The sequence below is a fragment of the Coregonus clupeaformis genome, chromosome 31, assembly GCF_020615455.1.
Source record: "Coregonus clupeaformis isolate EN_2021a chromosome 31, ASM2061545v1, whole genome shotgun sequence".
Taxonomy (NCBI): Eukaryota; Metazoa; Chordata; class Actinopteri; order Salmoniformes; family Salmonidae; genus Coregonus; species Coregonus clupeaformis.
This window is the reverse complement of record NC_059222.1, coordinates 42,195,656-42,253,211: the sequence shown is the minus strand read 5'-3', so window position 1 is coordinate 42,253,211 and position 57,556 is coordinate 42,195,656. Positions and strand designations below refer to the sequence as shown.

General features: G+C 41.3%; 1 protein-coding gene and 2 long non-coding RNA genes across 4 annotated transcripts; all 3 read left to right on the top strand.

Moving 5' to 3' along the window:
* Nucleotides 1-6,899: 6,899 nt before the first annotated feature.
* On the top strand, nt 6,900-15,424 carry LOC121548042 (Golgi apparatus membrane protein TVP23 homolog B). Its single transcript, XM_041859443.1, has 7 exons — nt 6,900-6,979; nt 7,459-7,541; nt 7,677-7,821; nt 8,020-8,109; nt 14,284-14,409; nt 14,640-14,768; nt 14,977-15,424. The coding sequence occupies exons 1-7, from the start codon at nt 6,968-6,970 to the stop codon at nt 15,001-15,003; spliced, it is 612 nt and encodes a 203-aa protein (XP_041715377.1). The 5' UTR covers nt 6,900-6,967; the 3' UTR covers nt 15,004-15,424.
* A 503-nt stretch (nt 15,425-15,927) lies between these two features.
* On the top strand, nt 15,928-22,848 carry LOC121548070. 2 transcript variants are annotated; one of them, XR_005996596.1, is made up of 6 exons: nt 15,928-16,035; nt 16,901-16,967; nt 17,165-17,349; nt 20,238-20,300; nt 20,430-20,478; nt 22,832-22,848. It is a non-coding gene; the product is annotated as an uncharacterized LOC121548070 (long non-coding RNA). The 2 variants fall into 2 exon arrangements; XR_005996595.1 differs by having other exon boundaries at nt 15,928-16,053.
* A 3,161-nt stretch (nt 22,849-26,009) lies between these two features.
* LOC121547875 lies at nt 26,010-46,707 on the top strand. The gene is made up of 6 exons (XR_006657681.1): nt 26,010-26,573; nt 27,750-27,870; nt 35,387-35,482; nt 42,627-42,690; nt 42,824-42,865; nt 46,174-46,707. It is a non-coding gene; the product is annotated as an uncharacterized LOC121547875 (long non-coding RNA).
* The last annotated feature ends 10,849 nt before the right edge of the window (nt 46,708-57,556 follow it).

Here is a 57,556-nt window from a genome sequence, read left to right as displayed (position 1 = left end):
CACACAGCTGTTAAAAGCGGGAGACTTCTAGTTAAGGTAAACTGCTTCAAACCTTTATTATTTAATTCATATGAACTTTTACAAGTGTGAGAGAATAATTTTCATAGCCAAACGTCACTTCTTTAGACTCAAAATGCGGTCGTGCATTCCTGTTACCACAGAGTTTCTAAACCCAGAAGTGCAACATTGTGAGACTTCCTGGAAAGCTTGTGAATCAGACCAAACAGACCAGGCCGGGGTTTGGGGTTTGAGAGGTCAATGAGAGAAGTGAAATATTATTCCTTAGTTGTTAATTTTCTCAAAATCTAAAGGCACAACCTAGATTTGAGCCAATGCCTTAAGTAGTTGAACATGTTATTACTCCAACCTCGTGAAAGTGACAAACTGACACATTTTCATTTTTGTCAAAAACAACTTTATATCAAAGGAGTGCCTTTGATTTTACGGCCTGCACATGCGCAGTTCGGCCCGAGACGACCATTAGACCCGATGACGTGTTTCTACACATGAGCTTTGCTAGCCAACGTTGCCATGACATGGCCTACAAGTGTGATGAGGGATTTCTATTGGCGAAGCAGTTTTAGCCCATCTTCATACTGTACTGTCTTTGCTGTTACTGCTAGCTAGCTAGCTAGTAATAATAATAATAATAATATGCCATTTAGCAGACGCTTTTATCCAAAGCGACTTACAGTCATGTGTGCATACATTTTTACGTATGGGTGGTCCCGGGGATCGAACCCCATTCCTAGATGGTATATTCATATTAGCTAGCTACCGGTATTTACCTGTTACTTTAGCCAGGACTAGCCCTTATTTAATCTGACTAGAGATTATAATGTGTGTGACCGAGATGCTTTTGTTTACCAGCTCCTTCTTCTAGCTAGAGAGAAGTAACTACATGAGTTACTCTATTAGACTCTATTATTACAAAGTGAGTTACTCTATTATGAGATGCACCCTCTCCTTTCCTCTCTCCCCACTCCTTCCACTAATGTTCTGTCTCATCCCATCATGCCCATCTTCTCTGATCCCTCCTCTCTTCCCTCTCCCAATCTCTCCCAATCCATCTCTTCCCACCCGTTCTTCTACCTCTCTTCTCAAACCCCATGCACTTTTCACCCTCTCACCATTTTTCCTCTATTTATTCAGAGTTGTTCAGGGAGATGAAGATGGTCGTTACCGACCGTTACAGCGACACACTGACCAGCCTCGCCGCGGCAGCACGTGAGGGGGATGTCAGCCGTGTGTTGTCTATGGTCCAGATGGGCCGAAGTGTGGACAGCTGGTGTGACCGTGGCTGGAACACCCTCCATGAGGCTGCAGCCGCCGGCAACACTGAATGTGTACGTGAGCTAATCATTGCTGCTGGTTTGAGATAAGAGAGGGCAGGGAACTTCCTGTCTTTGTCTTTGTATCTGCACCTGGCACCTACAAGTGCATCTCAGTAGTCTAAAGTGGTTGCTCTTTCCATTGGCTCTTTGCAGCAAGCTCCTCCCTCGGTTGCCTTGCCTACGTGAACTCTCGGACAGATGCGGGTCAGTCGGCGCTGTACCTGGCCGCGCAGCATGGACACTTAGACACACACACACACACACACACACACACACACACACACACTGTTATGCCATTTAAATCTATATTTAAATGGCTAAAGAATTTAACAGTGCACCAGAAGTACTTGCTACTGTGATTCCTGAAATGCAGAGCCTTTTGGAGTCTTTTTCGAATCCGAAATTATAATGTATGTTACATTGTTTGCTAGTTCAGCTGGTTGGCTAGCTGTGTCTAATTGACCACAAACCGTTGCTAACGCTAGCTAGCTAGCCAGCCACTTAATATAACTTAATACACTTAACATGTATGTTGGCTGGCTAAGTTAGTGATGTTATGAATACAACTCCCATCTGCTGTTGACATCAGGATGTGATTTGAGAGCACTAGTTAGCTCCAAAAGTAGTTATAGCTTTGACTGCATGCTGACAGTGAATTCAGAGCCATTCAGTGGCTAGATACGCTACAAACATCATTTTTCCAGGTTCCTGTGAAGCAATTGTAATGACAGTCCACCACAATATACCCAAGAGCTTCCTGATTAGCAATTGATAGTATGTGTTTAATTTCATGGTGCATTAGAAACACAGTTTGAAATCATTGTGAGGGGATTTCGCCAGTGGTTGAATGGGGAATTGGAGCTTCCCGGGAAAATGTTGTCAGAGGATGCAACAGTAACCAAGGGGGGCGGGGCTTAGCAAAGGGTCAATTGTCACTCAGAGGAGCTGCAGCACGTCCCAAAGGGGCCAGGGTTCCGGTCTAGAAGCATGGTTTCGACTGCTCCTACAGTTTTGCTTCAGTACTGCAGTTTAACAGAAAGACCATTTCCATAAATGGCCACATAGAGAAGTGAGATTTGAAAATTCCTAATAAGACACTTTAGTCATCAACTTTGTGCACAAAACATCCATTTAATTATTCAAATAATTGTCGCTGAGGCTGATTTTTTTTTTCATTACTCATTTTATATGAATCCAATGTCTGCCATGTTTTTGAGTGACGTGATGACGTCATCACTGCTCGCGCAGCTCCCTGTGAACACTGAGTGCTACTGATGTTGATCCGGATATAGGCGGTCCGTAAATCGGTGTATGCGAACGTGAGTAGATTACCTTGAAAACAACAGTCGGACATTTGGAAGCAGTCTCCAGTTCTTATTATATCTCAGTGCTACATCTTCCAACACAGGGGCATACCCAGACCAGAGCAGTTGAACAGGAGCATCTCCAGGCCAGAGCAGCAGAGCAAGAGAACGCTAACTCGAGAGGAGTTGTGTGGACTGTTGTGTGAGGTGCTCAGTGTGGTGAACTGCGCCTCCTACTGGCTACCCCCGCTACTACAGGCAGGACTGGAGCCCTCCCTACTGCTGAATCCCACATCTATATGATCCGCCATAATACCAAAGAAGAAGAAGACAAATATTTGTAATTTGTGTAACGTGTCATTCCAGACTTCAATACTGTAGTTTGACGGCGGAATGAAACAACTTTTTTTATTTACTTTTTCACATAACGGTATTTTTTGTGGGGGCAGGATCATTAACAAAGAGTCAACTCGAATGAACTTTGATTGCTTTTATTATAATTTTTACATTGCAAAAAGTGAAAATGATTTTTCATGCCACGAGGGGGTTCTGGAACAAAACAGTCCAAAACGGAGAGGTGCCAGTGTGGTGAACTGCGCCTCCCACTGGCTACCCCCGCTACTACAGGCAGGACTGGAGCCCTCCCTACCGCTGAATCCCACATCTATATGATCCGCCATAATACCAAAGAAGAAGAAGAAGAAGAAGAAGAAGGAAAAATATTTGTAATTTGTGTAACGTGTCCCTACTGCTGCATCCCACATAAACAGTGCCTTCAGAAAGTATTCACACCCCTTGACTTTTTCCACATTTTGTTGTGTTACAGACTGAATTTAAAATAGATTAAATTAGATTTTTTTGTCACTGGTTTACACACAATACCTCATTATGTCAAAGTGGAATTATGTTTTTGGACATTTTTACAAATCAATTAAAAATGAGAAGCTGAAACGTCTTGAGTCAATAAGTATTCAACCCCTTTGTTCTGGCAAGCCTAAATAAGTTCAGGAGTAAAAATGTGCTTAACAAGTCACATAATAAGTTGCATGGACTCACTCTGTGTGCAGTAATAGTGTTTAACGTGATTTTTGAACGACTACCTCATCTCTGTACACCACACATACAATTATCTGTAAGGTCCCTCAGTCGAGCAGTGAATTTCAAACACACATTCAACCACAAAGACCAGGGAGGTTTTCCAATGCCTCACAAAGAAAGGCACTTATTGGTAGAGGGGTAAAACAAAAAGAAAAGCAGACATTGAATATCCCTTTGAGCATGGTGAAGTTATTAATTACACTTTGGATGGTGTATCAATACACCCAGTCACTACAAAAATACAGGTGTCCTTTCTAACTCAGTTGCCGGAGAGGAAAGAAACTGCTCAGGGATTTCACCATGAGGCCAATGGTAACTTGAAAACAGTTACAGAGTTTAATGGCTGTGATAGGAGAAAACAGAAGATGGATCAACAACATTGTAGTTACTCCACAATACTAACCTAATTGACAGAATAAACATATTCAAAATCGTGCATCCTGTTTGCAACAAGGCAATAAAGTAATAATGCAAAACATTTGTAAAAGCAATTCACTTTTTGTCCTGAATACAAAGTGTTATGTTTGGGGCAAATCCAATACAACACATTACTGAGTACCACTCTCCATATTTTCAAGCATAGTGGTGGCTGCATCAGGTTTTGGGTATCCTTGTAATCGTTAAGGACTGGGGAGGCAAAATCCTTGAGGAAAACCTGGTTCAGTCTGCTTTCCACCAGACACTGGGAGAAGAATTCACCTTTCAGCAGGACAATAACCTAAAACACAAGGCCAAATCTACACTGGAGTTGTTTACCAAGAAGACAGTGAATGTTCCTGAGTGGCCGAGTTACAATTTTGACGTATATCTGCTTGAACATCTATGGCATTACTTGAAAATGGTTGTCTAGCAATGATCAACAACCAATTTGACAGAGCTTGAAGAATTTTGAAAAGAATAATGGGCAAATATTGTACAATCCAGGTATGGAAAGCTCTTAGAGACTTACCCAGAAAGACTCACAGCTGTGATCACTGCCAAAGGTGATTCCTTGAGCAAGGAAGTTAACCCCCAACAACAACTGCTCCCCAGGCGCCGATGATGTGGATGTCGATTAAGGCAGCACCCAGCACCTCTATGATTCAGAGGGCTTGGGTTAAATGCAGAAGCCACATTTCGGTTGAATGCATTCAGTTGTGCAACTGACTAGGTATCCCCTGTTCCTTTCCCTAACATGTATTGACACAGGGGTGTGAATACTTATGTAAATGAGATATTTCTGTATTTCATTTTCAATACATTTGCAAAAAAATTCTAAAAACATGTTTGCACTTTGTCATTATGGGGTATTGTGTGTAGATGGGTGAGAAAGAAATCACTCTGTAACAACAAAATGCGGAATAAGTCAAGGGATATTAATACTTTCTGAAGGCACTGTATGTATATACTGTATTTGTTTTACATTTTGTATAATTGCATGTATTGTTTGCATTTGATGCTTGTTAATTTAAAAAAAAAGTATCGATCTGTTTTCGAACACTTTGCAATTCTTCCTGATGGACAACACACTCATTCTATTTTAATGTTCTGTAACTTTGCACCATGAACAGACCGCATATTACAGCAAGTCTGGGTACCAGTCTTTTTAGGTTACATTCCACTCCTTGCCACTCCTGTCATTTTTCAAATGACGAGTGGAAAACATTCCGCTCCTTGCCGTCAAGTGACAGTAGTGGCAAAAGGAGTGGAACGTAATAGCTGTTGCGGAACGGCTTGTACTGAACGACACGTTTCCCCAAAACGTCATTGTACGTTCTTGAACAGACTTTCAGGTACGTTTGCTACCGTTTGGTGGGCGTGGCGAGGTGTAGCTTGAAGCAACGAGTGACATTTTTAAAGGGTAGTGGCCATGCTGACAGTGTTCCCCAACCACTCCCCATTTTTTAACTGGTCGTTCAGTACAGCACCGTTTCCGTTCTATTGAACGTTCCAGAACCTAAACACGTACTGAATACAGCCCAGGGCTCAACGCACCTCTGGCTAAAATGTGCTTTCAAGACAACTAGTACCGCGTTCAAAATAACTGGGAACTCGGAAAAAAACGAGCTCCGACTTGGAAAAATATATATGAACGGTCATTCAACTCTAAATTCCAACTAGGGAACTCGGGCCTCTTTCTAGAGCGCTGACTTTCCGACCTGATGATCACTGACGTCATGATTTCCGAGTTCCCAGTTGTTTTGAACGAGGCATGAGAACTCTGAACGGGGTCAAATTATGACGTCAGTGAACTTCAGGTCGGAAAGTCGGAGCTCTAGAAAAGCCGAGTAGTTTTATTTATGCATTCTTCAAAGAATATGGGCTCGTTAAGGCACATAATACACTTATTATTCCATATCGTCGGTGTGTTATGTGGAGTGAAGTTGTGTTTATATGCCAATTTCCAATACAATAACTTGTTGGTGAAATGCAGAACGTTTCACAGGTAATGTGTTAATATTAAAGTCACATCTAAGCAATAAATATATTCCTCCAATCTTTTTAAAGATGGAAGCAGGGACACTGAACCACAGGCCATCCATATTACAGAGGAAAGACTGTAACCACTTTAGTTTCAACATACCATTCATTGATTCAAAATCAATAATATTGAAGCCCCAATCCTTGTAGGGTCATATTTTGTTTTGCTGTGATCATATTACTTTCTGAGTGGAGGTACATTATTTATTATTTTCAAAGAATATTAATTTGGCCAATTTCACACACAATGACGTCAAATTTGGTTTATTCCAAAATGATAATGATTTCAATTTCCTAGTCAATAATTTAATTGTATTAGCCAAATTCTTTATACACAAATGTAGATTTTTGAAGATTACCCCCTTATTATTGATTTTTGAAAGAGAGCTTGATATTTTTGTGCAATCATTAAGATTTATTAAAAACAAACATACCCTGAAACTCATACATACAAGCTCATACATACAAGGTGATATGATATGTATAATTGAATGTGCAGTATACAGTATAAGACCTATTACGTTTTTATTTTATTTTTCAGAATTCCTGAGTTGGTTGACCGATAAAATATTTTTCACTCGGAGCTCTTTTTTAAATTTAATTTTAATTTTAATTTGTCTTGAACGCACTGAAGTCAGAAGTTGGAGATTTCCAAGTTCCCATTTGTTTGAACGCGGAAATATTACATCTTCATTGACTCTTGATTGGTCAAAGTCATACACTTTGACCTAACGCGTAAGACGGAAGTGGAGCCCATCCGCAGTTTCCACAATGATGAGACTGGTAAGTCGTCAATTGTCGCTTTCTTTCATCGTATAATTAAATGATTTGATCAAGTTCGGTTATTTGGTATGGCAAACATGTTACTAAGACATCTCATCGTGATGTTGCATCGTGCTGGGACGTATGGACATAAGAAACCTCTCATCCAGAGAAGTTAGCTTGCACGCTAACATCTGTTAGCTAGGATTTGTTTACATGTTAGGCCTATTTAACAAACTGGTTATTTTATGACAGTATTCACCTAACAAATCATGAACACTAACAAATCAATATCTAGCTAGTGAGGTTAGTTAAGTTGTTAGCTAAGTGCCTATCACACACTGGACATGTAACAATCCAGGTATTGGCTGTCTAGCTAGCTGACGTTAGCTGGTTAACGGGTGTCACTGTTTTAACATGCAATGGATGAGCAATGCAGGTTATAGCATTTTAAAATCACGTGTATGGGGTGATGAATGTTTTCTTCCATATGTTTCTAGGATGACAACGATGATGACGTCTCCCTGTTTGATGCAGAGGAGGATACAGGCAGAGGAGGAAAGTCAAAGAAGACTAAAATCAAGTAAGTTGGTTCAGCAATGCACTCAGTGGCTCAGCCAGGAAACGGTATAATGCAATGGCTCTCAGCCCTGAATAGAAGCGACAGACCCATTCAACCTACTGTATTGTATATTCATGCTCTTACCGTGTTTTCCAGACATCCAGTGGCCTCCTTCTTCCACCTATTCTTCAGAGTGAGTGCCATCCTGGTGTACCTGCTCTGTGAGCTCCTCAGCAGTAGCTTCATCGCCTGCATGGTCACCATCATCCTCTTCCTGTCAGCTGACTTCTGGACCGTTAAGGTAGACCCTAAACAGTAGTAGAACAGGCTATAGAACAGTAATAATAATAATAATAATAATAATAATAGATCAGTAACAGCAATAGAATATCGATAGAACAGCAATATAATATCAATAGAACAAGTGTAGATATTGTCAAACCTCTTTCGCTTTAAGTAAGTAGCCTAATGATGTATTAACTCCACTACTATATTTCAGAACATCACAGGGCGGTTGATGGTGGGCCTGAGGTGGTGGAACCAGGTTGATAAAGATGGAAAAAGCCACTGGGTGTTTGAGTCCAGAAAGGTAGATCACACACATCCCAGTCCTTCTGGGCAGACAGTAACTAACTACCCAACTAACTACTACCCTGGGCAGACAGTAACTAACTACCAAACTAACTACTACCCTGGGCAGACAGTAACTAACTAACCAACTAACTACTACCCTCTACTGAAATACCTTCGACTGTAGGGTAAAACCTAGTTCCATAGAACCTGTATCGACTCTGGATTTTGATGTCATAGGGTAAATCCATTTGAATTCAATCACTTTTTTGACAGCATCCCTTTTGATTTAAACAAAATGTTCCATACATGTTTGCCCATGAAAGAAGTGGTTAGAAAGTGACTGACTTTTTGGATGTGAATGTCAAGATAAAGGTGCTCAGTTGACCCATTTTGCATACCCCACCATACCATGAGACATCCATGTCTTCATCACTGGAAAATACAAATGGTTGAGTTTGATATACTTTAAAAGCTTACAAACATTGTTGTCAAACTATTTTATTATTTATTGAAAAAAATGTTTTTGAATAAAAGATCATTTCATTTTTAAACCTTTCAACGTCAATTATCTAAAAACGCGTGAACTGATTTTATTTCTTCATATTCACATATGTTGTAGTTTAGACCCTATTTCACATAATCTGACATTTTTGTGTTGTGCCTGCCATCGGTTGAGACACAACATGCTCTTGAATACAGGGTGGGTGTAATTTCAATCATAGATATAGAATTCATAGAATGGACCTATCCCTTCAGACAACTGCAATTTAGCTGGTACAACATTGAAATTGAATAGAAATGTTAACTTCTAATTACTGCCACAAAGATGGCCGCCGGTCCACCCACCATCAAATGTCAATGTAAATGGTAATATATTTCTATGATTTCAGTAGGTTTCCTATGGAGGATTGACAGTGTAATTTAAAACAACAGATATTCCCATTGAAGTCAACGTTCTCGAATGTGTGGACCTCCAACCATCTTTGTGGTACCACTTGAAAGTTGCCATTTCAAATTTTATTCCCATTTTAGTACATTTATCAGCCAAAACATGACACCACAAAAAAGGTGAACTCATCATGAGGGACCGCAGAGGCGTACCCACACCCACACATGCTCTTGAGTCACAGAAAAAAATAATATATTTTAGAGTTCATTTCCTGCAATTCTACACATTTTGCCATGGGGCGGAGAGAAGACTTTGCAATTTTTATAACAAATTTCATGCAATTTTAAACAGTGTGTGGAAAGTAATGTTTGCAGTTTTTAATATATCAGAGTGAGCGTGACTAACAAAATCAATGGGTGCCCCCTGGTTGGTAATTCGACCATGATTAGCTGGCTAGACTAACTTACCAATCAAAACAATTGTTAGCTGACATGGGCTAATTGAGTGACTGTCAGTGACTGACATAACAAGAGAGAAACTGCTGATGCACAACCACATTTCTAAATTGCATCTTGTGTATTCTGCTATTCTAACTCTCAACAGTAAGTTGAGACCCCTGTTTGAGTTCCACATTTGTTTTTTTCCAGTTGCCCATCCCTGCCTTCAATTATGTAAATTATTGTCTAAGATAAAGCAAATGTGAATATGAAAAAAAGGTTAACTTTTTTTCATTTTTTCTCTTCAGAAATTATTAAATAGTATGACAACCCTGTTTGTAAGCTTTTATATCATATAAATCTCAACCATTTATCTGTTCCTGTGATGAAGACATGGATGTCTCATGGTGTGGTGGGGTATGCAAAATGGGTCAACTTTGAGCACCTTTATATCTCCTGAACGTTTTTGCATTCAGGTCCAAAAAGTCACTTTCTGAGCACTTCTATAGTGGGCAAATACGTATGGAAGGTTTTGTTCAAATCAAAAGGGGTGCAGTCAAAAGTGATTTGAATTCAAATGGATTTACTCCATAACAAAGCCTATTAGTTAGTTTTATCTGACTCCACCTACTGTATACAATCTTGGGGTGCACATTCTTTTGGATACACTCAAAGCATTATAACCCTCAAATCCTAGAACTGACCCAAAAACGTTATATTGCCAAATATATATATATTTTGTAAATATTATTATTATTTTTTTTTTGGGGGGGGGGGTAGATTAGCTTAATATTCCAGATAGATTGTAACTTCCATCAGTGTAATTGTCTGCATCACTTCCAATCCCCCATGTTTTTTATATATATATTCCCCTTTATTACTTTCCAACCCCGCCACCCTTTCCCTACTTGGGGTAAACTAGTGAACAACAATGCTTAGGCCTCTACTTCCAGCTTATACTTACTATCTACATTTTATGGACACAGTCAATTTTACAATAATTATATATATATATATTTATTTTTTTCTCCTGAACTTCTTCTACTCTCAACCTCTCCGATCATTTTCATGATGTCCATCCGGTTTGCTTCTATATGCCATATCTTTCTAACTGTGCTCTTTCCCAAAAGCTCCCAACATACAACCTATATACTTATTATGGACACAGTATGCTTACATTATTAGTTATCTTGTTATTATTTTGTTATTAGTTGTTATTAGTCCCATCCTTCAACTCTATTCAATACCTCCCATCTATCTCATAACAGCATCCATATAGGATTTCTATTTGCCATATATATTTCAACTGTACTGTGATGTTTTACAAAAATTCTGAACCTTTCTATTCTCATTGTTTCTACAGATTGTGAATTAAAAATAGACATTTTTGCTAAAAGTATTATTATATTATTGATCGATCGATTGACTATGACTTTTCAGATCACCCAGTAATGCTATCTGCAAGGTTAGCTCCAGGTAAATATTGCAATCCTTTAGCCATTCCTGGACCTGTGTCCAAAAACAAGCTACAAATGGACAGTACCAAAACAAATGATCTAATGATTCTGTCTCTTCGCATCAAAATCTGCAGAGCTGGGAAGATTGTATCCCCCATATAAATAACATTCTATTGGTAGCAAGAATTTTATATAATAATTTAAATTGAAAGATTCAAAGTTTTGAATCCGGTGTCGTTTTGCGTATCAGTTCATAAACACTATACCATGGGATCGGTACGTCAAAAATCTCTTCCCAACTATTTTGCAATCTATATGGGACGGCTGTCAATCATTTGGTCCTTAAATGAAACTGATATACTTTTTTATTTATCACAGTTTTCCTTAACCAATTATGTTATTTAATGCAAGGCCGACAGACATGTTCCTTACTTTCTCCCCCTTCCACTTTCCTCTTCCATTTTTGCGGTAAGGCTGCAATTATTTGGTTGTAATTTTGTGTAGAGCAGACATTTCCATATGTTTTTGTTAGCTGCATGTGCGACAACTCCACCAGTCCTACCGATGATATAATTTACGAATATTATACCTTTTTAAAACATTTTGTCCCAAAAAAAAAAAAAGTTTTTTTGTCAATTAGTATATTTGACTTTAACCACAATATTTGTTGCATTATTTGTTCTGTCGTTTCTGGAGGATTAAATTGAAATTGCAACCAACTTTCTATGGCTTGTTTTAGAAATAGTGATATTTGGGAGATGATTTCCTTTTCAAATAACTGAAAGTGAGAGGTTGTAATCTGAATAAAGGGAAAAAGGCCATTCTTGAACATTGGATGAGACAATCTTACTAATCTGCTAGAGAAGCAGTTTGGATTTAAGTATAACTTTTGTATGACTGAAGCTTTTAGTGATAGGTCTAATGCTTTAATATTTAATAATGTCTGTCCTTTCATATTCATTATATAAATAGGCCCGTTTAATTTTGTCTGGCTTGCCTTTCCAAATAAAATTGAATATTTGTTTCTCATAGAATTAAAAAAACTGTTCGCTAGGCGTAGGCAAGACCATAAGCAAATAGGTAAACTGGGATAATACTAAAGAGTTAATCAGGGTGATTTTCCCACAAATTGACAGGTATTTACCTTTCCATGGTAGCAAGATCTTATCTATTTTTGCTAACTTTCTATTATAATTTATTGAAGTGAGATCATTTATTTCCTTTGGGATATGTATTCCGAGTATATCCACATCACCATCAGACCATTTTATTGGTAAACTACATTGTAATGTAAAAATTGTATTTTTTAGTGATCCAATACGTAATATAGTACATTTGTCATAATTTGGTTGTAATCCAGAGAGGTTAGAAAATGTATCTAGATCCTCTATGAGGCTGTGGAGGGATTCTAGTTGTGGATTTAAAAGAAAACATGAATCATCAGCGTACAATGACACATTTTGTTTGTAAGCCCTGGATTTCTAATCCTCTGATATTATTGTTGGATCTGATTTTAATAGCTAACATCTCGATGGCCACAATAAATAGATATGCCGATAGTGGACAACCTTGTTTTACTCCTCTTGACAGTTTAATAGTTTCCGAGAATTAGCCATTATTTACTATTTTACACCTATGGTTACTATACATGATTTTGACCCATTTTATAAGAGATTCTCCAAAATTGAAATGATCCAGGCATTTATATATAAACCCCAGTCGTACTTTATCAAATGCCTTTTCGAAGTCTGCTATGAATAGCAGGCCTGGTTTCCCAGATTTTCCATAATGTTCTATTGTTTCCAATACTTGCCTTATATTATCTCCAATGTATCTTCCATGTAAAAAAACCTGTCTGATTAGAATGAATAATATCCGACAATACCTTTTTAATTCTATGCGCTATACATTTTGCTAGAATTTTTGCATCACAACACTGAAGTGTAAGGGGCCTCCAATTTTTTAAATGGACTGGCTCTTTAGATTTTCCACTTGTATCCTGTTTCAGTAATAATGAGATCAGACCTTCTTCTTGAGTGTCAGATAATCTACCATTTACATAGGAGTGGTTAAAACATGCTAATAATGGTCCTCTTAGTATATCAAAAAAGGTTTGGTATACCTCGACTGGTATGCCATCCAACCCTGGAGTTTTCCCGGAATTAAAGTCTTTAATTGCATCCAGAAGTTCCTCCGTAATTTCACCTTCACATGAGTCTTTCTGTATGGCTGTTAATTTCACATTATCAATAGAAACAAAATCTCTACAATTAGCTTCAGTTAGAGGAGATGGAGGCGACTGAAACGAAAACATATGCTTAAAGTACTTTGTTTCCTCCTTCAAAATATAATTTGGTGAATCATGGGTGACTCCCTCAATTGTAACCAGTTTCATTAAATTCTTTTTGGTAGCATTCCTATGTTGAAGATTAAAAAATAATTGTGTGCATTTTTCCCCATATTCCATCCAGTTTGCTTTATTTTTATAATATATTACACTTGATCTTTCTTGAATTAGTTTCTTCATTTCTTTTTGTTTTTCCTCTAATATATTTTGAGCCTCTATGTTACAGTTGTTATTGCTATCTATCTGTTCTGTTAGACTTTCTATTTCCTTTGTTAGTATAAACTCTTTTGACCTAAATTGCTTTTGTTTTCGAGATGAGTACTTAATTGCATGGCCTCTAAAGGCACATTTTAAAGGTGTCCCTTACAATAAGGGGATTTGCTGTACCTATGTTATGTCGGGAAAAAGTCAGTTATAAATTCCTCTGTCCTAGTTAAAAATTTATAATCATCCAAAAGGCTTTCATAAAATTTCCAATATCCTCGCCCACGTGGAAATTCAGTAAGAGTACTGTATATGCCAATTATATGATGGTCCGACCGCATTCTGTCTCCTATCAACACTTTTTAAACTTTTGGTGCCAACGAGAATGACATAAGAAAGAAGTCAAGATGACTAGCTTGATTGAGTCTCCGCCATGTGTATCTCACTAGATCAGGATATTTAAACCTCCATATATCTACTAGTTCTAATGTATCCATGACATTCACGATTTCCTTAAGAGCATGTGGGTGATTGTTTGTGGTGTGATTTCCTTTATGGTCCATTGAGCTATTTAAAACAGTATTATAATCCCCCACCATAATAATATTGTCTTGAATTGCTTGCAGGGTTAATAATTTATTATATATATATATTGTAAAAAGTGTGGATCATCATTATTTGGTCCATAAAGGTTAATGAGCCATATATGTTTATGGTCCAATAACATATTTGAAATAATCCATCTACCTTGCGTATCTATTTGGACAAAATACTTGCCAAATACTTACTTGGTCGACAAGCTTAGTTGGCATCCACAGATGTGAGAATAACCTCTCTTGTTGTCTATTCACCTCAGGAGAATTCGAAGCAGCTGGTGTCAGACTCCGAGACGAGGGTCTTCTGGCTGGGCCTGGTCGTGTGTCCTGTCATCTGGGTCTTCTTTGTCTTCAGCACCCTCTTCTCCTTCAAGATTAAGTGGCTGGTTAGTTTTAATATAAATACTGTATGTACCACTTAGCAGACACTTCTACCCAAAGTGGCTTACAGTACAGTGAGTGCACGATTCATTTTCTTTGTCTACGGGGATCACTAACGGGAATTGAACCCACGAGCATGGCAACGCCATCGCCATACACTCTCACTGTGAGGTTGCATCAGTGTCAAAAGTCCTGTGTAAATCCCTGTTGTCGTCATCTCCTCTCCTCCACCCAGGCTGTGGTGATCATGGGCGTGGTGTTACAGGGGGCTAACCTGTATGGGTATGTTCGCTGTAAAGTGGGCAGCAGGACGAACTTCAAGGACTTGGCTACTAACTATTTCGGACGGCAGATTCTCAAACAGGTGACTTTTTTCTAATGCACAGTCTTAAGAATGTTTCATTTAATTTCAGAAGTGTGCCCTTTGAAAGCTCCCTGACACTCTTCAGGAGAATCGGGATACAACGTAGATAGGCCTTCCCGGAAAATGGACAAGAATCGTTTGCATTTATTGGATCAGTATTTTGTATCTAATGTTTGTGTTTTTGTTGTGTGTGTTTTCTCTCTGACAGGCAATGACTAAACAAGAGGAGTCATAAAGAAGGACGACTACTCTTAAGATTTTAACTTATGTTTGCATTATTGTGAATGCCACTGTATATCTGGAGTTTTACTAGTAACTAATACTTAATAGAAACCTTTCGGGACATTGCTTACCTTTTTGAAGAGTTTTCCCATTTTGATACCATTTCAAGAGAGAAATAGCATAATTTGTAGATAAGGCTGTTTTTCCACTGTAGCTATACTGACTCAAAGCAAATCCCTTATCTGTTTTGTTGTTTTGCATATTTGTTGCTTTGCCTAGACTTTATACAATACAATTTAAATGTTGTTTCTGACTTGTATTATACAAACATGTTGCCTGTATAATATTCATGGTTGTAAATATAGAACATCAAGGTCATGTGTTCACGTGAGACGTCTTTTTGTGCAAATACATTTATAACATTTCCAAAATGACCGGCATGTTTTTTTTGGAGTTATTTTGGATTGACTGCATGAGGTGCATACTCACACTTTACTCATTGTCAGTATTGTACTCTTGAAATATGATTATTGAAACGCACAGTCAAAACATCAGTGAACCCACTGCTAAACTTTTTGGAATCTGAAATCTTTAATGTTACTTTGATGTTTGGGGTCAAAGAGTACATCAACCCCCTCTGATTTGTAGTGTTACTTATGGGAACTTGGTGGGAAGGTATTTTTATTAGATGAAATGATGTGGCATAGTTGAATCAATATTTTGTAAGTAACTTATGAACCTACTTAGCATCAGTCATGCATGCTGGTCATAAGTTAGGTCCAGTGCTCCACAAATGTTAGCGACACCTTGTGGTATATTATTGCAAGATTTTCTGCCACAACAAAGATGGCCACTGTCCATGACCGACGTGAAGAAGACGTATAGAGTAAGCGAGCTCGTGTTGATTGTCCCGCCCCAACCAATGGACAATCTGGGTGTCGTTATTATTTTGTTGAATAGCTTTTGCTAAAGATATGTTCCATACTAGTAGCCTTTATTCTGTATCCACGTTTGGCACGAACAGTCAGGATGATCCCGCCCGAGGGTGAGTCCGCGGGAAGAGGTGGGTTTCAGGAAATCAGAAGGGTAGCTAGCTTGACTTTGGCAATTAACTACTTTGGCGATTTAATTTGTCTTATTTTCTGCCATTTGTATGCATTTTATGAGTGTAACTTATCCAAATGATAAGTGCACAGTAAATGTTCCCTTACAAAAAAAGATTGCCGTTTTGACTTCCCGAGTGGCGCAGTGGTCTAAGGCACTGCATCGCAGTGCTAGCTGTGCCACTAGAGATCCTGGTTCGAATCCAGGCTCTGTCGTAGCCGGCCGCAACCGGGAGACCAATGGGGCGGCGCACAATTGGCCCAGCGTCGTCCAGGGTAGGGGAGGGAATGGCCGGCAGGGAGGTAGCTCAGTTGGTAGAGCATGGCGTTTGCAACGCCAGGGTTGTGGGTTCGATTCCCACGGGGGGCCAGTATGAAAATAAAAAAAGAATAATGTATGCACTAACTGTAAGTCGCTCTGGATAAGAGCGTCTGCTAAATGACGTAAATGAAACTGCAGTAACTGCAGTCAACTGGTATTTTGGACGCAGTAATTGCAGAATAACTGCAAAATCACTGCAGTAATTGTATTTATTTATTTTGGATGCAGTATACTACAATGTACTGCAGTTATACTGCACTCAGACTGCAGTATTTTATATTATACTGCACTCAGACTGCAGGAAGGGTTGAGCCATCATACCACACTTCACTTGTCATAACAGGCACACAGAGACGTTTTCTTTTGATCAGGAATCTAAAAAATTGTAGGCACTAGCAATGGCTTGTTTATAAGCAGTTACAGCATAGTTCTATCTAGTCTAACCACTGTTGTCATAATGTGTTTATTCCCTCTATGAATAACAGGAACAGGAAACCCTGTCCTTCATCAGAGAGAACATGGAGAAGAGTGATCAGCTGATTTAAAGGAATGGTATGTATCTACTCAACAATAAGGCAATCCATACTCACACTTTGCTCATTGTCAGTATTGTACTCTTGAAATATGATTATTGCAACGCATAGCCAAAACATCAATGAACCCTCCAAAGCTGTCCAAAACATGTTACAAGGGCAACATTATAGACCATCTCTGACGTCCTTTCCTACTCAACTCTTTCTGTCGCCCAGGCGTCCATTTTGTCATCGTTTGAGAGTCGTCTGATGTAGCTGGAGAACTCCATCATCCCAGTACACAAGCAGACAGAGAACCTACAGAGGCTTCAGGAGAACGTGGATAAGACCCTGTCCTGCCTGGACCATGTCATCAGTTACTACCATATAGCCAAGGACACCGACAGGATCATCAGAGAGGGGTGAGAGTTCAGAGCGAGAAAGAGACTCACAGGTCAGGTCACATGTTTAAAAAACGTTTATTTAACCTTTATTTTCACAGGGAAGACATATTTAGACCTAGGACTCTTTTCCAAATGCGCCCTGTATGATACAATATAAAATACACATTAAACAAACATATATTTACACTACCGGTCAAAAGTTTTAGAACACCTACTCATTCAAGGGTTTTTCTTTATTTTTACTATTTTCTACATTGTAGAATAATAGTGAAGACACCAACACTATGAAATAACACAATGGAATCATGGAGTAACCAAAAAAGTGTTAAAGAAATCAAAATATATTTTATATTTGAGATTCTTCAAATAGCCACCCTTTGCCTTGATGACAGCTTTGCACACTCTTGGCATTCTCTCAACCAGCTTCACTTGGAATTATTTTCCAACAGTCTTGAAGGAGTTCCCACATATGCTGAGCACTTGTTGGCTGCTTTTCCTTCACTCTGAGGTCCGACTCATCCCAAACCATCTCAATTTGGTTGATGTCAGGGGATTGTGGAGGGCAGGTCATCTGATGCAGCACTCCATCACTCTCCTTCTTGGTAAAATAGTCCTTACACAGCCTGGAGGTGTGTTGGGTCATTGTCCTGTTGAAAACAAATTATAGTCCCACTAAGCCCAAACCAGATGGGATGGCATATTGCTGCAGAATGCTGTGGTAGCCATGCTCGTGAAGTGTGCCTTAAATTCTAAATAAATCACATACAGTGTCACCAGCAAAGCACCCCCACACCATAACACCTCCTCCTCCATGCTTTACGGTGAGAAATACACATGCGGAGATCATCTGTTCACCCACACCGCGTCTCATAAAGACACAGCGGTTGGAACCAGAAATCTCCAATTTGGACTCCAGACCAAAGGACACATTTCCACCGGTCTAATGTCCATTGCTCGTGTTTCTTGGCCCAAGCAAGTCTCTTCTTCTTATTGGTGTCCTTTAGTAGTGGTTTCTTTGCAGCAATTCGACCATGAAGGCCTGATTCACACAGTCTCCTCTGAACAGTTGATGTTGAGATGTGTCTGTTACTTGAACTCTGTGAAGCATTTATTTGGGCTGCAATTACTGAGGCTGGTAACTCTAATGAACTTATCCTCTGCAGCAGAAGTAATTCTGGGTCTTCCATTCCTGTGGCGGTCCTCATGAGAGACAGTTTCATCATAGCGCTTGATGGTTTTTGCGACTGCACTTGAAGAAACTTTAAAAGTTATTGAAATGTTCCGGATTGACTGACCTTCATGTCTTAAAGTAATGATGGACTGTCATTTCTCTTTGCTTATTTGAGCTGTTCTTGCCATAATATGGACTTGGTATTTTACCAAATAGGGTTGGTTATCTTCTGTATACCACCCCTACCTTATCACAACACAACTGATTGGCTCAAACGCATTAAGAAGGAAAGCAATTCCACAAATTAACTTTTAAGAAGGCACACCTGTTAATTGAAATGCATTCCAGGTGACTACCTCATGAAGCTGGTTGAGAGAACGCCAAGCGTGTCCAAAGCTGTCATCAAGGCAAAGTGTGGCTACTTTGAAGAATCTCAAATATAAAATATATTTTGATTTGTTTAACACTTTTTTTGGTTACTACTTGATTCCATATGTGTTATTTCATAGTTTTGATGTCTTCACTATTATTCTACAATGTAGAAACTAGTAAAAATAAAGAAAAACCCTTGAATGAGTAGGTCATTCTAAAACTTTTGACCAGTAGTGTAGGATCATCTGCTTAAAACCTCTTAAGGATCACACCCTTTTTTTCAATTTTCGTCTAAAATGAAATACCCAAATCTAACTGCCTGTAGCTCAGGACCTGAAGCAAGGATATGCATATTCTTGATACCATTTGAAAGGAAACACTTTGAAGTTAGTGGAAATGTGAAATTAATGTAGGAGAATATAACACATTAGATCTGGTAAAAGATAATACAAACAAAAAAACATGCGTTTTCTATTTCTTTTGGGTTCCATCATCTTTGAAATGCAAGAGAAAGGCCACAATATAATATTGCAGTTTAGGCGCAATTTAGATTTTGGCAGCAGTGTGCGCGCAAAGTTTCAGATAGATCCAGTGAAGCGTTGCAATACTGGACAATTTTTTATCAAGTCTGTCCAAATGTGCCGAATTGGTCAATTGATACATTTTCAAGTACATAACTATAGAGAACTTACAAAAATGATATGGTAATACAAAATGTAAGTTTACATACTCCCAGGAATGTCATACATGATGGATCATTATACACTAACCTTCACACATCTAGATGGTAGGGCGGGGTGGGTGTGGAGCCAGAGACGGCAATGGTTCAAACTGTAGAACCCAGTTCCTACATTTGAATATAAACATGGATTTTATCAAACAAAACTATGCTACATTTTATCTTTGGGACCCTCAGGATGACAAATCAGAGCAAGATTACTGAATGTAAGTACATTACTTACCTTCAGAGGTGAATGTATCAAACCAGTTGCCGTGATACGTTTTTTGTTGTGTCACTGTGATAGCTACTGTAAATTGGACAGTGCAGTTAGATTAACAAGAATTTAAGCTTTCTGCCCATATAAGATGTGTATGCCCTGGAAAGTTTCATGTTACTTACAACAGTCATGCTAATCACATTAGCGCACGTTAGCTCAACCGTCCCGTATACGGGACACCGATCCTGTAGAGGTTAATGACAAAAATGGTAAATGTAAGAACTACTACCCTCCATCCATCACCGCTTAGCTCTGTTTACCCTACTATACACAGCTTGAACCCATTAACAAACTGTTCTCTTAACTGTGTACACTATGTATGTACAGCATCTCCTAGTGTTGTCTATCTCTCTTTTCTATTACAGAATGACCCTGACAAGGAGCACAACATGCCCAAGGATGGAACGGTCCATGAGCTCACCAGCAACGTAAACCAACACCATCCCTCTTGACATCCAATCTGGAGTTTAAATAGTGGTATACGTTGCTGTCACATCCCTTCATCCCTTACCTCAGTTCACCCTGGTCTCTTTCTCATCCCCATCCTGTTCCTTCAGCAGCTGCTGGACATCCTGGAGACTGTTGGAGCCATGCTGACCTCTCAAGGTAGGGAGGGCTTAGTGGACCTTCCAGGGCCTGGGGCCCATCCCAGATGGCACCCTATTCACTATATAGGGAATAGGGTGCCATTTGGGACACTGCCCTGCTCTCCTGTTAGTGACCACTAGCCTCTGTTTAATGTTTGTCTGTTCTGAAACAGTAGTAGACCATAGGAGAAGTCCCATGTATCCACCAACTGATTTTTGTACTAGAAACTAGATTTCCTGTCCAGTTACGTCTCATCAGCATTTCTCTCCTCCAGAGTTCTTTCTGGTCCTACTTCCTCCGCCTGTGTCTTTAACTTCCTCTTGTGTGCTGCTGTCTTGACCATACCTCTTCCTCTTCCTCTCCATCGCTACTGCCTTTTTCTGCCTCTCGAGGGAGCCCCTAGACCAGGGGTGTCAAACATACAGGGAGCCCCTGGACCAGGGGTGTCAAACATATGCCTGCTTTATAAATGACTCAAACCAAATCGAAAACTGTGTAGAAATGATAATGGACCTACATTCATACAGTTTCACGACTGTCTCCAGCTCTCTAATAATCACCGAAATGAAAGCTAGATAGCATCGAAAATTCCAAAAACGATGAGTAGAGGTCTATTTTTTTTATTTATTTTGATGGCGAAGAAATATAACCAATTTTCAGTGTGGTGAAGACCGAATGCGGTCCCCGGGACAAAATTAGTTTGACATCCCTGCCCTATACACCCCATATACAGTGCAAAGTATTCATACCCCTTGACTTTTTCCACATTTTGTTACATTACAGCCTTATTCTAAAATTGATTAAAAAATAAAAGAATCCTCATCAATCTACACACAATACCCCATAATGACAAAGCAAAAACTGGTTTTTAGAAATATCACATTTACATAAGTATTCAGACCCTTTACTCAGTACTTTTCTGAAGCACCTTTGGCAGCGATTACAGCCTCGAGTCTTCTTGGGTATGACGCTACAAGCTTGGCACACCTGTATTTGGGGAGATTCTCCCATTCCTTTCTGAAGATCCTCTCAAGCTCTGTCAGGTTGGATGTGGAGCGTTGCTGCACAGCTTTTTTCAGGTCTCTCCAGAGATGTTCGATCGGGTTCAAGTCCGGGTTCTGGCTGGGCCACTCAAGGACATTCAGAGACTTGTCCTGAAGCCAGTCCTGCGTTGTCTTGGCTGTGTGCTTAGGGTCGTTGTCCTGTTGGATGGTGAACCTTCGCCCCAGTCTGAGGTCCTGAGCGCTCTGGAGCAGGTTTTTATCAAGGATCTCTCTGTACTTTGCTCCGTTCATCTTTGCCTTGATCCTGACTAGTCTCCCAGTCCCTGCCGCTGAAAAACTACCCCACAGCATGATGCTGCCACCACCATGCTTCACCGTAGGGATGGTGCCAGGTTTCCTCCAGACGTGACGCTTGGCATTCAGGCCAAAGAGTTCAATCTTGGTTTCATCAGACCAGAGAATGTTCGTTCTCATGTTTGAGAGTCTTTAGGTGCCTTTTGGCAAACTCCAAGCGGGCTGTCATGTGCCTTTTACTGAGGAGTGGCTTCCGCCACTCTACCATAAAGGCCTGATTGGTGGAGTGCTGCAGAGATGGCTGTCCTTCTGGAAGGTTCTCCCATCTCCACAGATGAACTCTGGAGCTCTGTCAGAGTGACCATCGGGTTCTTGGTCACCTCTCTGACCAAGGCCCTTCTCCCCTGATTGCTCAGTTTCCCCGGGCGGCCAGCTCTAGGAAGAATCTTGGTGGTTCCAAACTTCTTCTATTTAAGAATGATGGAGGCCACTGTGTTCTTGGGGACCTTCAATGAAATATCACATTCAATGCTGCAGACATTTTTTGGTACCCTTCCCCAGATCTGTGCCTCGTCACAGTCCTGTCTCTGAGCTCTACGGACAATTCCTTTGACCTCATGGCTTGGTTTTTGCTCTGACATGCACTGTCAACTGTGGGACCTTATATAGACAGGTGTGTGCCTTTCCAAATAATCTCCAATCAATTGAATTTACCACAGGTGCACTCCAATCAAGTTGTAGAAACATCTTAAGGATGATCAATGGAAACAGAATGCACCTGAGCTCAATTTCGAGTCGCATAGCAAAGGGTCTGAATACTTATGTAAATAAGGTGTTTCTGTTTTTATTTGTAATACATTTGCTAAAATGTCTAAACCTGGTTTCGCTTTTTCATTTTGGGGTATTTTGTGTGGATTGCAAAAAAATATCATATTTAATCCATTTTAGAATAAAGCTGTAACTTTACAAAATGTGTAAAAAGTCAAGGGGTATGAATACTTTCCGAAGGCACTAAGTATACCAAACATTAAGGACACCTTCCTAATATTGAGTTGCATCCCTTTGCCCCTCAGAACATCCTCAATCCCCCTCAGGAGACTGAAAAGATTTGGCATGGGTCCTCAGATCCTCAAAAAAGTCTACAGCTGCACCATCGAGAGCATCCTGACTGGTTGCATCACCGCCTGGTATGGCAACTGCTTGGCCTCCGACCGCAAGGCACTACAGAGGGTAGTGCGTACGGCCCAGTACATCACTGGGGCCAAGCTTCCTGCCATCCAGGACCTCTATTCCAGGCGGTGTCAGAGGAAAGCCCTCAAAATTGTCAAAGACTCCAGTCACCCTAGTCATAGACTGTTCTCTCTGCTACCGCACGGCAAGCGGTACCGGAGTGCCAAGTCTAGGTCCAAAAGACTTCTCCCTGTAGAACCCTGAGGTAAGAATATCCCTTTAGAACCCTGAGGTAAGAATATCCCTTTAGAACCCTGAGGTAAGAATATCTTTCTAGAACCCTGAGGTAAGAATATCCCTATAGAACCCAGAGGTAAGAATATCCCTCTAGAACCCTGAGGTAAGAATATCCCTTCAGAACCCTGAGGTAAGAATATCCCTTTAGATTTCCTAGGTAAGAATATCCCTTTAGAACCCTGAGGTAAGAATATCCTTCTAGAACCCTGAGGTAAGAATATCTCTTTAGAACCCAGAGGTAAGAATATCCCTGTAGAACCCAGAGGTAAGAATATCCTTCTAGAACCCTGAGGTAAGAATATCCCTTCAGAACCCTGAGGTAAGAATATCCCTTTAGAATTCCTAGGTAAGAATATCCCTTTAGAACCCAGAGGTAAGAATATCCTTCTAGAACCCAGAGGTAAGAATATCCCTCTAGTACCCCGAGGTAAGAATATCCCTTTAGAACCCTGAGGTAAGAATATCCCTTTAGAACCCCTAGGTAAGAATTACACTTTAGAACCCTGAGGTAAGAATATCCTTCTAGAACCCTGAGGTAAGAATATCCCTGTAGAACCCAGAGGTAAGAATATCCCTTTAGAACCCTGAGGTAAGAATATCCCTTTAGAACCCTGAGGTAAGAATATCCCTTTAGAACCCTGAGGTAAGAATATCCCTTTAGAATTCCTAGGTAAGAATATCCCTTTAGAACCCCGAGGTAAGAATATCCTTCTAGAACCCTGAGGTAAGAATATCTCTTTAGAACCCCGAGGTAAGAATATCCTTCTAGAACCCTGAGTTAAGAATATCTCTTTAGAACCCTGAGGTAAGAATATCCCTGTAGAACCCAGAGGTAAGAATATCCTTCTAGAACTCAGAGGTAAGAGTTACCCTTTAGAACCCCTAGGTAAGAATATCCCTCTAGAACCCAGAGGTAAGAATATCCCTCTAGAACCCAGAGGTAAGAATATCCCTCTAGAACCCAGAGGTAAGAATATCCCTCTAGAACCCAGAGGTAAGAATATCCCTCTAGAACCCAGAGGTAAGAATATCCCTCTAGAACCCAGAGGTAAGAATATCCCTCTAGAACCCAGAGGTAAGAATATCCCTCTAGAACCCAGAGGTAAGAATATCCCTCTAGAACCCAGAGGTAAGAATATCCCTCTAGAACCCAGAGGTAAGAATATCCCTCTAGAACCCAGAGGTAAGAATATCCCTCTAGAACCCAGAGGTAAGAATATCCCTCTAGAACCCAGAGGTAAGAATATCCCTCTAGAACCCAGAGGTAAGAATATCCCTCTAGAACCCAGAGGTAAGAATATCACTCTAGAACCCAGAGGTAAGAATATCCCTCTAGATCGCAGAGGTAAGAATATCCCTCTAGAACCCCGAGGTAAGAATATCCCTGTAGAACCCAGAGGTAAGAATATCCCTTTAGAACCCAGAGGTAAGAATATCACTCTAGAACCCAGAGGTAAGAATATCCCTTTAGAACCCCGAGGTAAGAATATCCTTCTAGAACCCTGAGGTAAGAATATCTCTTTAGAACCCTGAGGTAAGAATATCCTTCTAGAACCCTGAGTTAAGAATATCTCTTTAGAACCCCGAAGGTAAGAATATCCTTCTAGAATCCTGAGTTAAGAATATCTCTTTAGAACCCCGAGGTAAGAATATCCTTCTAGAACCCTGAGTTAAGAATATCTCTTTAGAACCCAGAGGTAGGAATATCCTTCTAGAACCCTGAGTTAAGAATATCTCTTTAGAACCCAGAGGTAAGAATATCCTTCTAGAACCCTGAGTTAAGAATATCTCTTTAGAACCCCGAGGTAAGAATATCCTTCTAGAACCCTGAGTTAAGAATATCTCTTTAGAACCCTGAGGTAAGAATATCTTTCTAGAACCCTGAGTTAAGAATATCTCTTTAGAACCCCGAGGTAAGAATATCCTTCTAGAACCCTGAGTTAAGAATATCTCTTTAGAACCCCGAGGTAAGAATATCCTTCTAGAACCCTGAGTTAAGAATATCTCTTTAGAACCCCGAGGTAAGAATATCCCTCTAGAACCCAGAGGTAAGAATATCCCTCTAGAACCCAGAGGTAAGAATATCCCTCTAGAACCCAGAGGTAAGAATATCCCTCTAGAACCCAGAGGTAAGAATATCCCTCTAGAACCCAGAGGTAAGAATATCCCTCTAGAACCCAGAGGTAAGAATATCCCTCTAGAACCCAGAGGTAAGAATATCCCTTTAGAACCCCTAGGTAAGAATATCCCTCTAGAACCCAGAGGTAAGAATATCCCTCTAGAACCCAGAGGTAAGAATATCCCTCTAGAACCCAGAGGTAAGAATATCCCTCTAGAACTCAGAGGTAAGAGTTACCATTTAGAACCCTGAGGTAAGAATTACCTTCTAGAACCCCGAGGTAAGAATATCCCTTTAGAACCCAGAGGTAAGAATATCCCTCTAGAACCCAGAGGTAAGAATATCCCTCTAGAACACAGAGGTAAGAATATCCCTCTAGAACCCAGAGGTAAGAATATCCCTCTAGAACCCAGAGGTAAGAATATCCCTCTAGAACACAGAGGTAAGAATATCCCTCTAGAACACAGAGGTAAGAATATCCCTCTAGAACCCAGAGGTAAGCAAAGACAAGACGGGTTTCACAGGTGCATCAGTACCAGAGGAGTGGGGAAGGACAGAGGAGTGGGGAAGAACAGAGGAGTGGTGAAGGACAGAGGAGTGGGGAAGGACAGAGGACTGGGGAAGGACAGAGGAGTGGGGAAGGACAGAGGACTGGGGAAGGACAGAGGAGTGGGTAAGGACAGAGTCATTAATAACTAGACTGTTTCTGAATGTATGAATGAATGGTCTAAGGTCTCCCATCAACACTTTGTATATGATTTAGTTCATGGATGGGTAACAATGTTACAGAAAACCCATTGACATAAATACATCAATAATAAGTATGTGTATTGGTATTGCAGTGGAACATGGATCATGCTACTGAAGCTGCTTGCAGTATAATGGAAATTGCGTTCTGACATTACCATGGAAACAGCCATCTAGTCGAATTCTCTCTCCCATTTATTTTGAGTCAATTGAACTTTCGCTTCTAATGAAAGAAGGTATTTGAACAGGAATAGAAAATGTAATAATTTAAGTCCCAAAAGAGATCAAGGGAGATGAACTGAAAGGTGATTTTTATGATATTATATCCCAGTTGATGGATTAGCAGTCACACAGTGGATTATGTAACTCAAAGATTATAGATAGATCTTATGTTAACACTGTTTTACCATCTACAGAGACCAGTTCGTCAGCCAGCAGCTACAGCTCTGAGTTCAGCAGGAGACTTCTCAGCACCTACATATGTAAGTTCAGGAAGTAAAGATGCAGAAGTACATACCGTTAGTACATACCATAAGTACATACTGTAAGTACATACCGTAAGTACATACCATACGTACATACCATAAGTACATACCATAAGTACATATCATATGTTAGTTTATGAAGAAAATGAAGACCTTAATTAAAGGAAGAGTCAGCGATATGACGTAGATTAAGAAAGTAAACAGCATCGTGGTTCAATTTACGCAGCAACTAAGATCGCTGAAGCGCAAGGCTCAACTTCTCAGCTGTTTTGGTGCCCTGGCTACCATGCTGTGAAGTGTTGCATCTCGCTCATCTCAATATCACCGCAGATATCGCGATGTAAGACTTTGCTGTCACACAGAGTATCTGCGCATGCGCACTGGTTCGCTTCACGCTGCTACGACATGGTTGCTACGGGACCAAAACAGCGGAGAAGTTTAGCCTCACGCTTCAACGCTCTTAGTTGTTGTGGAAATGTACCCACACTGCTGTTTACTTTGTGCATCTATGTCATCTTGCTGAGTCTACCTTTAAGTAAATCGACAGTACAAGTCAAAGGTTTGGGCACACCTACTCATTCAAGGGTTTTTCTTTATTTTTACTATTTTCTACATTGTAGAATAATAGTGAAGACATCAAAACTACGAAATAACACATATGGAATCATGTAGTAACCAAAGAAAGTGTTAAACAAATAAAATATATTTTCTATTTGCGATTCTTCGAAGTAGCCACACTTTGCCTTGATGACAGCTTTGCACACGTTTGGCGTTCTCTCAACCAGCTTCATGAGATAGTCACCTGGAATGCCTTTCCTTCTCAATGCGTTTGAGCCAATCAGTTGTGTTGTGACAAGGTAGGGGGGGTATACAGAAGATAGCCCTATTTGGTAAAAGAGTTGAAGTAAATAGACATGCTACATGTAATACAAATGTACACTAAGTATATAAAGGACAGAGCTTTGAATTGTTTTGGTCACATGTATCTTTCTTTGTCACATTATTTCACTTTTCTCCAAGACAAACGTCCCCTACAGGACAATAAAGTTGATCTTATTTATCTTACAGTATCTTATACCTTCATAACTAGATGACTCAAATGTGTATATTATTTGAACCAACCAAGCACAGTTTCTAGTACAAATGTTTTATTCTGTTTTGGTTCTCTCTCAGGTAAAGTGTTGGGGAACCGGCAGCTCAATCTTCTCAGTAAATCCAAGGTGTACGAGGACTCTGCTCTGAGTGCCATCTTCCTCCACAACAACTACAGCTACATCCTCAAGTCCCTGGAGAAGTAGGCCCCCGTTTATCACCTTATCACATCTGCCTGCCTGCACAACCACACACACACCATTTTCCATTGATATCTTTCAAAAGTACTAGTAACTCGATTGATATCAGCTACTCAAACGTACACTCAGCGGCCAGTATATTAGGTACACCATCTAGTACTGGGTCGGAGCCCCCCTTTGCCTCCAGAACAACCTGAAATCTTCGGGGCATAGATTCAAATGGTATCAAGGGACCTAACGTGTGCCAGGAAAACATTTCCCACACCATTACACCACCGCCACCAGCCTGTACCGTTGACACCAGGCAGGATGGGACCATGGACTCATGCTGCTTACACCAAATCCTGACTCTGACATCAGCATGACGCAACAGGAACCAGGATTCGTCGGACCAGGCAATGATTTTCCACTCCTCAGTTGTCCAGTGTTGGTGATCGTGTGCCCACTGGAGCCACTTCTTCTTGTTTATAGCTGATAGGAGTGGAACCCGTTGTTAGATTCTGACAAAACAGAGTAAAAACTCAAGGACCATTAAGAGAAGCTCAAACCAAGTTTATTCACCCAATGGGTCAAACAGCTGAAGGACAAAAACATGTTCCCACCAGCACAAGTATATATACCCCACTTTGGGGGGGGGGTCTCCTCCTCTTCTCTAAACATGACATCTATGTTGCAAGGCAGGAAGTTAAGTGATGTGGGTAATAAACTGTTCCTTCTCCCTTAATGTGACCTGACCTGACTTCGGCCCCCATTCCTCACTAATCCACAGCTATCCACCCTCATCAGTGACCGCAGCCATGTGATTGCCTTCCCTTACTTAGTAACATTCTAAGGCCATGGCTATTATCCAACCTCCATTGAGCCCAACATATACATTCCTCCACATATAACCATTAACTTCTGGTGTAGCAAGTATTTCAAATTACAACCCAACAACTGAAACCACACTGTGGCCCTTCTCTTCTCTACAGGATCCCTCACATTTCAAGTTTAGAAAGCATCACCGGTGTGGTCGTCTGCTGCAATAGCCCATCCGTGAGAAAGACAGACGAGTTGTGCGTTCCGAGATGCCGTTCTGCACACCACTGTTGTACTGCGCCGTTATTTGCCTGTTTGTGGCCCGCCTGTTAGCTTGCACCATTCTTACCATTCTCCTTCGACCTCTCATCAACGAGCTGTTTTCACCCACAGGACTGCCACTGACTGGATGTTTTTTGTTTGTCGCACCGTTCTCTGTAAACTCTAGACACTGTTGTGCATGAAAAGCCCAGGAAGGCGGCCGTTTCTGAGATACTGGAACCGGCACACCTGGCACGACGATCATACCACACTCAAAGTCACTTAGTTCACTCGTTTTGACCATTCTAACGTTAAATCGAACAGTAACTGAATGCCTCAATGCCTGTCTGCCTGCTTTATATAGTAAGCCACAGCAATGTGGCTCACTGTCTGTAGGAGCGAACCATTTTCGTGAACAGGGTGGTGTACCCAATAAACTGGCCACTGAGTATAACAAATATTAGGAACACCTTCCTAATATTGAGTTGCACCCCCTTTTGCCCTCAGAACAGCCTCAATTTGTCGGGGCATGGACTCTACCAGGTGTTGAAAGCGTTCCACAGGGATGCTGACCCATGTTGACTCCAATGCTTCCCACAGTTATGTCAACTTGGCTGGATGTCCTTTGTGTGGTGGACCTTTCTTGACACACACAGGAAACGGTTGAGCATGAAAAACCCAGCAGCGTTGCAGTTCTTGACACAAACCGGTGAGCCTGGCACGTACTACCATACCCCGTTCAAAGGCACTTACATTATCTGTCTTGCCCATTCACCCTCTGATTGGCACACATACACAATCCATGTCTCAATTGTCTCAAGGCTTATAAATCCTTCTTTAACCTGTCTCCTCCCCTTCATCTACACTGATTGAAATGGATTTAACAGGTGACATCAATAAGGGATCATGGCTTTCACCTGGATTCACCAGGTCAGTCTATGTCATGGAAATAGCAGGTGTTCTTAATGTTTTGTACACTCAGTGTATATAGCCTACAGTAAACACAAATCAACAAATGCATTGCCATGGACCCAAACACCTTTTCTAACACACACGTCCAGACATAGAATGCATTAAGCATTAACACTAGAACTGCCAACGGCCACTGACGTTTGATTTTGTAAGTAAACTAAATCAGCCCCACAAAAAAGCTATGTCCTGCTCCTTCCCTGACTTTTCCTAAATATTTGTATTTTACACTGCTCATTTGTCAGAATTTTGAAATCACAAATAGAAATATATATAGTATAGTATTTAGCCCTTTTACCTTTTTTTTTTACACCTATTCCTAACTTAATCCGCAAAGACAATGTGCTGTAGGACGTTGGTACCCAGCCAGGCACTAATGCGTCTCTCTCTCCTCACTGAATGAATGACAAATCGATAAATGAGCAATAATTGTGCACCTTACTTCACAATTGAATTTAAGTTAGGCCTAACTGAATGATAAGGAGGGTGAAGAGGTTGATTTTAATTTAGAAAGACAATAGTGTAATGATGAGTTTGTGTTATGCCTATTTATCAGCAGCAAATAATTTGACCGCGTTCCTTGTGGGTTGATACCATTTCCCTTTTATGTTTTACTTTGTAAAAATAAGCTCTCATGGGACTGCTTTATTTACTATAACTCTATTAGTAATCAAATGTATTGTCAGGGAAACTAAAATGTGTTACATGTTGCAGTAGGCCTTTAGAATAATGCAAAACATCCTTGACTCTATCCAGCGAAGCAAATGATGACAGCCCATTGAATGAATGACAAATGGATGGAATGGGTGATACTTGTGCAAGTTACTTCACAATTGAATTTAAATGAGGCCTAAATGAACGATGAGGGTGAAGAGACCGATTTAGTTTAGAACATCAATAGTGTAGTGATGAAGTTGTGTTCATGCCTATTTATCAGCGTTGGTGCTCATTTTAATAATTTGACCACACGCCTTGCAGGTTGATACCATTCTCTTTTATGTTTTACTTTGTAAAAATAAGCTGTTAAAGTACTGTTTTATTTACTGTAAATCTATTACTAATCAAATGTATTTTAAGGAAAACGAAAACATGCTATGTGTTGCAGTCTTCTTGGGTATGACGCTACAAGCTTGGCACACCTGTATTTGGGGAGTTTCTCCCATTCTTCTCTGCAGATCTTCTCGAGCTCTGTCAGGTTGGATGGGGAGTGTCGCTGCACCGCTATTTTCAGGTCTCTCCAGAGATGTTCGATCGGTTTCAAGTCCGGGCTATGGCTGGGCCACTCCTGCATTGTCTTGGCTGTGTGCTTAGGGTTGTTGTCTTGTTGGAAGGTGAACCTTCGCCTCAGTCTGAAGTCCTGAGCGCTCTGGAGCAGGTTTTCATCAAGGATCTCACTGTACTTTGCTCCGTTAATCTTTTCCTCGATCCTGACTAGTCTCCCATTCCCTGCCGCTGAAATGCATCCCCACAGCATGATGCTGCCACCACCATGCTTCACCGTAGGGATGGTGCCAGGTTTCCTCCAGATGTGACGCTTGCCATTCAGTCCAAAGAGTTCAATCTTGGTTTCATCAGACCAGAGAATCTTGTTTCTCATGGTCTGAGAGTCCTTTAGGTACCTTTTGGCAAACTCCAAGCGGGCTGTCATGTGCCTTTTACTGAGGAGTGGCTTCTGTCTGGCCACTCTACCATAAAGGCCTGATTGGTGGAGTGCTGCAGAGATGGTTGTCTTTTTGGAAGGTTCTCCCATCTCCCCAGATGAACTCTGGAGCTCTGTCAGAGTGACCATCGGGTTCTTGGTCACCTCCCTGACCAAGCCCCTTCTCCCCCGATTGCTCAGTTTGGCCGGGCGGCAAGCTCTAGGAAGAATCTTGGTGGTTACAAACGTATTTAATTTAAGAATGATGGAGGCCACTGTGTTCTTGGGGACCTTCAATGCTGCAGAAATGTTTTGGTACCCTTCCCCAGATCTGTGCCTCGACACAATCCTGTCTCGGAGCTCTACGGACAATTCATTCGACCTCATGGCTTGGTTTTTGCTCTGACATGCACTGTCAACTGTGGGACCTTATATAGACAGGTGTGTGCCTTTCCAAATCATGTTGAATCAATTTAATTTACCACAGGTGGACTCCAATCAAGTTGTAGAAACTTCTCAAGGATGATCAATGGAAACAGGATGCACCTAAGCTAAATTTTGAGTCTCATATCAAAGGGTCTGAATAATTATGTAAATAAGGTATTTATTTATTTTTTATACATTTGAAAACATTTGAAAACATTTCTAAAAACCTGTTTTCGCTTTGTCATTATGGGGTATAGTCAAATCAAATGTTATTTGTCACATGTGCCGAATACAACAGGTGTAGACCTTACAGTGAAATGCTTACTTACAAGCCCTTAACCAACAATGCAGTTTTAAGAAAGAATACCTAAAAAATTAATAAATAAAAGTAACAAATAATTAAAGAGCAGTGTACATTGTGTGTATATTGATGAGTATTTTTATTTCTTTAATCCATTTTAGAATAAGGCTGTAACGTAACAAAATGTTGAAAAAGGGAAGGGGTCTGAATACTTTTTGAATGCACTGTATCCTTGACTCTATCCAAGTTGATGAGCTGGAAACAAATGATGCCAGTCAGCCTGCACAGCCGGCCCATCCAAACTATACCTAAACTATACCAAAACCTTATTTCACGCATAATAAGAGTTAGCCTATAGTCAAGATTAAATTGACAATCTGATGAGTGACAATATTAGGCCTGTTAGTTATCAAATTGTACATGAAGAGATGGGCGCATCTTGTAATTTTTTTTTTTTTTTTTTTTTTTGACAGATGCAAATAAAAGATTGACAGATGCAGGGAAATCCTCCTTCAGAGTCATATACAGGTAAAACATTGTGATTTCTATATAAACTCAGCAAAAAAAGAAATGTCCTCTCACTGTCAACTGCGTTTATTTTCATCAAACTTAACATGTGTAAATATTTGTATGAACATAACACGATTCAACAACTGAGACATAAACTGAACAAGTTCCACAGACATGTGACTAACAGAAATTGAATAATGTATCCCGCTCCAGAGTACAGGCCTCGGTGTAACGCTCATTCCTTCGACAATAAACACAAATCCGACCATCACCCCTGGTGAGACAAAACCGCGACTCGTCAGTGAAGAGCACTTTTTGCCAGTCCTGTCTGGTCCAGCAACGGTGGGTTTGTGCCCATAGGCGACGTTGTTGCCGGTGATGTCTGGTGAGGACCTGCCTTACAACAGGCCTACAAGCCCTCAGTCCAGCCTATCTCAGCCTATTGCGGACAGTCTGAGCACTGATGGAGGGATTGTGCGTTCCTGGTGTAACTCGGGCAGTTGTTGTTGCCATCCTGTACCTGTCCTGAAGGTGTGATGTTCGGATGTACCGATCCTGTGCAGGTGTTGTTACACGTGTTCTGCCACTGCGAGGACGATCAGCTGTCTGTCCTGTCTCCCTGTAGCGCTGTCTTAGGCATCTCACAGTATGGACATTGCAATTTATTGCCCTGGCCACATCTGCAGTCCTCATGCCTCCTTGCAGCATGCCTAAGGCACGTTCACGCAGATGAGCAGGGACCCTGGGCATCTTTCTTTTGGTGTTTCATAACTGTGACCTTAATTGCCTACCATCTGTAAGCTGTTAGTGTCTTAACGACCGTTCCACAGGTGCATGTTCATTAATTGTTTATGGTTAATTGAACAAGCATGGGAAACAGTGTTTAAACCCTTTACAATGAAGATCTGTGAAGTTATTTGGATTTCTACGAGTTATCTTTGAAAGACAGGGTCCTGAAAAAGGGACGTTTCTTTTTTTGCTGAGTTTAGTGTCAGAAAGAGCATATTCTGACACTTACCTTTGTCAAATAACTCAAAATTCAAGAGGTGCAGCTCTTTTTCCAAATTGCACTGTTTCCAAGAATGTCTGTGCTGTCCATGCATTCAGCACATGACCACTCGCACGGCAGCATTGCTCTGGCTACTATAAGCAAAAACGAGTAACATAATGAACATAAAATTAAAATATGCTATTCTGTCATCAATGGATGAATGGGCGATGGAAACTGATAATGGTGCATGTGACTTCAGTTAAGTTTAGGTTTAGTACTAAACCAAGTACTTGCTCAATGGCTTTCCATATCTGGGGAAAGATTAAACCAGGCCAGCCTGTGAGCAACTGTCTGAGACTGTGGTTTTGAGACTCGTGGAGCCTTACATGGGCAAAGGCAGAAATGTGACCATGGACAACTTCATTACATCAATTTCCCTGGCAGACAAGTTGATTGCAAAGAAGACTAGCCTGCTAGGAACAATGAACAAACAAAGGTGGGATCTGCCCCCCCCCACCCCCTCCCCACCCCCGCACAAAACAACATACCAGCGGTGATGGAGAGTGGTAAAGCAACACTCACGATGTACAGATGTAAAATAAATAACAGTGTTTGCATCCTCAGCACCATGCATCCCACTGGATCTGGCATGTGAGCTTCGTGAGAACCACATGAACGCCAAGAAAGAAACTACAGCTGACAAGCAGGCAGCAGGTCCTGCTCTCCCTCTTCCAAAAGCACCACAACTCCCACTTGGGAGAAATAAGACACAATGTCAAGTTGGCAGGTGCTCACGAAACAAGGCCCATGAAAACTGTGTGCAGTCCAACCAATTTGTTTGTGGGGCTTGCTCACACAAAGCCCCGAAGCTGTGTGCTGACTGTGGACTCGAACCATAAAGAGGAGACGAGATGATTGACTAATATGTAAAGGCACAGGTTTAAGGGCACAATACCGTGTCTGATACAATCAACAAATGATAGTTTTTATATCTTGTCATTAATATATTTCCACAAATATTTCTTAACGCAATTAATCCTTTATAATTGTTCATGCACTGGTGCTTTTGTTTAGAAATACAGCAAGTAATTTCACCTGCGCACCTGGCTGGTTATATTATTATATTTATTATCGTAATAAAGAAGCTTTAACTATTAATTACTATAACTATTACTAATCGAATCTACAAATAAAGTTGATCAAATAGATTACACTGTAATGTTTTTATTGTAAGGGAAGCTAAAATAGGCTATAGGCCTACGTTCTTTCTAGGACTTTGTAGAATTGTACAAAACATTTCCGTGACTCCATCTAAACAAATAACTATTGTTGTTATTTTTTTTAAATTGATATATTTCTATGAATATTTCTTCATGCAATTAATCATTTACAACAGTTTGTACTATTTATCAAGCGTTTATCAAGCATGTTTGCACACTTTGCAGATTAATATGCATCTGATGCATACGCTAAAGGGGACGCCTGGCAATGTTCTCTAGTGGGTACTTACAGTATATGCTGAAAGGTCAGGCGGTTCTAGTGTTAAGCAAGAACAAACTTAATCAAAGTCACGCCACCATCCTATCTTAACCATATTATTGTGTGTGTTTGTCTGTCTCTCAGGTCTGAGCTGATCCAACTGGTGACGGTGACTCAGAAGAAGGCTGAAAGTTCCTACAGAGAGCTGATCGAACAGCAGATACTGATGAACCAACACAGGTAACTACATACTGATGAACCAACACAGGTAACTACATACTGATGAACCAGCACAGGTAACTACATACTGATGAACCAACACAGGTAACTACATACTGATGAACCAGCACAGGTAACTACATACTGATGAACCAGCACAGGTAACTACATACTGATGAACCAGCACAGGTAATTACATACTGATGAACCAACACAGGTAACTACATACTGATGAACCAGCACAGGTAACTACATACTGATGAACCAACACAGGTAACTACATACTGATGAACCAGCACAGGTAACTACATACTGATGAACCAGCACAGGTAACTACATACTGATGAACCAACACAGGTAACTACATACTGATGAACCAACACAGGTAACTACATACTGATGAACCAGCACAGGTAACTACATACTGATGAACCAACACAGGTAACTACATACTGATGAACCAGCACAGGTAACTACATACTGATGAACCAACACAGGTAACTACATACTGATGAACCAACACAGGTAACTACATACTGATGAACCAACACAGGTAATTACATACTGATGAACCAACACAGGTAATTACATACTGATGAACCAACACAGGTAACTACATACTGATGAACCAGCACAGGTAATTACATACTGATGAACCAGCACAGGTAACTACATACTGATGAACCAGCACAGGTAACTACATACTGATGAACCAGCACAGGTAACTACATACTGATGAACCAACACAGGTAACTACATACTGATGAACCAGCACAGGTAACTACATACTGATGAACCATCACAGGTAACTACATACTGATGAACCAACACAGGTAACTACATACTGATGAACCAGCACAGGTAACTACATACTGATGAACCAGCACAGGTAACTACATACTGATGAACCAGCACAGGTAACTACATACTGATGAACCAGCACAGGTAACTACATACTGATGAACCAGCACAGGTAACTACATACTGATGAACCAGCACAGGTAACTACATACTGATGAACCAGCACAGGTAACTACATACTGATGAACCAGCACAGGTAACTACATACTGATGAACCAGCACAGGTAACTACATACTGATGAACCAGCACAGGTAACTACATACTGATGAACCAACACAGGTAACTACATACTGATGAACCAACACAGGTAACTACATACTGATGAACCAGCACAGGTAACTACATACTGATGAACCAGCACAGGTAATTACATACTGATGAACCAGCACAGGTAATTACATACTGATGAACCAGCACAGGTAATTACATACTGATGTACCAGCACAGGTAACTACATACTGATGAACCAACACAGGTAACTACATACTGATGAACCAGCACAGGTAACTACATACTGATGAACCAGCACAGGTAACTACATACTGATGAACCAGCACAGGTAACTACATAATGATGAACCAGCACAGGTAACTACATACTGATGAACCAGCACAGGTAACTACATACTGATGAACCAGCACAGGTAATTACATACTGATGAACCAACACAGGTAACTACATACTGATGAACCAGCACAGGTAACTACATACTGATGAACCAGCACAGGTAACTACATACTGATGAACCAGCACAGGTAACTACATACTGATGAACCAGCACAGGTAATTACATACTGATGAACCAGCACAGGTAACTACATACTGATGAACCAGCACAGGTAACTACATACTGATGAACCAGCACAGGTAATTACATACTGATGAACCAGCACAGGTAACTACATACTGATGAACCAGCACATGTAACTACATACTGATGAACCAGCACAGGTAATTACATACTGATGAACCAGCACAGGTAATTACATACTGATGAACCAGCACAGGTAACTACATACTGATGAACCAGCACAGGTCATTACATACTGATGAACCAGCACAGGTAAATACATACTGATGAACCAGCACAGGTAACTACATACTGATGAACCAGCACAGGTAACTACATACTGATGAACCAGCACAGGTAACTACATACTGATGAACCAGCACAGGTAATTACATACTGATGAACCAGCACAGGTAACTACATACTGATGAACCAGCACAGGTAACTACATACTGATGAACCAGCACAGGTAATTACATACTGATGAACCAGCACAGGTAACTACATACTGATGAACCAGCACAGGTAACTACATACTGATGAACCAGCACAGGTAATTACATACTGATGAACCAGCACAGGTAACTACATACTGATGAACCAGCACAGGTAATTACATACTGATGAACCAGCACAGGTAACTACATACTGATGAACCAGCACAGGTAACTACATACTGATGAACCAGCACAGGTAATTACATACTGATGAACCAGCACAGGTAACTACATACTGATGAACCAACACAGGTAATTACATACTGATGAACCAGCACAGGTAATTACATACTGATGAACCAGCACAGGTAACTACATACTGATGAACCAGCACAGGTAATTACATACTGATGAACCAGCACAGGTAACTACATACTGATGAACCAGCACAGGTAACTACATACTGATGAACCAGCACAGGTAACTACATACTGATGAACCAGCACAGGTAATTACATACTGATGAACCAGCACAGGTAACTACATACTGATGAACCAGCACAGGTAATTACATACTGATGAACCAACACAGGTAACTACATACTGATGAACCAACACAGGTAACTACATACTGATGAACCAACACAGGTAATTACATACTGATGAACCAACACAGGTAATTACATACTGATGAACCAACACAGGTAACTACATACTGATGAACCAACACAGGTAACTACATACTGATGAACCAGCACAGGTAACTACATACTGATGAACCAGCACAGGTAACTGCATACTGATGAACCAGCACAGGTAATTACATACTGATGAACCAGCACAGGTAACTACATACTGATGAACCAGCACAGGTAATTACATACTGATGAACCAGCACAGGTAACTACATACTGATGAACCAGCACAGGTAACTACATCCTGATGAACCAGCACAGGTAACTACATACTGATGAACCAGCACAGGTAACTACATACTGATGTACCAGCACAGGTAACTACATACTGATGAACCAGCACAGGTAACTACATACTGATGAACCAGCACAGGTAACTACATACTGATGAACCAGCACAGGTAACTACATACTGATGAACCAGCACAGGTAACTACATACTGATGAACCAGCACAGGTAACTACATACTGATGTACCAGCACAGGTAACTACATACTGATGAACCAGCACAGGTAACTACATACTGATGAACCAGCACAGGTAACTACATACTGATGAACCAGCACAGGTAACTACATACTGATGAACCAGCACAGGTAACTACATACTGATGAACCAGCACAGGTAACTACATACTGATGAACCAGCACAGGTAATTACATACTGATGAACCAGCACAGGTAACTACATACTGATGAACCAGCACAGGTAATTACATACTGATGAACCAACACAGGTAACTACATACTGATGAACCAACACAGGTAACTACATACTGATGAACCAGCACAGGTAACTACATACTGATGAACCAGCACAGGTAACTACATACTGATGAACCAGCACAGGTAACTACATACTGATGAACCAGCACAGGTAATTACATACTGATGAACCAGCACAGGTAACTACATACTGATGAACCAGCACAGGTAACTACATACTGATGAACCAGCACAGGTAACTACATACTGATGAACCAGCACAGGTAACTACATACTGATGAACCAGCACAGGTAACTTCATACTGATGAACCAGCACAGGTAACTACATACTGATGAACCAACACAGGTAACTACATACTGATGAACCAACACAGGTAATTACATACTGATGAACCAACACAGGTAACTACATACTGATGAACCAACACAGGTAACTACATACTGATGAACCAACACAGGTAACTACATACTGATGAACCAACACAGGTAACTACATACTGATGAACCAACACAGGTAACTACATACTGATGAACCAGCACAGGTAATTACATACTGATGAACCAGCACAGGTAACTACATACTGATGAACCAGCACAGGTAATTACATACTGATGAACCAGCACAGGTAACTACATACTGATGAACCAGCACAGGTAACTACATACTGATGAACCAGCAGAGGTAACTACATACTGATGAACCAGCAGAGGTAACTACATACTGATGTACCAGCACAGGTAACTACATACTGATGAACCAGCACAGGTAACTACATACTGATGAAACAGCACAGGTAACTACATACTGATGAACCAGCACAGGTAACTACATACTGATGAACCAGCACAGGTAACTACATACTGATGAACCAGCACAGGTAACTACATACTGATGAACCAGCACAGGTAACTACATACTGATGTACCAGCACAGGTAACTACATACTGATGTACCAGCACAGGTAACTACATACTGATGAACCAGCACAGGTAACTACATACTGATGAACCAGCACAGGTAACTACATACTGATGAACCAGCACAGGTAACTACATACTGATGAACCAGCACAGGTAACTACATACTGATGAACCAGCACAGGTAACTACATACTGATGAACCAGCACAGGTAACTACATACTGATGAACCAGCACAGGTAACTACATACTGATGAACCAACACAGGTAACTACATACTGATGAACCAACACAGGTAACTACATACTGATGAACCAGCACAGGTAACTACATACTGATGAACCAGCACAGGTAACTACATACTGATGAACCAGCACAGGTAACTACATACTGATGAACCAGCACAGGTAACTACATACTGATGAACCAGCACAGGTAACTACATACTGATGAACCAGCACAGGTAACTACATACTGATGAACCAGCACAGGTAACTACATACTGATGAACCAGCACAGGTAATTACATACTGATGAACCAACACAGGTAACTACATACTGATGAACCAACACAGGTAACTACATACTGATGAACCAGCACAGGTAACTACATACTGATGAACCAGCACAGGTAACTACATACTGATGAACCAGCACAGGTAACTACATACTGATGAACCAGCACAGGTAATTACATGCTGATGAACCAGCACAGGTAACTACATACTGATGAACCAGCACAGGTAATTACATACTGATGAACCAACACAGGTAACTACATACTGATGAACCAGCACAGGTAATTACATACTGATGAACCAACACAGGTAACTACATACTGATGAACCAACACAGGTAACTACATACTGATGAACCAGCACAGGTAACTACATACTGATGAACCAGCACAGGTAATTACATACTGATGAACCAACACAGGTAACTACATACTGATGAACCAACACAGGTAACTACATACTGATGAACCAACACAGGTAACTACATACTGATGAACCAACACAGGTAACTACATACTGATGAACCAACACAGGTAATTACATACTGATGAACCAACACAGGTAATTACATACTGATGAACCAACACAGGTAACTACATACTGATGAACCAACACCGGTAACTACATACTGATGAACCAACACAGGTAACTACATACTGATGAACCAGCACAGGTAACTACATACTGATGAACCAGCACAGGTAACTACATACTGATGAACCAGCACAGGTAATTACATACTGATGAACCAGCACAGGTAACTACATACTGATGAACCAGCACAGGTAACTACATACTGATGAACCAGCACAGGTAACTACATACTGATGAACCAGCACAGGTAACTACATCCTGATGAACCAGCACAGGTAACTACATACTGATGAACCAGCACAGGTAACTACATACTGATGTACCAGCACAGGTAACTACATACTGATGAACCAGCACAGGTAACTACATACTGATGAACCAGCACAGGTAACTACATACTGATGAACCAGCACAGGTAACTACATACTGATGAACCAGCACAGGTAACTACATACTGATGAACCAGCACAGGTAACTACATACTGATGTACCAGCACAGGTAACTACATACTGATGAACCAGCACAGGTAACTACATACTGATGAACCAGCACAGGTAACTACATACTGATGAACCAGCACAGGTAACTACATACTGATGAACCAGCACAGGTAACTACATACTGATGAACCAGCACAGGTAAATACATACTGATGAACCAGCACAGGTAACTACATACTGATGAACCAGCACAGGTAATTACATACTGATGAACCAGCACAGGTAACTACATACTGATGAACCAGCACAGGTAATTACATACTGATGAACCAACACAGGTAACTACATACTGATGAACCAACACAGGTAACTACATACTGATGAACCAGCACAGGTAACTACATACTGATGAACCAGCACAGGTAACTACATACTGATGAACCAGCACAGGTAACTACATACTGATGAACCAGCACAGGTAATTACATACTGATGAACCAGCACAGGTAACTACATACTGATGAACCAGCACAGGTAACTACATACTGATGAACCAGCACAGGTAACTACATACTGATGAACCAGCACAGGTAACTACATACTGATGAACCAGCACAGGTAACTACATACTGATGAACCAGCACAGGTAACTACATACTGATGAACCAACACAGGTAACTACATACTGATGAACCAACACAGGTAACTACATACTGATGAACCAACACAGGTAATTACATACTGATGAACCAACACAGGTAACTACATACTGATGAACCAACACAGGTAACTACATACTGATGAACCAACACAGGTAACTACATACTGATGAACCAACACAGGTAACTACATACTGATGAACCAACACAGGTAACTACATACTGATGAACCAACACCGGTAACTACATACTGATGAACCAACACAGGTAACTACATACTGATGAACCAACACAGGTAATTACATACTGATGAACCAACACAGGTAACTACATACTGATGAACCAACACAGGTAACTACATACTGATGAACCAACACAGGTAACTACATACTGATGAACCAACACAGGTAACTACATACTGACGTTCCAGCACTATGTAAACTATCTCCTGTGATTGTACGGTATGTGTTATGCTATGAGTAAGCTATAAACTTTTTCTGTTGTTTGTCTTGCTTTTCTTCAGCTGGCACAAGGTCACAGAGCATATAATGGACCGGTATATGCCTGCCTTCCTACCTGGAACCAAGGTGAGACTGTTTACTTGACATACTTAGGGAATGAAAGCATACGACTTTCTTTGCAATGCATAGCTTGCTGTGCACATTTGCTATTTTATATGTACGTAACGTAAATGGCCTTCCGTATTTTCTCTCTCACCAGCTGAAAGACAAAGAGTGTCAGGTGATCAAAGACAAGTTTAAGGTAAGATAACCAACACCACACAGGTGACACAAAACAAAACAAATCAAATTGTATTGGCCACATGCGCCGAATACAACAGGTGCAGACATTACAGTGAAATGCTTACTTACAGCCCTTAACCAACAGTGCATTTATTTTTAATAAAAAAGTAGAATAAAACAACAAAAAAGTAAAATAAAATAACAGTAGGGAGGCTATATACAGTGGGGAAAAAAAGTATTTAGTCAGCCACCAATTGTGCAAGTTCTCCCACTTAAAAAGATGAGAGAGGCCTGTAATTTTCATCATAGGTACACGTCAACTATGACAGACAAAATGAGGAAAAAAATTCCAGAAAATCACATTGTAGGATTTTTTATGAATTTATTTGCAAATTAAGGTGGAAAATAAGTATTTGGTCAATAACAAAAGTTTCTCAATACTTTGTTATATACCCTTTGTTGGCAATGACACAGGTCAAACGTTTTCTGTAAGTCTTCACAAGGTTTTCACACACTGTTGCTGGTATTTTGGCCCATTCCTCCATGCAGATCTCCTCTAGAGCAGTGATGTTTTGGGGCTGTCGCTGGGCAACACAGACTTTCAACTCCCTCCAAAGATTTTCTATGGGGTTGAGATCTGGAGACTGGCTAGGCCACTCCAGGACCTTGAAATGCTTCTTACGAAGCCACTCCTTTGTTGCCCGGGCGGTGTGTTTGGGATCATTGTCATGCTGAAAGACCCAGCCACGTTTCATCTTCAATGCCCTTGCTGATGGAAGGAGGTTTTCACTCAAAATCTCACGATACATGGCCCCATTCATTCTTTCCTTTTACGGATCAGTCGTCCTGGTCCCTTTGCAGAAAAACAGCCCCAAAGCATGATGTTTCCACCCCCATGCTTCACAGTAGGTATGGTGTTCTTTGGATGCAACTCAGCATTCTTTGTCCTCCAAACACGACTGAGTTGAGTTTTTACCAAAAAGTTCTATTTTGGTTTCATCTGACCATATGACATTCTCCCAATCCTCTTCTGGATCATCCATATGCACTCTAGCAAACTTCAGACGGGCCTGGACATGTACTGGCTTAAGCAGGGGGACACGTCTGGCACTGCAGGATTTGAGTCCCTGGCGGCGTAGTGTGTTACTGATGGTAGGCTTTGTTACTTTGGTCCCAGCTCTCTGCAGGTCATTCACTAGGTCCCCCCGTGTGGTTCTGGGATATTTGCTCACCGTTCTTGTGATCATTTTGACCCCACGGGGTGAGATCTTGCGTGGAGCCCCAGATCGAGGGAGATTATCAGTGGTCTTGTATGTCTTCCATTTCCTAATAATTGCTCCCACAGTTGATTTCTTCAAACCAAGCTGCTTACCTATTGCAGATTCAGTCTTCCCAGCCTGGTGCAGGTCTACAATTTTGTTTCTGGTGTCCTTTGACAGCTCTTTGGTCTTGGCCATAGTGGAGTTTGGAGTGTGACTGTTTGAGGTTGTGGACAGGTGTCTTTTATACTGATAATAAGTTAAAACAGGTGCCATTAATACAGCTAACGAGTGGAGGACAGAGGAGCCTCTTAAAGAAGAAGTTACAGGTCTGTGAGAGCCAGAAATGTTGCATGTTTGTAGGTGACCAAATACTTATTTTCCACCATAATTTGCAAATAAATTCATTAAAAATCCTACAATGTGATTTTCTGGATTTTTTTTTCTCAATTTGTCTGTCATAGTTGACGTGTACCTATGATGAAAATTACAGGCCTCTCTCATCTTTTTAAGTGGGAGAACTTGCACAATTGGTGGCTGACTAAATACTTTTTTCCCCAACTGTATATTGTCAAAGGTAGAAGAGGCAAGATGGTCACCTGTCAGCCTGGTTTCATACACTAGACGTATCATACGTATGCAAATTCACAACATACTGTACGAATTGCAGATCATAACATATACAAATTGTAATTTGTAACATATCATACGAAATGGAGGATGGACATCCACAAATTAATACATACTATACGAAACGTAACATATCATACTACTTTTAAATGGAGGGAGACAGATTTACATTTACTATGTTACGTCTACCCCTGAGTCTAGGTTGCACCTGTAGCTCTAGCTTGTACTCAAAGGCAAAAATAGTGAGTCAAAGGCAAAAACACACACAAAAGAAAGAAGCAAAAATGGAGTCTCTGTAACGGTGTTCGTTGCCTTCTATACTCTTGACCTGAGCCAGTATAACAGAAAGTTTATATTAATCTTCCCATTAGACAGCTCTGCAAGCATTATAATGTAAATGAGGCCCTTTTTCTACTTCCCCAGAGTCAGATGAACTCGTGGATAAAAATGCTATGTCTCTGTGTCCAGTATGAATAAAGTTATGCTAGAAGATACCATAGACTTCCAGTCATTGCGCTAACGCTAGTTAGCATTGGCTCGCGAAACTACCTCCATAACTTCCTTCATACTGGACACAGAGTCATAAAAATGGTATCCACGAGTTCATCTGACTCTGGGGAAATAGATAAAGGAATTCATTGACATAACGCTTGCAGAGCTGTCTAATGGGAAGATGAATGGAAACTTTCTGGGCGGTCTGTCATATTCATCATCTCCTTTGCCCGTGTAGCTCAGTTGGTAGAGCATGGCGCTTGCAACACCAGGGTTGTGGGTTCGATTCCCACGGGGGACCAGTATGAAAATGTATGCGCTCACTAATTGTAAGTCGCTCTGGATAAGAGCGTCTACTAAAATGTAAATGTAATACTGGTTCAGGTTAAGAGTATAGAAGGCAACGAACACCGTTACATAGACTGACAAAATCAGAAAGTATCCCTTTAATGTATATTTTCCGGTCCATAACAATGCATTTTTATTTACACCTTTTTTGGAAGTACATACCGGCCGTAACGGCAGTAGATGACTGTCCAATGAAGGTCCTTCAGGATTTAATTACAGTACACTCCTGGCACAGAGCAGTTTTTGTTTTCATACAATGAAATGTTTTAGCTATTATCTATTAAGAGCTTGTGTAATATTACCACTACATTGCAAACATTTTGTACTAGCCCAATGCCAATCTATTTCACTTCAACAAACAGATGGGAACAACAAACCATGTCCCCTGCAGTGGCTGTTTGCATATGACTTTCATCTATACTGTGTTATTGGATGAGTGCAGATGGGAGAAACGATTGGATGTGGACTGTTGAGAAACACCCAAGGCAGTCTGATTACCCTTTTCTTCTTCTTCTTCTTCGTTGGGATTTTACGGTGGACTCCATTTAAAAGTTGTATTGCTGCCACATGTCTGATTACCCTGTTTCACCTGTGCCAGGTACTCTGTGTTCCCCCTGAAGCGTTCCAGTGAAAGAACACGCACTCACACCCTGGACCGGAGGCTCTGATGGGCTTAATGAGGGCAGTGCCACTGAACTCCAGCAGTAGAATACATTGCCTGTCAAATTATTATTTAAAATCATTTGGCCTGGCTTTGTAATACTATGTTCTCCATTTATCACTTTAACTTTGTTCTCATGATGTGGTAGCTGGCGACCCTCTAGTGTTGGTTCTGAGTGGGAAGGAACAGAACCTTCCCAGAAGACCCCAGTTACCCCTACACATGTTGTGAAATCACCAGATGAGGTAACTACAGATTTTAATGGGATTTAACCAAACATTTTTCCTATCCTTTATACTGAGAGGTAGAGGTTTGCCTATACAAAACGTCGGCAGAGATTTTTCAACTAACTTTATATTGATACTGTCTTCGTTCTAGTTTAGTGGAAACAGAAGTCTCATTAAATGTCTGTGTCCAGTTGCAGGGGGTCTGTTTGAATTTAGAAAATGCTCTGTTATTAAAATAAATCAACTTTTTGCTCCATGAAGTAATCGAAGAAAGTGTACGCCGCCGTCTTATCTATTTCAAATCTTCTCTCATTGATCGAGACAGGTGAGTGTCATCATTACATGTGGCTCTGGATAAGAGCCTCTGCTAAATGACCAACATGTAAATGTAAAAAAAAAAAACGTGCAAAGCATGCTGGGTATTATTCTAATCAGCTCCGCCCCCAAACAAGTACTAATTTGGTCAGTCCTGACCAGACCAAATCTGATTGAATCATAGATGTCTAGGCTATGGGCGTGTATGAGCGGTAAGACTAAAGCAAGTTGAGGAGTGTAGTCGGGGGAGGTGCATCTGCGACAGCCGAAAGTCGGACACTGATGTGGCTTTCTAACAGCAAGGTTCAGATCAACATGGCAGCGTTGTTTATAAAAGGATTTCTGTTGAAAACCCCATATCACACGCTCATAAACTGAAATAATAATATAATATTGTGTGTGTACATTGTACAATCACTTATTGAGAGAGAGCCACAAATATCACATTTATTTGTAAATATCCACCGTACACATAAATCTCGGCAAATTGGTTCCTGTTTCAGTCATGTCTTTGGTCACATTCGCGTGGGTCAAATCAAAACAGCCTAATGATTGGTTGACAATAGAGCCTCCCACAATGAAGGCGATGGCTGCAGGATGTAGTTAGTGAACAGTAACTGACAAAACTTCATGACCTTCGATCACATGATTTTTGTAATGTTCATGGAGTTGACATGTAGGCGCAAGTCGGACAAATGTTATCCCCAGAATGCAACACACTTTGAAAGGCGGTGACCAACGTGTTCGTTCCAGTACTTGGTTAAGTAAAACAGAAAGGCATTCATTTCGATGGCTAAGGTTAGGGTTAAGGTTTGGGATAGGGTTAATTCAATTCAGGCATTAGTTCTATTTGGTTAACGTTAGAGTTTGGGGTAGGGTTAATTCAATTCAGGCATTCATTCCGATTGGTTTTCTGTGCTATGCTACTGGCCAAAGAAAGATCTCTGTAGTATCCCATCTATCCTTGGCGGAACCCAACATCTGCTTTCAAATTCGATTAGTTAGGCCGGTTAGCCACCCTTACATCATTCAAGATGATCGAAATGCATATTCCCATGAAACTGATTGGGATCAAATGGTTGGCATGCATGTATCGTGGACGTTTCACCTGTAAAACGTGAAGAATTGTCATTCACGATTGACAGTGATGATGGCCTAATTTATAATGAGGTAGGCCTAATTTGGTGTTTTAGGATTTTCAAAATATAACATTTTGGCTGGAAAATGTTAGCTAAGTTGAGGTGAGTGCTCATGATCATCAGTCTAGCAGTTGAAAGCAATGCAGATCTTTACACACACACACACACACACACACACACACACACACACACACACACACACACACACACACACGCATACATTAGGCATATAGCCTACCTGATGAGCTCAAGTCATTTGACAAATGTTTTATTGTTTAAAAAGGTCATAAGGCCTACATCATTTCAATAACAATATAGCTGAAACCACTATTGGCTTCATTGACTTACTGAATTTATTCTTGTAAATTCTTGTAATTGTAGGCTAGGCTGCTTGCTTATTTTTAATATTATTGAAATAGTAGGCCTACCTACACAATAACCTCATATGGGGTTACTGACCACAATCCATTGAATAACTAATAGGAAGAGTTTGGCCTTGGGCAGAGCACAGTGCATGGAAGAAAACACAGACTGCAGGAAGGCCTGCTGGAAGGACTGCTGGAAGGACAGCTGGAAGGCCTGCTGGAAGGCCTGCTGGAAGGACTGCTGGAAGGACTGCTGGAAGGCCTGCTGGTACATTGAAATACATTTGCCAAGTTATATAATTACTCCTGTCTCTATAAATAAATGAAATAATTGAAAATAATGCACCAGCATAATTTAGCCACAGAGGATCAATAGCTTATTTAAAATGTTTTGCTGTAGATTGTGTTTTGTCGCATTATGAGCGCATAGGCCTAGTCTACAGTCGGGAATCCCGCAATTGGGCAGCCCTCGCTGCAAATATAAAACAGCTAATTGTTGACATGTGGCTGTCAATGAACAGCAGGCAGCAGCTAGAAGGTATTTCTCAATATTTCAAAATACAATTGCGGCTAAAATCTGTTGGAATAGGTGAGTGCCACTTCCCTCCTCATATTGTAGGCCTAAAACCTGTGTATCCACTGTTTTCATCGGCCTATGCTATTGGTTGCATTTAAGACATGGGTCGTTCATTTTATTGATCTCACTATGTAAATGTCAGAGTAGCTTGTCATTTTGATAATTGAATGTGTAATTGGTCGAGTACTGTGGATACCAATATTCCCTGTGAGCCTCCCAGGTACATGTTTTGTACTGTATTACACCCTCTAAACCTATTCCACGGATCACTTGACAAAATGCATTACATTTTTTGTTGTTAGTAATATTCATTAAACAAATATTTTATGGTCTGGCTGCGGACCCCCAGCAGTGCCCCACTTTGAGAACCCCTGATGCAGGGAATAGGGTGTAATTTGGGATGCACACCCCCCTGTCTGCTCTATTGTTTGATTTGATTAGGCACCTTTGAAGAGCTGACATGTTTACCTACCAGCAGAGGGCAGCAACACCATAGTGAATATGTTTTGTGCGTGGGCCCCTGCAGTCTGTACTGATACATAGGCTTTGTCCCAAATTGCACCCTATTCCCTAAATGTGCACTGGTCAAAAATAAGTGCGCTATATAGAAAACAGGGTGGGATGTGGGTTTCAACCATTATCTGCTGCTCATTGGCGGGTCTTCTGGGAACATATCCTCAGTACCATCCACAGGTGGAGCTGGGCGGTCCAGATCCCACCATCTGTCTTTACATGTTTAGAAACAGGACGCTTATAAAGGAAACTGGTTGTGGGAAGGCTATTAATACATAGTCTGCTCTGACACTGTCATGGAAAGTCCATTGCGTTTCATGTGTGTTGTGTCCGTCCTACGTGTCAATGTTGCCGCTTGTGATAATAACCATAGATGTAGGCTCCACTGAAACACTTATCATTATGGCTTGGTATTCAGACCAGAGAATACATTGCAGTTAAGTGTGTGTGTGTTTATGTGTGTGTGCGTGGTTTGATTATGCTGCCTGATTAAAAAAGATCACCTCCGTTATTTTGTGTGTGAATGTGACTGTGGAAAAATGCAATGGCAACTATTTCTCTCTCTCTCCCTCTCTCCCTCTCCTCCCGGAGGACCTGAGCCCTAGGACCATGCCTCAGGACTACCTGGCCTGATGACTCCTTGCTGTCCCCAGTCCACCTGGTCGTGCTGCTGCTCCAGTTTCCACTCTTCTGCCTGCGGCTATGGAACCCTGACCTGTTCACCGGACGTGCTACCTTGTCCCAGACCTGCTGTTTTCTACTCTCTCTCTCTCTACTGCACCTGCTATTTCAACCTCTAAATGCCCGGCTATGAAAAGCCAAGTGACATTTACTCCTGATGTACTGACCTGTTGCAACCTCTACAACCACTGTGATTATTATTTGACCCTGCTGGTCATCTATGAACGTTTGAACATCTTGGAGAAAAATCTTGCCTTAATGGCCATGTACTGTTATAATCTCCACCCGGCACAGCCAGAAGGGGACTGGCCACCCCTCAGAGCCTGGTTCCTCTCTAGGTTTTTTCCTAGGTTCCTGCCTTTCTAGGGAGTTTTTCCTAGCCACCGTGCTTCTACATCTGCATTGCTTGCTGGTTGGGGTTTTAGGCTGGGTTTCTGTATAGCACTGTGACATCTGCTGACGTAGAAAGGGCTTTATAAATAACATTTGAACAGGCTTGAGTTTTCCCAAGAATCTTATTTTTTCCACAGGTCAGAAACATGAAGTCAATGAGCGACAACTCCCCTAAACTTTCATCCATCCGTCTGGAATCTGGGAACTCCTGGATGTGATCAATGTAAGAGCTATGGTAATGAGTAGCACGGTTAGCATCACCCTAGCGTGAGAATGCTGCTCTTCCACCAAGACGCCTGAGGGGCACCGGCAGTCCCTTCCACACAGCTTGTGTGTGTGTGTGTGTGTGTGTGTGTGTGTGTGTGTGTGTGTGTGTGTGAGTGAGTGCAGAGATTGGAGTAAGGGTAGTTAATGAAGGAAAAAGGCCTGTTGTGCAAATGAGCCTTTCCAGGTCTTGACGACATGTGTGCAGGTGTGCATCCACCTCACTGTTACCAAGAACCACGGATGATATGCTGTGGTGTGGTGTAATGATATGCTGTGGTGTGGTGTAATGATATGCTGTGGTGTGGTGTAATGATATGCTGTGGTGTGGTGTAATGATATGTAGTGGTGTGGTGTAATGATATGCTGTGGTGTGGTGTAATGATATGCTGTGGTGTGGTGTGGTGTAATGATATGCTGTGGTGTGGTGTAATGATATGCTGTGGTGTGGTGTAATGATATGCTGTGGTGTGATGTAATGATATGCTGTGGTGTGGTGTAACGATATGTAGTGGTGTGGTGTAATGATATGCTGTGGTGTGGTGTAATGATATGCTGTGGTGTGGTGTAATGATATGCTGTGGTGTGGTGTAATGATATGCTGTGGTGTGATGTAATGATATGCTGTGGTGTGGTGTAACGATATGTAGTGGTGTGGTGTAATGATATGCTGTAGTGTGGTGTAATGATATGTAGTGGTGTAGTGTAATGATATGTAGTGGTGTGGTGTAATGATATGTAGTGGTGTGGTGTAATGATATGTAGTGGTGTGGTGTAATGATATGTAGTGGTGTGGTGTAATGATATGTAGTGGTGTGGTGTAATGATATGTAGTGGTGTGGTGTAATGATATGCAGTGGTGTGGTGTAATGATATGCTGTGGTGTGGTGTAATGATATGCTGTGGTGTGGTGTAATGATATGTAGTGGTGTGGTGTAATGATATGTAGTGGTGTGGTGTAATGATATGTAGTGGTGTGGTGTAATGATATGTAGTGGTGTGGTGTAATGATATACTGTGGTATAGCTTTTGGGAGTGCTTTGCAGCGAAATCTGTGCAAGAAGGCATTTGTATAAATAAAGCTGTGTTTAGACAGGCAGCCCAATTCTAATATTTTTTTATCAGCTCTGAAAAATATCTGATGTGATTGGTCAAAAGAGCAATTAGTGGAAAAAAGATAAGAATTGCGCTGCCTGTGTGAACGCAGCCTTCGTCAGTACCTGCAACATCCCAATCCTCCCACACCATCCCCCCACAACCCCTCCACCCCCACCCTTAGGCCATGGCATCCTGAGTTCAAAGGACAGACAGACCTTGACTGGGGAGAAAATTGGGTTTTCTTGTTTGGGCAGAAGTCTGTCCTCTCTCCTCTGTGACCCGGACACCGATTAGTGGTCAAGGAGTGTGTCATTTTATTAGTAGGCGAAGGGAAGACAGTCCTTCCCTCCTCTATAGCTTCCTTTTGGTGAGGAGGCACAAGTGTATCCTACCTGAGTCCTTCACAGAAGAGTTTTGAAATCTGCCACACCCCCTTTGAATCAGCTATTGTTTTCTCGAAGGAGAAACGCTTGCAAACATTTAAAAATGATATGCTACTTATCCTTCTATCTAAAAAATGTCTTGCACAACTGGGTAAAAAAATTTTTGGGATCACTTTATACATTTATTTGGGGATTCCACCCTGTAAACGTAATTTGCTTGATGACACGTGATTGGAGAAGGAGAGTCTAATTTCATACAAGCGCATTTTCGTCAACTCTCCTCGCTGCCTCTCCTCGATTACCTTTGACCTTTTTCAAAAGGACGCCAGAGTGGACGGAGGAGAGATGACTCAGGAGTTGAGCAAATCTAATTGAGAAAAGGCCAATGGGTTATTGTCTGAGCAATGTGCTTCTGACCTGACTAAGAGACGTATAGGGTCTTCTCAAGGTAACCTGAAGCCGAATCGGACAGGGTCTTCTCATGGTAACCTGAAGCCGAATCGGACTGGGTCTTCTCATGGTAACCTGAAGCCGAATCGGACTGGGTCTTCTCATGGTAACCTGAAGCCGAATCGGACAGGGTCTTCTCATGGTAACCTGAAGCCAAATCGGACAGGGTCTTCTCATGGTAACCTGAAGCCGAATCGGACAGGGTCTTCTCATGGTAACCTGAAGCCGAATCGGACAGGGTCTTCTCATGGTAACCTGAAGCCGAATCGGACTGGGTCTTCTCATGGTAACCTGAAGCCGAATCGGACTGGGTCTTCTCATGGTAACCTGAAGCCAAATCGGACAGGGTCTTCTCATGGTAACCTGAATCCGAATCGGACTGGGTCTTCTCATGGTAACCTGAAGCCGAATCGGACAGGGTCTTCTCATGGTAACCTGAATCCGAATCGGACTGGGTCTTCTCATGGTAACCTGAAGCCGAATCGGACAGGGTCTTCTCATGGTAACCTGAAGCCAAATCGGACAGGGTCTTCTCATGGTAACCTGAATCCGAATCGGACTGGGTCTTCTCATGGTAACCCGAAGCCGAATCGACAGGGTCTTCTCATGGTAACCTGAAGCCGAATCGGACTGGGTCTTCTCATGGTAACCTGAAGCCGAATCGGACAGGGTCTTCTCATGGTAACCTGAATCCGAATCGGACTGGGTCTTCTCATGGTAACCTGAAGCCGAATCGGACAGGGTCTTCTCATGGTAACCTGAAGCCAAATCGGACAGGGTCTTCTCATGGTAACCTGAATCCGAATCGGACTGGGTCTTCTCATGGTAACCTGAAGCCGAATCGGACAGGGTCTTCTCATGGTAACCTGAAGCCGAATCGGACTGGGTCTTCTCATGGTAACCTGAAGCCGAATCGGACAGGGTCTTCTCATGGTAACCTGAAGCCGAATCGGACTGGGTCTTCTCATGGTAACCTGAAGCCGAATCGGACAGGGTCTTCTCATGGTAACCTGAAGCCGAATCGGACAGGGTCTTCTCATGGTAACCTGAAGCCGAATCGGACAGGGTCTTCTCATGGTAACCTGAAGCCGAATCGGACTGGGTCTTCTCATGGTAACCTGAAGCCGAATCGGACAGGGTCTTCTCATGGTAACCTGAAGCCGAATCGGACAGGGTCTTCTCATGGTAACCTGAAGCCGAATCGGACAGGGTCTTCTCATGGTAACCTGAAGCCAAATCGGACTGGGTCTTCTCATGGTAACCTGAAGCCGAATCGGACAGGGTCTTCTCAAGGTAACCTGAAGCCGAATCGGACAGGGTCTTCTCATGGTAACCTGAAGCCAAATCGGACAGGGTCTTCTCATGGTAACCTGAAGCCGAATCGGACAGGGTCTTCTCATGGTAACCTGAATCCGAATCGGACAGGGTCTTCTCATGGTAACCTGAAGCCAAATCGGACTGGGTCTTCTCATGGTAACCTGAAGCCGAATCGGACAGGGTCTTCTCATGGTAACCTGAAGCCGAATCGGACAGGGTCTTCTCATGGTAACCTGAAGCCGAATCGGACAGGGTCTTCTCATGGTAACCTGAAGCCGAATCCAAAACCCCTTGTGTGTAAGTTTGGGACAGGAGCATTAAGTGCTGTTCACAGAGCTACATACAGTTTTATTGTCTGACTGTAGCTGTACTGGTCTAGTTTGATGGTGTGGAGTCAGATGAAACACACTGGCACTAGTCATCACGCTCAGGTGGATTGATCCTGGTCCTCTGTAGCTCAGTTGGTGGAGCATGGTGCTTGCAACGCTAGAATAATCTGTTCGATTCCCGGGACCAACCGTATGTGAACTGTATGCATGCATGACTGTAAGTCGCTTTGGAAAAAAGCTTATTCTAAATGGCGAATATTATGATTCACTGTGTGGGCTATAGTTTAAACTCTCCCAGAGTTGGACTGTGTATTACAGTAACAGGGCTGGATGTATTAACAGGGGTGGATGTATTAACAGGGCTGGATGTACTAACAGGGCTAGATGTATTAACAGGGCTGGATGTACTAATAGGGCTGGATGTATTAACAGGGCTGGATGTATTAACAGGGCTGGATGTACTAACAGGGCTGGATGTATTAACAGGGCTGAATGTATTAACAGGGCTGGATGTATTAACAGGGCGGGATCCAGCCATAGTGCTCTCTTTGACGGCAGTCCTGACACACACACACACACTGACACACACACACACACACACACACACACACACACACACACACACACACACACACACACACACACACACACACACACACACACACACACTGACACCGGCCACTTGGCCAGACTGAGGCCTGTGTGGAGGATGGCTGCTGTGGGGCCTCTCTGACCTACTGCTCCTTTATTCTTGTCTGGAAGAGTCACCTTGGTGTATTCTTACCGTGTGTGTCAGTCAGTGTGTGTTCCACACATGTTAAAGTAGGAACTACAGAATTATCTCTTTATGGGCTTATTATGGAGTAGTAGTACGTCTTTCTTTCACCTGGTTGGAATGGACAAGGGAGAGATGGGAGACAGTCAGACTGATCTAACATCTGGTGACTTTGAACAGCCATCCTGTTTAGTTTTGACCTCTGCTAGTTCAGTGGAATTTTTATTCTTCTAAATATTCCATTCGTGGAAAATATTCATATGTATTTCCAAACTAATTGCCCAATAGGACACACAAAGTTGTAATGAATTTGACTTGTTCTTATTATCATAGTATTTGAGCAACCCGTCCTTGACTCACTTATTGTGCAATGAGCACAGTGACACACTGTGGTAGGACTGACTGTGAGTAGTGGTCTAGAACTAATAGTACTGACTGTGGTAGTGTTCTAGAACTAGTACCACTGACTGTGAGTAGTGTTCTAGAACTAGTAGTACTGACTGTGGTAGTGTTCTAGAACTAATAGTACTGACTGTGGTAGTGTTCTAGAACTAGTAGTACTGACTGTGAGTAGTGTTCTAGAACTAGAAGGACTGACTGTGAGTAGTGGTCTACAACTAGACAGACTGACTGTGAGTAGTGTTCTAGAACTAGTAGTACTGACTGTGAGTAGTGATCTACAACTAGACAGACTGACTGTGAGTAGTGTTCTAGAACTAGTAATACTGACTGTGAGTAGTGTTCTAGAACTAGTAGTACTGACTGTGAGTAGTGTTCTAGAACTAGTAGTTCTGACTGGGGTAGTGTTCTAGAACTAGTAGTACTGACTGTGGTAGTGTTCTAGAACCAGTAGTACTGACTGTGAGTAGTGGTCTAGAACTAGACGGACTGACTGTGAGTAATGTTCTTGAACTAGAAGGACTGACTGTGAGTAGTGTTCTAGAACTAGAAGGACTGACTGTGGTAGTGTTCTAGAACTAATAGTACTGATGGTGGTAATGTTCTAGAACTATTAGTACTGACTGTGGTAGTGTTCTAGAACTAGTAGTACTGACTGTGACTAGTGTTCTAGAACTATTAGTACTGACTGTGGTAATGTTCTAGAACTATTAGTACTGACTGTGGTAGTGTTCTAGAACTAGTAGTACTGACTCTGAGTAGTGTTCTAGAACTAGTAGTACTGACTGTGGTAGTGTTCTAGAACCAGTAGTACTGACTATGAGTAGTGGTCTAGAACTGGATGGACTGACTGTGAGTAGTCGTCTAGATCTAGACGGACTGACTGTGAGTAGTGTTCTAGAACTAGAAGGACTGACTGTGGTAGTGTTCTAGAAATAATAGTACTGACTGTGGTAGTGTTCTAGAACTAGTAGTACTGACTGTGAGTAGTGCTCTAGAACTAGTAGTACTGACTGTGGTAGTGTTCTAGAACTAATAGTACTGACTGTGGTAGTGTTCTAGAACTAGAAGTACTGACTGTGAGTAGTGTTCTAGAACTAGTAGTACTGACTGTGGTAGTGTTCTAGAACTAGTAATACTGACTGTGAGTAGTGTTCAAGAACTAGTAGTACTGACTGTGGTAGTGTTCTAGAGCTAATATTACTGACTGTGGTAGTGTTCTAGAACTAGTAGTACTGACTGTGAGTAGTGTTCTAGAACTAGAAGTACTGACTGTGAGTAGTGGTCTAGAACTAGACAGACTGACTGTGAGTAGTGTTCTAGAACTAGTAGTACTGACTGTGAGTAGTGTTTTAGAACTAGTAGTACTGACTGTGAGTAGTGTTCTAGAACTAGTAGTACTGACTGTGAATAGTGTTCTAGAACTAAAAGGACTGACTGTGAGTAGTGTTCTAGAACTAGACAGACTGACTGTGAGTAGTGTTCTAGAACTAGTAGTAATGACTGTGAGTAGTGTTCTAGAACTAGTAGTACTGACTGGGGTAGTGTTCTAGAAATAGTAGTACTGACTGTGGTAGTGTTCTAGAACCAGTAGTACTGACTGTGAGTAGTGATCTAGAACTAGACGGACTGACTGTGAGTAATGTTCTTGAACTAGAAGGACTGACTGTGAGTAGTGTTCTAGAACTAGAAAGACTGACTGTGGTAGTGTTCTTTAACTAATAGTACTGACGGTGGTAGTGTTCTAGAACTAGTAGTACTGACTGTGAGTAGTGTTCTAGAACTATTAGTACTGACTGTGGTAGTGTTCTAGAACTAGTAGTACTGACTCTGAGTAGTGTTCTAGAACTAGTAGTACTGACTGTGGTAGTGTTCTAGAACCAGTAGTACTGACTGTGAGTAGTGGTCTAGAACTGGATGGACTGACTGTGAGTAGTGGTCTAGAACTAGATGGACTGACTGTGAGTAGTGTTGTAGAACTAGAAGGACTGACTGTGGTAGTGTTCTAGAAATAATAGTACTGACTGTGGTAGTGTTCTAGAACTAGTATTACTGACTGTGAGTAGTGTTCTAGAACAAGTAGTACTGACTGTGG

Coding starts and splice junctions, on each gene's coding strand:
- LOC121548042 (XM_041859443.1), top strand. Junction 7,822..8,019: donor CTGACTTCTGGACCGTTAAG/GTAGACCCTAAA, acceptor ACTATATTTCAG/AACATCACAGGGCGGTTGAT. Junction 14,410..14,639: donor CCTTCAAGATTAAGTGGCTG/GTTAGTTTTAAT, acceptor TCCTCCACCCAG/GCTGTGGTGATCATGGGCGT.